Here is a 71,815-nt window from a genome sequence, read left to right on the forward strand (position 1 = left end):
ATTCCTTGGTGTGATATTAAACTCTGTTGACATGACTGCCACTTTGACACCCAGGAGAAAAGAGTACATTAAGGCACAGGGTTTACTACTATTGAACAAAGATGTAGTTTCTTTGCTTGAGCTATCCTCTTTTATTGGTTTGGCTGTAGCCTCTGACCCCACTGTGGAGTTCGCCCCACTCAGGTATAAGTACTTTGAAATAACTCGTAACAGAGAACTCGCTCCCCATCATGGGAATTATAGTTCACCTGTTCTCTTGGACAATCATGCTCGGGACTTAACTGGTGGGTTAATAATATTGCTTCACAAACAAAGTCGTTTCGATCCTGTCTCCACCAACTAGAATTGTTTTGTGATGTTTTCTCTGACTGGTTGGGGTGCAGTACTGGGGGATACCAGTACTGGGGGATACCAAGACTGGTGGTCACTGGGCTCATGATGAATTGGATCACATCAATTGTTTGGAAATAAAAGCCATCCTAATGGATCTACAGTCCCTTTGCAAGGATTACAGGGGAACTCATGTCCGCCTTTCTTAACCATCAATCATTTCTTCCGTTCCTATGAAAAATGTCGCTCCTTCAATTACCATCTGCAACAGGTTTTCTGTTCTGGAAAGTGTCACCTCTGCATCTTCAACCAAACTCTCTATTACATATTCAGCAAAATCCTCTACTAATATATATATATATATATATATATATATATATATATATATATATATATATATATATATATATATATATATATATATATATATATATATATATACACACACACTTCATGCACATTACCACGTGGATGTGTAGCGAAGATGAGGTGCTACTTGGCCGCCCGGAAGTTGCTCAAGCGAGAAGTGTAGGCTCCCAACTATGACTCTTGATCATAGCAGTGTTTAGTCCTTGAAGGGTAACAATTTCCAGTGTCATAACAGTGTAGCTCTGGCAAAGGAAATTTAGCCTGGGTATTCTCTCTCTCTTATTCAGCAAAAACATGAACAATATATACAAAATTACATTACATAATAAATGATATACACAAAATTATAGAAAAAGAGTGTATGTGTGTGTGTATGTCTGTGTGAAGAAAGGAGTAATATGATGTATTGAGAAGATGTGTAACACATGTGTCAAAGAGCGTGCACAGAATGTGTACAAGTAAGAGATATGCATAAAGTGAGGATAGAAGAGATGAAAGACAAAAGCCTGTGCAGTAGAGAGAGTGAAAACGGAAGGGTGATAATACAACAGAGAACAGAGTGCTAGGAGCGGTGACTTGTGTCCCGCTACAGTATTCCCCCCCTAGTGACGAGGGAGGAGGTACGTAACCGTCTTCTAGTGCCGAGTGGTGTTGGTGGCGACGTTCTGGCCGATGGTGTTGATGACGGCCGGGTCACTGTGAAGGAGGTAGGCAGGCTTGACTCGGTCGATGGAGACGGTGTCAGCCTTACCATCCTTGTCCACAGTGACCGTCTTTCTCCTCCTGCTCAGGACTTTGAAGGGGCCTTGGTAGGGCTGCTGCAGGGGCTTCACAGCGTCAACCCTGACGAACACGTGCGTGCAAGTGTCCAGATCCTGGCTGACAAAAGTCTTGGAGGGAGACGTGCGAGGCTGGACAGGCTGCAGACGCTGCATGAAGTCAGAGAGGTTGGCAGCAAAGTCCTGAACGCTGCAAGGAGTAGAGCGAGGTGCAGGAGTTAGGAGTTCGACAGGTAACCTGAGCTTGGTACCATAAACGAGCTCGGCGGAGGAGTGGTGTAGGTCTTCCTTTAGTGATGTCCGTATGCCAAGGAGGACGAGAGGAAGTGCCTGGAACCAGTCTGCACGTGTGGCAGAGGCAGCTAAGGAAGACTTCAGCTGACGGTGGAATCTCTCAACGGTGCAGTTTGCCTGCGGGTGGTAACTGGCTGTCCTGAAGCGTTGGATGCCTAGTAGTGACATCACCTTGTACCACATACTGGACTCGAACTGGCTGCCACGGTCAGAAGTGAGGCTGAGAGGGACACCGAACCTGGAGATCCAAGTAGTGATGAAGGCACGTGCGACGGAGTCCGTTGTGATGTCAGCCAAAGGTGCAGCTTCCGGCCAGCGTGTGAAGCGGTCGACGCAGGTGAGAAGGTACCGGTAACCGTCAGAGTAGGGTAGTGGTCCAACGAGGTCGACATGCACGTGGTCGAACCGTGAAGAGACTGGAGTGAAGGCGGCCGCAGGAGAGCGTGTGTGTCGCCACACCTTGGAGGCTTGGCACTTGACACATGTGCGGGTCCACAGCCTGACGTCTTTGTTGATGCCAGACCAGATGAAGCGTGAGGTCATCATCTGCTGAGGTGCTCGGATGCCAGGGTGGGAGAGGTCGTGCAGCTGACGAAAAACACGATACCGGTGGGTCTTCGGCAGGTAGGGCCGACAGGAATCGGTGGAAGTGTCAGCGTAAACGTGCACTGTGGTTCCTGGGAGTTGTATCTTCTTCATCTGTAGTGCGGGGTTGTCTTGGAGTTGCCGCAGCTCTTCATCGTTGGCCTGGTCAGCAGCGATGGCAGTGTAGTCGATGGGAGAAGATGACACAGCAGAGATGTTGCGCGAGAGAGCATCAGCTGGGGCGTTGTGTTCACCTTTGACGTAGCGCAAATCCGTGGTGAACTGCGAGATGAAGTCGATGTGACGCAGTTGTCGCGGTGAACAGGAGGTCTTGATGTGCAGGGACTTCGAAGTGAGTGGCTTGTGGTCGGTGTATACATGGAAGTTGCGACCTTCCACGAAGTACCGGAAACGCTTGATGGCCTTGTAGACGGCGAGAAGTTCCCTGTCGTAAGTACTGTACTTGGATTCCGCCTTGTTAAATTTCTTTGAGAAGAAAGAGAGCGGTTTCCAACCTCCGTCGACATACTGCTGTAGAACTGCTCCGATGCCGATGTCAGAAGCGTCTGTGGCGATAGAGATGATGCCATCTGGGGCAGGGAAGCTGAGAGGTGAGACGGAGCTGAGAGCTTGTTTTGCTGCTGTGAAAGCTTCCTCAGTGGCTGGAGTCCAGACTAAGGAGATGGACTGTCCTTTCTTGCAAGGCTTGATCATCACGTAGAGCAGCTGAAGAAGTAGTGAGCAGCTGGGGATGAAGCGGTTGTAGTAGTTCAGCATCCCCAGGAATTGCTTGAGTTGGCGCTGTGTTGTAGGCTTGGGGAAGTTCTGGATGGACTCGCACTTTTCTTGCAGTGGAGTGATGCCTTCCAAGGAGACAGTGTGGCCAAAGAAGGTGATGGAGGGGACCCCAAACACAGACTTGTCGACGTTGACTTGCACCCCGTAGTCTTGCAAACGGGTGAGTACTTGCTGGAGGTGCTGTTGGTGCGTCTCTGCGTCAGGACTGGCGATGAGGAGGTCGTCGATGTACGCGAAGCAGAAGGGGAGACCTCGAAGGACTTCGTCAATGAAGCGTTGGAAGGTTTGAGCGGCATTCCTCAAACCAAAGGGCATCTTGACGTACTCGAACAATCCGAAGGGTGTGATGAGAGCAGTCTTCGGAATGTCCGCTGGATGGACGGGGATGTGGTGAAAAGCTTTCACAAGGTCGATCCTCGAGAAGTAGGTGCATCCGGAGAGCTGAGAAGAGAACTCCTGGATGTTAGGCACTGGGTACCTGTCCTCGACGGTGCGCGAGTTGAGAGCGCGGTAGTCTCCACATAGTCGTAGTTCGCCATTTTTCTTAGGCACGATGTGGAGAGCGGAAGACCAGTTGCTGGAGCTGGGCCGTATGATGCCTTGCTGAATGAGGGACTCGAACTCTGCCTTGGCTTGTCTGGCGCGCTCTGGAGCTAGGCGGCGGGCCTTGGCGTGGGTAGGAGGTCCCTTGGTCTCGATGTGGTGCGAGACGTGGTGTGTGACCGGCTTGCTGACTGAGTACGGCTGCGTCAGCGTAGGGAAGGACTTCAGCAGGGAGGAGAACTGGTGGTCTGCCTTGACGAGGGAGATCTGTGTGCTATCACCATGAGTGACCTGTCCCTTTGTTGTGACTGAGGTGAGAGGATCGAGCAGCTTCCGACCCTTGATGTCCACTAGGAGACCGAAGTGTCGGAGGAAGTCAGCACCTAGAATTGGTTGCGTGACAGCTGCTACGTAGAACGTCCACTCGAAGGTACGGCGGAGGTTCAGGTGAAGTTGCAAGGTGCGTCGCTTGTACACAGGAATCTCCGTACCATTGGCGGCTTGAAGATGAAGGATGGGAGGCAACGTCCGGTGTACACCAGGGGCAGGGAGGATACTGACGTCTGCACCAGAGTCGATGAGGAACTTGGTCCGGGAGAGAGGGTCATACAACTTCAGTAGCGCAGACGAGGTGTCGCGAACACTATGCGCCGCTAGTGCTCGCTGTTGGGGTTTAAAGACTTGGCGAAGGTACAGGGAGCCTTACAATTTCTTGCGTCTTTCCCGAACTCTTCATGGTAGTAGCAGAAACTAGAAGTCTCCGGCGTCTTACTCTTTGAACGCTGGCGGCGCCGGAAGTGGTGTCTGGAGGAAGAACGCGAACGTGAGCATGAGCGTTCTCTGACCTCTCTCCGAAGATCTCTCACTTCAAGTCTAAGCTGTGAGACGAGCTCAACAAGTTGCTTGGTACTGTCTTCTGCTGAGATGGAGGCTACTGCAGCTGGTTGACCTTGTGGAAGGGTAGCCATGAATTCATCGGCGAGAGTGGCAAGCTCGTCTACTGAGAGCTTGTTCTTGACAGTGAAGAGGCAGCGTTGAGTGTCAGGAGGCAGGCGTTGGTAGAACAGCTGTAAGAAGAGTTCCTTGTCGAAGGAGGTGTACTTGTCGCCAAGCAGCTTCTTCATGCGGCGAAGAAGGTCTGTGGGCTTTTCACCACCAAATTCTTCTTTTGACAGAAGCTCCTGGAGGCGCCTCGACACTGTAGATTGTAGGCGTTGCAGAACAGCAGCTTTGAGGTCTTCATAGGGCGAAGCAGAAGTGCTGGCAGCACTGACGACATCAGCAACTTGTGAAAGAACGTCAGCTGGTAGTACTGTAGAGGCCTTCACGAACTTGGTTAGACTTACTGTTATCTTGGAAGCCTTGAAGTTACATTCCAGGATGGAGAACCACGTGGAAGGGTCCTGGCTGATGAACGGAGGAGCACTGAAGGCTACGGAGTCGACGTCATCAGGCATTGTGCTGAGTGGACCACCACGTGACTGTGTAAAGTACACTACAGGCGCCGGAAAGTCCGGAAGCCACAGCGGTGAGGAGTGAAGGCGTGAGGCGCCGGTGTGACCGGGTGCCACAGCGGTGAGAGATGCCGAATTGGGGCAATGTCACTTCACTCACCACTGAACGAACTGTACGTTATCCTTGGCACCGCACTGTAAGTAATCCACGGGTGACAGTGTTAATCCTGGGCGATGGACCGTAGGTAATCCCCAATGAAGAGCTGTAGATGGAGGCGGGACGAGGCCAGTGGGAGGGCTCCAGGTAACAGCAGGAAACTGGAGGGGCCGGCAGAAGTGCCGCGGGGGGGGGGCGCCGTGAGGGCGGCCGGGCGGCGGGGGGCGGCGTACGGGCGGCTTGGGGCGGCGGCCGGCGGGGTGGCGGCCGGGCAGCGTCGAGGCGGCGGCCGGGCAGCGTCGGTGCGGCGGCCGGGTAGCGTCGGGGCGGCGGCCGGGCAGCGTCGGGGCGGCGGCCGGGCAGCGTCGGGGCGGGGGCCGGGGTCTGCTGCTGGAGGCGGCGACACCGGCGAAGGGGCAGCTGCCGGAAGATTCGCCCGTAGCCGACCGCGTCGCCTTGGCCAGGTGGTTGGAGGATAGCAGCAGGGTGGACTTGGCTGCTCACTCCGGGAAAAAAAAACAACAACGGGGTCACCAATTGTAGCGAAGGTGAGGTGCTACTTGGCCGCCCGGAAGTTGCTCAAGCGAGAAGTGTAGGCTCCCAACTATGACTCTTGGTCATAGCAGTGTTTAGTCCTTGAAGGGTAACAATTTCCAGTGTCATAACAGTGTAGCTCTGGCAAAGGAAATTTAGCCTGGGTATTCTCTCTCTCTTATTCAGCAAAAACATGAACAATATATACAAAATTACATTACATAATAAATGATATACACAAAATTATAGAAAAAGAGAGTGTATGTGTGTGTGTATGTCTGTGTGAAGAAAGGAGTAATATGATGTATTGAGAAGATGTGTAACACATGTGTCAAAGAGCGTGCACAGAATGTGTACAAGTAAGAGATATGTATAAAGTGAGGATAGAAGAGATGAAAGACAAAAGCCTGTGCAGTAGAGAGAGTGAAAACGGAAGGGTGATAATACAACAGAGAACAGAGTGCTAGGAGCGGTGACTTGTGTCCCGCTACAGATGCATATCGCCAGGAGAGGACGTGCCATTCTCATTTTCCGATTAACCTAGCCGCGTCGGTCCCCTGGGAAAGCACCTGGATTCACACCTTTCGCAAATTATCACCTCCTCACCCTTTCCTCTTGAACGTAGCGTACAGGTACATGCTGTACGCAGCGGTACACTGCATGCTCTCAAAAAGGCAGTTTCTCCCTGTGAATTTTATCCAGTGTAGTATCAACTGTTATAAAGTAGTGAATGAAGACTCTGGCTTGTGGCGGAAAATAATACACAAAATTGATTGCAGTTTAACTAATTCATAAAACTACACATTTTTTACCAAAAATTGGTATTTTAGATACTTAAGATACAATTATGTAACAAATCATTAAGTAATATATATATATATATATATATATATATATATATATATATATATATATATATATATATATATATATATATATATATATATATTACATTACATCACATTTAGCGAGTAAGCGACGTTGTGTCAGATAGAATCTCAAAAAAGAGGAGACAGAGAGCGGCGAGGAAGCTGACGGTAAGGAGGAAAAAGACAACCTGCATATGTTCCAGAGAAAGGGGAACCACACTATCATGTCCATCCTCACTCCCTCCTTCGCCTTCTTCGCTACTGCTTTCCTGGAAAAGAAAATTAAGCTGAAGGTGGATGATTATACGAACCGGTCCCCGTCTACCCGACGAAAAATAAATAATAATAATAATAAATAATAATATAGATAAATAAATAAAAGACAGTACATGCACTTTACCATACATTGTAACTTCATTATGTGTAAGGTTCTCAAGAATGGAACGTATCGTCAACGAAACAAAAATATTCTTGTATAAATTTGTTCACTGTAGCCTTAATGTCGCCATAAAAATAACTTTTTTTTCTTTCTCATATAGTTTTAATAGAGCAATTGTTTAATAGGATATAGCATTAGTAGAGGAATTGTTTTATAGGATAAAGATGTAGAGGGCAACGATATTCACACAATAAAGCATGAAGTGGAATGATCAAGGTTAATTAAATACGCTTCTTATAAAATCCTGAGTAATAAGAAATCCTTCCCTTACAGCCACGTTATAGTGCTGGAAAATGTGTTTTGGTGGAAAACATTTGAAAGGATACGATGCAAGGTACAATATCTGACATACTCGTATCTGGCGTCTAAAGATCGCTAGTTAACAGAGACGAGGGTATGGGAAGACCGCCCATCCCTCTAATCCTGTTCGCTGATGGAACTTGGGGCCTTTCATTTGTGAGCTGAGCATGATAACCGGTAGCTACAGGATAGCAAAATCCTAACACTTGTTATACTGTACGTATACATATTTCTACTTTAGGATTCGCTCTGAGACAGACATCCTGTGTTGTGGCCCACAACACAGTTTTGTTTAATCAATTTATAAATTATTGTTTTACGTTATGATGATAACTAGTATACTTGTGTTATTTATGACGGGAGGAATGGATCTTTATGGGTGTTTAAGCTATGGGCTTGGCCAGAGTTCAGTATGAACGACTACTAATTAGTGAAGGGCGGCACTTAGACCTTGAATTAGGCCATAAAACTGGCAAAGCAACATAAATTGTATTTATGGATATGTACTGAAGATGTATATTTCATAAAAAAAAAAAAAAAAAGGTTGAGTGATTTAATAGAAGAGTAAATTAAGGACGTGTTTCATCTACAGTTATACCTGTCACGGCAACATGCTGCCTTCCATGAAGTTTGGTGTTTCTTTGCCATGGTTACCCACCCAGCCCGGCCATTGTATCTGTAGCCCGTCAATATGTGAATTTCTCAATATATGAATTTTCGAACTGGAATAACCTGTACTTTCACATAAAGCCATATCCGCAGAAACCCATGCTACACCCCGTCTATTTTGCACTTTGTCCTTCTCATAACAAGGTCACACAATATGCAGGAGCTTGCGGCTTGTGTGTTTTTTTTTTTTTTTATGTATAAGAATCGGTCACTGGCCAAGGGTAACAAAAAATGACCACTCAGGTGCCAGCTTCTAAAGCAACATTATATATATACATGAGAGAGAGAGAGAGAGAGAGAGAGAGAGAGAGAGAGAGAGAGAGAGAGAGAGAGAGAGAGAGAGAGAGAGAGAGAGAGAGAGAGAGGATAAGTGATTTGAAACCCCTCCTCTTGAAAAGTCCAAGTCATAAGAAAGTGGAAATAAAGATGCAAAGAGAGAAGGGGATGAATAATGAAAGAGAGGTAGACAGAATAGGGTTGAGAGAAAGAAGAAAACCTTGTGCAGCCAGGCCGCAGGAGGAGGGGAAGCATGCAGTTAACAAGGTCAGAAAAGCAGTTAGCACGAAAATAGAAGATAGCAAGAGATGCAACATTTCGGCGATGAGGGACTGAAGACAGTCAATGAGAGAAGAGGAATTGATAAGACGAAAAGCTTTTGATTCCACCTTGTCTAAAAGAACGGTGTGAGTGGAATTCCCCTTGTACTAAGTTAACAGCAGGGGGGAGGGAGTTTGAAAAATTGGTGGAGATGACTCAGAACGCCTAACTTTATAGAACCTGTTTTAGCTAGAGGTGAGATGTGAAGTTTTCCAGTTTTGATTATAAGTAAAGGAGAGACCGAGGAAAGAGAAAGATAAAAGCTGTAGGAGGATAGTTTGAAAAGCAAAGCTTTGTGCCAGACTCTATCAGAAGCTTTTGATATGTCGGAGGAAGCAGCGGAAGTTTCACCAAAATTCCTTAGAGGATAACCAAGGCTCGGTAAGAAAAGCCAGATCACCAGTAGAGCGGCCTCGACAGAACCAGTACTGGCGATCAGATATAAGCTGTGAAGTGATTGATATTTAAGAATCTTCCTGTTGAGGATAGATTCAAAAACCTCAGAGAGCCAGGAAATTAAAGCTATAGGACGGTAGTTTAAGGGACTAGAGTTTGACTAGGATTTGACTAGGCCAGGTACAAGCATGGAGGCCCAGTTTTGGAGAACAATAGGAAGGACCCCATCAGGTCCTTCAGCCTTCAGAGGGTTAAAGCCAGCGAGGGGATGGAAAACCACTGCAAAGGATCTTAGTGGCTAGCATGAAATAATCAGAGAGTGGAGGAGAGGGAGGAACAAGCCATAAATAATCTAAAGTTTTTAGCAACGGCTGAACGAAGAGTTCAGCTTTAGAAATAGATGAGATGGTAGTGATGCCATAAGATTGAAATAAAGGAGGGGAAAATAAAGAAAAGTTATTGTAGATGTTTCTGGCTAAGTGCCAGAAATCACGAGGGGAGTTAGATCATTTTGGCACTTTCTATTAATAAAGGCGTTTTTGGCTAGCTGGAGAACAGACAAATTATTCCAGGCAGAAATATAAAGTGCATGAGATTCAGGTGATGGAAGGCTTAAGTATCCTGTGTGGGCCATCTCTCTATCATGTATAGCACAAGAACAGGCTGTGTTAAACCAAGGTTTGGAAGGTTTAGGTCAAGAAAACGAGTGAGGAATGTACGCCTCCATGCCAGACACTGTCACTTCTGTTATGCGCTTAGCACACAGAGACGGGTCTCTGACATGGAAGCAGTAGTCATACCAAGGAAAATCAGCATACCTCTCCAGGTCCCCCCAGCTAGCAGAGGCAAAATGCCAGAAGCACCTCCACTTTGGGGAATCGTGAAGAGGGATTGGAGTGATAGGACAAGATACAGATATGAGATTGTGATCCACGTATCAGCAAGATCTGGAAAGTCCCATCTCCGCGGCGGCAACGAAGAAGGTATCGCTCTCGCAGCTCCACCAGTGTTGCACTATAAAGGGGACTAAGTAGTCATCACATTAAGGATGTGTTTCCCAGGGCATGAGGTAGACATAAGTAAGACACTTGTGACTCATCTGGAGTACAGTCTCTGAGAGGCTCTCCTGCACATGACATAGGTCCATGGATGAAAAGCAAAAGAAATTATCTCCACCATCTTAATGATGGCAACCTAAGTTTCCCACCTGCCTGCCAACTGGCAAGAACTGCCACCTGTATAGAGGAGTACATGTCACACAGTGGAACAAGGCTGGAAGGAGTTGTCACTTCTTTAGCCAACGTTCTCATTCCCCAAAACTCCAATGTGTGCATGTTGTCGTTGGTAAAATATAACAACCGAGCAATGGAACACGCAGCTGCGGCCACAGCCACAGTCCATAAGGCTAGCTGAGACATTTGAATGCGGGGCCCAGTTATGGATTACAAGGTCCTGCTGGTCTCTTGCACTCTTTAAACAGACAGTCGTAACACAAGATTCCTCTCCTTTCTCGGCTGCCACTACCTGGGTCAGCCTCCCTGCACTACCTCCTACACCATATAGTGCAGAGCGTCCTTCTGGCCTCCTGTGGTGAATTACACGAATGATGTCGTCAGCCTGTTTCACCTCCTCTCCAACAGCTGGGAAAGAATTGATGGCCATGTTCTAGGAGGCACAGTTACAAGCAACAACACATAAGAATTACAATATTCTAGGAACTACCTCCCTCACAAACAGCAAGACAAAGATCCACCCATGTTCATAGAATATCTCATCCTGCTGGACACTACAGCTTTCAAGAAGACCAAACCTGCCACTCAAGGAATGGGGAAAGGAGCATACTTTACTGCACAGCAGTGTAACGGTAATCCTTTTGGCCCAGAAGCCTTGAAAGAACACTGAAGCCCAGTAACATTTAACAACATGTTCAAGACATCACAGATACAAAAAAGCAGCCCACACACAAAGGGACCGCTCCAATACGCCCCAAAACCCGGTCTCGTTTCCCGGGGAGTTGGCACACTAACGCCAGACACAGAGCAGAGATAAGCCAGGAGGGACTCATCACCCCCCAAAGAGTCTGGCTTGGCATGACACACCCATTGAATCCTAAGACTGGTGTGTTTCCTACTTAAGATGGCAGGGGCGGCAGTGCGGCACTGCTACTATCTTATATACAATTCTATCTACTTCACATGCTCAAAACTCTATGCATATTATTCAATCTCTTGCTAGCTCTTCTGTCTCGTCCATGCATTTTCACTCTTTTACGGTCTCAGCTTGACTGGACAAAGTAGACAGCGTCACATGAAATGACTCATGCAAGGGGGAGGGGGAGGAACGGGGATGCATCCCACCCTGCCCACCGCTCGCATCATTCATGCCAGCTTACACAAGAGACAGCTATCTTTCAAAAATACTGAGAGCAGACTATAGAGGCTGGAGGCATTCTGATTACTTTAACTTTACAGGGACATTCCTCACGGGCATCCCTCTCAGCTGAACTAGTTTTGACAATTTAGCAAAAATTGGTAATTCTCCATCACCAGTTTTCAACACTACCTTGACCAATTACTTAAAATGTAATAGCATCACACATATCAATCAATCCTTCCTCTTCCTTCTCCTGCAAATCCGAATTCTCTAGGTGATATGGTGTCTCTGTGATGAAGTGGTGAAGTACCTTTCAGCGCTTTCTCAGCCTGTGTTTGAATGGTTGCGTACCAAGCAGCGGCTTGGCTGGGGCCCCAGCCAGTGGGCCCCAATCCTCTTCTTCGCTCACCAATATCTCTCACTCACTCACATGAACGCCTAAATCTATCATTTTGTAGACACACTAAAGGAAATAGTATTGCTGTCTGCCACTTACAACACCCAAGAAAAAAAATGTAACTAACAGCTGGGAGGATGTACATGAGCGAAACACAGAATTGTTTTATTTTTTTCTCCGGTAAAACCACTTTCGAGACTTGAGAGAGTAACTTCTCTCTCCCAATAGTATTTTCATTAAGAGGATGTTTGGGAACAAATTTCCCCTTAAGTGGAGTGGAAGTCACTGACTGCTTATCTTCATTCGAGGAATTAGAGGAAGAATTATTTTCCCCCATAACCATCACTATGGTTTGTAGGGTACTGAGGCTTAGAGGGAGACATCGTTGTGAGGAAAGGATGTTCGCAGGCACAAAAATTCGAGCGGAAATTTGAAATTAGGCCCGCAAAATGCTGGTCAACTATAGACGCCACCCGCCCTCTACGTTGCATCAGCTATTGACACCACCCGCCCTTTATAGGCCAGTCAATAAGGGATTGAATAAGGAAAAAATTCATGGAAAGCTGGAACAAGCTTCATTATCTTTGTAATAGGGTACTTAATAACATATTAATTTTGCACCCCTCTACCGTCCCGGATTTGGCCGCCATCTTGGAAAAATGGTGGCGAAAAATAGTTTTTTGCAAATATCTCGCTTGGGACTCACTTTACCAGAAAATATGTCAATACATAAAATAATCTACGCAAAATTTCCTATAATTACTCTTCTATGCATATTTTTGATATGTCACACCGTTTTCGTGCCAAGCCTATGAAAAAGTTTGCAGCTTGTTTTGCCTATACCCCCAATCTCCAAAATTTGTCTCAAGGGTGTATTTCCTCTTTTTGTTTCTGGCTTAGGACAGACCGTGAATGCTCACTGGCAGAGTTACAACCCTTGCACCCAACCATCCACCCAAATTATGAAGTTATCCATTTAAACAATGCTTTACCAGTTCTTGCTGCACAATTAGAAGTATTGATTTCCAGGATAGCATTGGTTTTCTCGTCATGGGTAGTATAGAGAACCACATTTTTCTTCATAGGAAAGTAATGACAAGTAGTTTGGTTCTTTTGTAGAATGGCTGTAAGATAAGATAACAGCCTGGCATGTATCTATCTATCTATCTCTTGTCTGACACCTTCATCCCTTGCAGGGTGGCCATGAACCAACCTCCCCAGGGAGGTTTGTTCACTGTTTTTTTTTACTGTATTTGCTTTTTATTAGGAGTGGGTCGCTGGCCCTCCTATAATATATTCTGATTATTCTATTCCATGAGTTTCTTCACTCTCTGACATCAAGAAGTTTTCTAATGTGGCATCAAGGGGATCGTCACAGTCCTCTTCATCATCAATTACATCAGAGTTTGAACATGACAGCCCCTTGCAAGAAACACATATCACAGAGCATTTTAATCCTGCCTTTCTACAGCTGCAGGTGGCAGTCATGCAACCTTTAGCACATTTGCATGACACAATGTTGAGTAGGTCTGGTGGAGCTGGGTCTTTATCTGTAGTGACTGGAACCAATCCTTTTGTAGTTGCATTCCAACCCCAATTTGTTGGAGACAAGTCATTTCCCAACCACTTCTGCACTTGGTGATATGTACGTAAGGAATGAAATCGAGCAGCTGCATCTGTAGGAGGCAGAGAAGCCAAAGTGAATTTACTCTTAATGAGTGACTGAGCATAGCACACATATCTCAAATCAGAAAGGGATTCACATTCATTATGCCCATATAAGTGAAGAATGAAATTCTTTCCTGCTTCAGCAATCTTTGCAGATTCAGCAGATGGTTCTTTAAAGACAGCAACAAGATCTTTTAATTCTTCATGTTTTTCCATAAGCCTTATGAACTTAAGTTTTTCCTGTCTAAAAAAGGCAGAAGTAGTGTCGGACCCACTAAATGCATGTAAGAAGAGAATGTTGTCCTTGATGACTGATCCATATTTCATGGAGGTTGGTGTGTACAGCTTGCTTTCTGTATTTCCTCTGCCTGGTTTTAAGATGTATATATTTGTCCTTGATCCAACCAAGGCTGTAAGGATGATTAAGAGGTCTACATCTTCTCCTACGATTGTTACTGATTCAGCCATGGTAGATTCTTCAATAGCAGTAGCAACAATCAATCTGTCTGCATCTTCAGTAGCCTGTTTTACTGTATAACCCTCATTGATCAGTCTAGTGGTGAGCATTGTAATAAGCCGGCTCTTATTTCTCTCATTTGAAAGAAACCTGGTTTGACTTGTTGTTACGGGCATTGTTTCATCAAACATTGTGTCTGTGGTAGAACAAATCATTCGCCGAGCACGCTCAGCACATTTTATACTTTTGTCTGCTAGATTTTCTGGATATCCATCAAATATAACAATGGCATTTCTCTTGTAGTGGTTCTTTACATATTCAGTGTACCTCTTTAGAATGGCTGAAATCATCTCTCCTTTTAGCCAAACAACTCGATGCATCAGAACTCCTCCATCAATAACAAAAACCGTATCTCCAACAATTCCTGTGTCACTAAGAGGTGCAAATAGTTCATACATCACGGATTTCTTGGTTTTGCGCATTCCTATCTCATCAAAGATGGACAAGGGATATGGAGCTAGTTCATACTCAAAGTTAAGTTTGAATAGTTCATGTGAGTTCTTGGTGAATGAAATTCTTCTAAATAACATCTCACTTTCAACTGGACATACAACATTTCGTATTTTTACTCCTGTCATGGCAGCTCCTATGGGTTTGACTATTCCTCCGTGCAAATTTGACTTTTGCAAAGTTACTGCCAACAATATTTGACATTGAAACTACTCCAGCATCAAAAGCATTATGAGGATTTGTTTCTGTATCTCCTGTTACTCCTGTGCTTATCGACATAATGCCATCAAAATCTGGAAATGGTGGGTGGGATAAGAACCATCCTACAAAGTGCTGAAGATCTTCATTATCTCTTGAAATGCGAGCCTTTCTGGCATCTGCATGCTGCTCTCCTGTATTGTAAGCAACATCACAATACTCCTCAATTATCTCTGTGATCCTCAAATTGATAGGCATTCCAAGAACCCATCTGGTTAGCACAGAGTCTGACATTCCTCTACCATGGGTCAGTCCACCAGAACTCTTCATGGAACGCATCAAAGTCTGTTCAATGGTCATGTCAGACCAGATGCCGGACCAAAATTTTTCCGACCTTCTTATTGTAAAATAACCCTTTTGAACATAATCTTCATATTCCTTTGGGGTTATGCAGTCCTTAAGGTCTAACATGTCTTGTAGATACAACTGAGCTGATTTTGCATACAAGAAATGACCACTGGCATGAAAATAGGGTAGCATCTTTTGAATTGTTTCCAGGTGTAGTTTCCAGTTCCCTGATCGCTCTGCTTCAATAAACTGTTTTACCAATGTTACCATTTCAAAATACTGCATCCAGAGTTTTGCAGTTGCACCCTTACTCTTCATCAAACTCAGTGTACCATTAAACTTGCAAAGCACATTTTGTAGCACTTCATTGTCAATCAATGTAGAGTCGATCTTCTGTAAGTTTGTTTCTATTGTTGACTGTTCATCAGAAGAGAGATCAGTTTCATTCAAAATTAGTGTAGTCAGTGCAGCATGTGCAAGTATGTGTGCCCTGAGAGCTCTTGCATAAGCATGCCCAGTCAACATTTTGTCAACAGATGCACTTGCATAAGCAGTATTAAAAAGTTCTCTTATTCCACTTCCATTCATGATGTAGCCAATGGCACCCATAAAGGACATCAATAAGTGGAAACCACCAAGGTGTACAATAACATTACTTAGGTGTGAGCCTTGATCACATTTAGCTACAATGTCACGAGCCTTGATATACAAGGGTTGGTCAAAGGTTACAAAGCAACTTTGTTGTTTCTGTTCTTTGCATTTCTCTACAGCTTGGTTAAGTACTGTGTATATGGTGTCATAATCTGTAGGTGGAGCATTTGTAAAGGGAAGATATAAGATCTGGGACACATCATATGGCAAGTGTGCAGTGAATTTCTCCATGTAACCATTCCATCCTGGACACTCTGTCTTCTTTTGCCATTTTCCAAGTAGCCACAAGAGTTCCGTTGTTGTTACTGACACATTGGTGGAAACTTCATTGATATTTGCTAAATCCCTAACTTTTATATGCAGCAGTCCCCCTGTACCTCTGTTTTCAAATGCTTTAATGGGAACAAGGCCAAACTGTCCAACAGAGGATGCACAGGGGATCTTCTGTAGTCTTCTTACTGGCTGATTTGAAGTAGGATCATTTGGAGAAGGCGTGACACACTGAATCCCTCCCATACTGTGGAAAGTGTTGAATCCATCAATCGTACAAATGTTCACATCAGCATTGTCAAACACAAACTGTGTAAATGAGTCAGTCTGAGGTTCCCTGGCTGGATGATGTAAAGCTGATACTTGAAAGAGCGATGCTTCAGCATAGGAAGCACATAATCCCAAGGAAGAGAGTACATTCAGTAGGTGCTTAGAACCATACTTTTGACTGAGATGAACAGAAAGGCCTATTTATAGAGGGGATATGAAAGAATGTGGTCTAGCTGCGGTCAGAATAGCGTGTGAAATTGCTGTGCACTTCTTATCCCATTTACTTTTATCACCTTTCTTGTTCTTCAGTACAACAGTTTTAACAAGACAGCTGAGGGTATCTGGTATAAGAGAATCCATGTCAGTTAAGAAATTTTCTGGACATGGATACAGATCAGTTTCATATATCTGGGACCTTATATCTTCAGCAATTATTTTGGCGGCTGCTTTTACTACTCGAAGTCGCTCTTCTTTCTCGTCCTTACTTCTTTGTTTTTCATACCAAGCATCAGTCAGAATTTTGTTCCCTGTGTCGCGGAAACACACCACAGGCTTTCTGTTTTTGTTCACTGAAACAACAATGTCTTCTCCATATCTTTCTTTCAGTTCAGACTTTATTGTTTTTTCAGTTGGTAGCTCACCCTCATATGCCTCAAAAATCTTACTGAAAGTAAATTGACATTCTTCTCTGTTTTCTTCCAGGTAGTTAAAAGCATGTGTCATTGCCTCTATAACTGTATCACTTTTGGGACGACCACGTTTCATCCCAGGATATGCTTGGTAGAATTTTTTCATGCAGGTTGAATGGTACCTTGCCTCAGCAGCAACTAAATCAACTACATTAGATATGCGAGTGCATATTGTTTGGCCCCATTCATCATTTCTCATTTCACCTGCTTTGAAAATAGTGTCCCTAACATGAAGAGTAGTTGATTTGTTGTACAACTCTACACGATGAACAGATTCACGCTCACTTGAAAGTTTTTTGCTTTGTTTTTTCAGAAAATCATATGAAGCTTCCTTTCCACAAAAAACACAATCTTTAAGAAAGTCAAAATCTGGGACTACACTTCTTCGAGACGTTGTAGGCACTTGAGAGGGTTCCTGTCTTGACCGGAAAGCTTCAGCACTCCTTGCTTTTGTGTACACCTTCCTACATTTTTCATGCACTTTCACACTTTTCAGGCCTTTTAATTGAGATTGTTTTCCATCTTTCCATTTAATGCTGTAGTCTATTAATGTCTGCACACCTTTTTCTTTAACTTCTCGAGTCTCACCCTCGGAAAGTTCTCCTTCACAAATGAAGCATTTCTTTAATGAAGACATTTTTCCTTAATAGAGCAAGCACTGATAGGCTATGGGTCTGTTTTCATAGTCCTGAAACAAAAGAAAAACTACAGTTAGCTTAGAAACTTGAAGCATTATTGAAAATTGCATGCAAGAAAAATAACCACATGCTATTCAGGCGCAAAGGGTAGGAAAAAATTTAAATTCAAATATTATCGTACTCTTAGCACCAAAACGGTGCAATAAATAGAAAAAATGAATAAAGGAGATTTTATAGGAAATTTTATGAAGATTATTTTTTGTATCAGTAAACTTTCAGCTAAATTCAGTCCTAAGCGAGATATTTGCAAAAAACTGTTTTTCGCCGCCATTTTTCCAAGATGGCGGCCAAATCCGGGGCGGTAGAGGGGTGCAAAATTAATATGTTATTAAGTACCCTATTACAAAGATAATGAAGCTTGTTCCAGCTTTCCATGAATTTTTTCCTTATTCGGCCTTTTTTCCTCCCCTATTGACTGGCCTATTAGGGATTAAAGGCAAAATGAACTTTTCAACTAAATAATATGTGGGACTCAATAAGGGGGAACAACAGGAGGTATAGAAATTTAAATGTGAAAGAGGAATGACTATGTTCTGAATGAAAATCTTACACTAAACTCATGGGGCGCTTGGCTACCTGTCCGATACACGTTCATGCCCCCACTGTCCTTTCTCTCTCTCTCTCTCTCTCTCTCTCTCTCTCTCTCTCTCTCTCTCTCTCTCTCTCTCTCTCTCTCTCTCTCTCTTCAATGTTCTATCTCACTACGTGCAACAATATAATAATGTTATATTAAAAGGGCCACAGGAGCCAAAAGCTAACCCATATCGGGCAAACGGGGAGACCGAGCGCTGGTCGCAAGTTTGCCCACGACAGTGCTAAGATCCCCTTCTCCAACGTCCGCCAGAACAGACACCTAAACATCCAACACGGACGGCCGAAAGAAGACGGTACTGTACTGACAGTCTAATTTAATCTGATTGCTCACTAGTGACCGGGGTTGGGTCCAAGTGCATGTACTTTGAAGTAATTACTGTTAAGATGTAAGTACAGTAAATTTAAGTTTCTCTCTTAGGAATATTTATTGCTGTATTATTATTTTTGTTGTTATTATTTTTATTATCCTTTATTGGAAAAGTGTTGACTCTTTATTGATCGTATGTAACCTGGCACCTTCTTTTGTATGTACACTATAGTAGTGAGACGCTCCAGCTCTGAGAGCATAGTCACTACTGGCCATGGGTGTCTGATTCTTCCTTGTTTCCTGTGTTAATTCACCATGTCTGGCAGAAGTTCAACAGGTTATGAACCCAGTACACGTCTGTTATTTGATGGTGAAGAAAGCAAGTATGACCTATGGGAGGTAAAGTTATGGGAGGATATCTGTAGGTACAGAATTTCACGAGGTGCTGACAGAGTCGACCCCTGATGGAGAGAAGAATGCACAGGTATTTACTGAATTGGTGCAAGTTCTTGATGACAAAAGTCTAACCTCATCATAAGGGATGCAGAGAATGATGGCAAGAAGGCGATGCAGATTTTAAGGAATCATTATATTGGTACTAGCAAAGGATTACATCATTATACCGGGAGCTTTGTTCACTGAAGATGGATGCAGATGCTGAGACGGTGATGGAGCATATGATTACAGCAGAGACAGCAGCCACTTCACTGAAGACAGCAGGAGAGGATGTTAGTTAGGTTGCTGATTGCCATGTTGCAGTAAGGTTTGCCTCAAAATTACAAGACATTTAGTATAGTAATCACCCAGAAGGAGAAGTCACTCACTTTTGCAGAATTTAAGGCTGCCTTGAGAAACTTCGAGGAGTCAGAGAAGTCTAGTGATACCAGTAATCACCCAAATAGAGACAGCATGAAGATGAATAATAAGGTACAAGGAAAAATATCATGTTATGTATGTGGGAAAGAAGGGCACGAGTTTCCATTGTAGAAGCAAAGACAGACCAGGTCAAGTCCATTAGGTGGTGTGACCATTGTAAGTGTAGTAACCATAACACTGATTTTTGTAGGAGAAAAAGTACAGTAAATTCAATAAGCAATGTACAAGAAAACTTACTTATACCTAACCAGAAAGATGATACAAACGATTTTCTGTTTAAGACTATTGTGCAATCATATGACCCTACAGCGAAAGATACCTTATTGGTGGTGCTACTACTCACAGAATTACTGATAAGTCAGAATTCACCAGATTTGACGATAAGTTTGAGCCAAGAAACCATGTTATTGAATTAGCTGATGGAAGTAGAGCAAGTGGTGTAGTACAAGGAAGAGGTGACACCTTGGTAAAAGTGTACAATGTAAATGGAAATCTGAAGAAAGGCTTATTACAGAATGCTTTGTATGTGCCTTCCTCTGCCCATGACATTTTCTCAGTACAGGCAGAAAATGGAACATCAGTCAACTTATCTCTAGGCAAAACTGAACTGATAGCTAAGGATGATACAATCATTCCAATTGAAAAGGAAAACTATATTTCATAAATAATGTAGGGTCAAACAGAGAAGATAAACATCCAGTAGAGAAGTGACATAGAATCCTTGGACACTGTAACAAAAAAAAAGAGGTCTTGAAATTAGAAACATTAGTTAATGGAATGGCTATCTCAGGTACAGATGACTTTCATTGTGAAACGTGCATTTTAGGAAAGATGGCACAATACAGGAACAGAAACCCAGATAGACGAGCTACCACAGGGCTTCAATTGGTGTACTGGGATTTGTCTACCCCAATCTTTCTCACTGATTGGAGAGGTTTTAGATACATGATGTCATTTATAGATGATTACTGTGGTATAACAAAAGTGTATATGTTGAAGAGTAAGAGTGACACGGTTCTAGCTACAGAGTGGTTTATTGCATTTATGGCACCATATGGGAGTGTGAGGCGATTGAGGACAGACAACGGCAGAGTTCAATTCTAGAAGCTTCAGGTCTCTTATAACAAGGAACCACATTCAGCAGGAATTCTCAGCACCATATTCATATACATTATATACATTGGAATGGAACGGTAGGAAGATTCTGTAGAACCTTGATTGAGATGGTCTGACCATTTTAAATTGGGGGTTTAGGCATTGTCCTTTCTGGGGATTACCCGGCCAGTGGCGCTGCCAAACCTTGTACTGGGCAATTATCAGATTAGAGCCCGTGTCGCCCATAACCTCGCTCCCAACACCACCTCTCTCTCTCTCTCTCTCTCTCTCTCTCTCTCTCTCTCTCTCTCTCTCTCTCTCTCTCTCTCCCCCCCCCATTGTGAATTTCGTTCAAATGTGATAGGTTTCCTATTAGATGTGATATTTCCCCTAAATTATGATGTCATATTTTTATTCTTTAGTTGCGACTTTTTTCTACACCACCAAAGCACATTGGTGGCTTTTGCTGTTCGGGCAACAACTCTTGAGGGAACAAGTAAGCATCCCCTATTAGCCTTTTTCTCCCCCCCCCAAAAAAAAAAAAATACTTATTTATTAAGGAAATAAGCTATTTTTCTTGGCTGTGGAGGCGACAAGAGCGAACAGGAGAGGTACCATCCATCCTGGCTGACAGCGCAAGAGGATGTGACCATGGATTAACACGGTCACTTTGACCATGTGACGTGACAGCGCCTGGAGGAAACGTTGCTAAGTATTTAGGTGTTTACAAAAAAAAAAAAAAAAAAAAAATCATTAGAAAAAAAAAAAACATTACACTAACTTGCCTTTTTTTTTTAGAGCATCACAGCGTATATATACACACAATTTAATTTTGAGGTAGGAAGTACCTGACATGAGGTGCGTCTTGGTATAAGTGTGGCAGCTCTGCAGGCCAGGGAATCCCCGGAAAGGACAACGCCTACACGCCCAGTTCAAAATGGTCAGACCATAGGTGTCTTGTTGGAAGGTAACTTACCAAAGGAGCTAAGGACGTACGCAATGAAAGCAGCCGCTAGAATCAGAAACCGGTGCTACAACTATAGAATTGGCAAAAACCTATTAAAGTTGTGATGGGACACAAACCTAACCTTAGTGGTATGCAGATATTCGGAACTGTTTGTTTCGCATATCTACAGAAGAAACAGAAGTTTGATACACGTTGTGTAAAATGAACATTTGTAGGATATGTTGATGAGAGTCCAACATATCTTGTATATTTTCCTTTGAAAAAAAAAAAAAAAAGTAATGAGAGTAAGATGTGTAAGGTTCATTAAGAAGTTTTGGCAAGGAAATGAAAAGAATGATAAGCATGTGTATTCTGAATCAAAACCGCAGGAAACAGAAGAGGTAGAAATAGAGAAAAACTGCAAACGGGGAGAATGCTCAGAAAAAAGCAAAGAAGATATTCCCAGAGGCAGAAAAATAAACTTATTATTTGAAAGACTATGTTTTTGAAGATTATGTTGAAAATGGTGCATATTGTTTGGTTGATTATTGATGCAAAGTTCCTGATATTCCACAAACTCATGAAGAAGCTATCCTGTCCAAAGAATCTGACCAGTGGAAGAGAGCTATGGAAGAAGAAATTCAGTCTTTGGAGGACAATTATACATATGAGTTGACATCTTTGCCTGAAAGAAGATCAGTAGTAGGTGGAAAGTGGGTTTACACAGTGAAGAGTAATCCTGAAAGTGGAGAAAAGTTTAAAGCACGATATGTGGCAAAAGGGTATTCTAAAGCACAGGGTGTTGATTTCCAAGAAACATTTTCACCAACAGCTCAGCTTACATCTATTAGAATATTAATGCAGTTAGCAGCATAGAATCATATGATTATCAATTAGATGAATGTAAAGCCCGCATATTTAAATGCTGACGTAGATTGTGAGAAATATCTTGAGTAACCAAAAGGCTTTGTTAAAACTAATGAAGGGGGAGATAAACTGGTGTGCAGGCTCAAAAGTCACTGTATGATCTAAAACAAAGTGGGAGGAATTGGAATAATTTACTGCATGGGTGTTTAATCAAAGGTTTTGCTCAGCCATATGCTGATTATTGTTTGCATACTAAACAAGGAATAAGACAGATTTTGTTTTGGGTAGATATTATTGCAGCCAGTAACAGTATAGCTCTAAACAGTATCAAGGAATTTCTTAAAGATAAAGTTAAGAACTTGCCCTTGAGGATAGTGTGCGTGAGTGTGTATGTGCGTGTCTGAATGCGTGGGCGCCGTGTGGGCGGTTGTGAGGCCCCCGTTAGCGAAATTTGGCGGGAGAGTTGGTGTGGGTCGCGGTGCTGGGCGTGGGGACGCCAGCCCGCTGGCAGTTCTCGCTAGGATTCAGTCCCAGGAAGGTGTGTGCAGCCCTCGCTCATGTGGAGGGCAGCGTAGCGTCCTGCACCCGACTAAGGACGTTGAGCCAGTCTGCAAGTGTGCCGTGCGTGTGACTGTGACATTAGGGAACTAGAAATTGTGCCATGACTATGTAATGTGCCTGCCACGTGACTGCATATTTCTCTTTCCAAGGTACCTTGAGGAAGTGTTCCGTCTACAGATTACAAGGATTCAGTAAAGTCCTGCGTCAGGCTTCCGTGTAGCCAGCGCAGGTGTAAGTGTTACGTGTGGCCACTTCTGTTTCCTGTCTACCCCCTGGACTGCTGGGAAACGCGGCTGGTGGGTATGTGTGCGGTGAGTATAGCCCGACCAGCGAGTGCCGTGCAGCAGTGGAAGCAGATGGTGACAGTGGGGTTCGTAACAATAAGTTCTGGATGAAAGACACGGGGAGCTTAGCATAGTTTTTGGGAATTGAATTTGTGTTTAAAGATCGCTGTATCATAATGAGAGAGGATGCTAGAGAAATTTAACGTGACTTATTGTAAAACTTAATCAATCCCATTTGACCAAGGTGTCCATGTGTCAAGATGACAAGTGAGGATTCCAGAGAACTAGATAACCCTAATGTATCATGAATATGATATTTATGAAATTATGCTTCTTGTAAGGGTTGATCCCACGCATAAAGTCATTTGCTCGTTCGCTGACGTGGCAGCGTCTTGGTGAGGGCTGTGGGGCAGACTTGAGCCAGTCCTGCCGGTCTACACCCCGTGGATGGTTCATCTTGCTACTGTGTTATGTCATGTGACTACGTCTCTTGAACGCTTGGATTTGGTGGAGCAAGGTGGCCAGGGTTTGGGACCAGTGCAAGTGATCTCAGGACTGCTTCGGGCTCCTTAGGACCAGTGATGTATGTATCATTTATACTACTGTGTTTTCACGTTGTATTGTACGGCGGGGTTACAGAGTTACGTGGTGTTGGGTGAGATAGTGTTATGATGAATATTCAGTATTGGTGTTACTTGTTTAGCTGTGATAATAGGGCAGGTTTTTATTGTTGTGTGGATGTATGATGTGATTCAGGTTACGCTGCATGGTAACGGTCCGAGTGGTGACACGTGTGCAGATTTGAAGCGGCTGTCCAGCATTGCTTAGGACGAAACTGCTATAGGGCCACTGAAGTATGTATACCTTTCAGCATTTCTTTCCGTATAGTGATTATTATTTACATACATGTGTATGGTGAAATTAGTTCAGGGATTTGGTACAATATTTTCGCTTTTTCTCGGGGATATTTTACCACAATCAGCATTGGATCCATGTTTTGAGGTGTATTTGTATCATTATCATTGTGAGTTTATTGATTATTGTACTGGCCAGGATTACATTGTCAGTATCATTCTCTTATTGTGATGTATTTAACAGGTTAAAATTTAACATTTGACAACGCTCAGCCCGGATACTTTCGTCCAACACTTACGCTGTACAAGGAAATTGTTGGTAACTTGAGCTATGTAATGGCTGGTACAAGACCTGATCTATGCTCTGTTGTCACTAAATTATCTGAACATATGTCAAAACCAACACAAGTACACCTTGGTTTGGCTAAGCATGGGCACTCTTGATTACTGTATTAAATTTTCTAGATCGATGATCCACTGAAATTAGTAGGGTACAGTGATGCTGATTGGGGTAGTATTTCTGAGTATACCTTCTACTTGAATAATTATGGTCCATTGATCTCGTGGAAAAGTAAGAAAAAATGTTGTAGCTTTGTCCACTTGTGAAGCAGAGTACATGATCATAACTAATGCAATGCAAGAAGGGAACTTTTTTAAGACAGTTGTAGTATGACATGAATTACCGTGACAAGCAGGTATGTGGATAATCAAGGAGCAGTGGCATTCGCTAAAAACCCTGTGCAGCATCAGAGATCAAAACATATAGACATTAAGTATCATTACATTAGATCTGAGGTGGAACAGGGTATTAGTGATTTGAGATATGTTCCCACTGAAGATAATATTTCTGACATTTTCACAAAGCCAATGTCAAAAAATAAATTGATGAAATCCAGTGTTATTAACGGAGCAACTTAAGATTGAGAGAAAGTTAAGATATAAGTACAGTAAACTTCTTGGGAATAGAAATTATAGTATTATTATCATTGCTGTTATTTTTATTATCATTTATTGGAAAAATGTTTTGGCCCTTTTGTTAACTGTATGTAACTTGGCACCTTCTTTACACTATAGCAGTGAGACGCTCCAGCTGTGAAAGTAAACATCGTCACTACTGGCCATGTGTGTCTGATTCTTCCTCCATCAATATAGCTCTGCTGCTACAGTGTTTCTTATATCGGAATCCCAAACTCTTCAGCAATGTGCGTAGGCTTGTTTTTCCTCCTTTGAAGTTTACTGGTGGTTCCTTAGGTTTCTGTAGCAGTAAGTGAACTACAGGCAGCTCTCCTCTCTCATAAAAGGCCAGAATTCCTCTTATTGCTTCCTTGTCGAAGTCATCAATGCTCCCAAGTACAGGTGATAACCGGTTCCGATGGAGTTTTGATTGTTTAACTCCTTCATTCCTCTTGCCCTAGAGTCTGATTTTTGTTGATGACAGCCTGTGAAACTTTTGTTGCCTCAGAGGTTTTCTTCACCACATCTACTGGCTCTTTCTTGTCCTTATCGAAGTACTTGAATACATTGATGACAATATTTCTTGCTTGACTGATGAGCCTTACAGTACCAGCTGGCCTACCAGGGGTTGGGGTATGGCTGGACAGTGGAGTGGCCATCACCTTCCTCTCGTGCAGCTGATACGATTCTGGCGCGACAGGGCCCAGGAGCGTGCCCGGCTTGAGCGCTTGCCGCCAATATCGTAAAACATTGTTTCATACATAATTGAAGATCCACCTGAAATGTAAAGTTTCCGAACTCTGATAACGGTATCAGTGTAATGAATTACACGTGATAAACTTAAATATGAGTTCCGGTAAACTTATTATATGTTACGAAGCGAAAACTAGTAATTAGTGTATTCAAATACATTGGTTAATTATCAATCATGTTACAGATACCGCTGCCGGACGTATGAGTACAGTAGGGAGGGGGCATGGCCTCTTGAGATTCTGTCATCGTCCCAGCTTTAGGCAAGGTGCAAGCACGGAGGCAGATTTTCGGAGAACAATAAGAGGGACCTCATCGTGTCCGTAAGCCTTCCGAGGGTTTAGGCCAGCGAGGGCATGGAAAACATCATTGCGAAGAATTTTTATAGATAGCATGAAGTAGTCTGAGGGTGGAGGAGAGGGAGGAACAAGCCCTGAATCATCCAAGGTAGCGTGTTTAGCAAAGGTTTGAGCGAAGATTTCAGCTTTAGAGGTAGATGTGATAGCAGTGGTGCCATCTGGTAGAAATAAAGGAGGAAAAGAAGAAGAAGCAAAGTTATTGGAGATATTTTTGGCTAGATGCCAGAAGTCATGAGAGGAACTAGATCTTGAAAGATTTTGACACTGTTAATGAAGGAGTTTTTGGCTAGTTGGAGAACAGACTTGGCATGGTTCCGGGCAGAAATATAAAGTTCATGAGATTTTGGTGATGGAAGGCTTCAGTACCTTTTGTGGGTCACCTCTCTATCATGCATAGCACGAGAACAAGCTGTATTAGACTAAGGTTTGGAAGGTTCAAATCGAGAAAAAGAGTGAGGAATGTACGTCCCCATGCCAGACACTATCACCTCTGTTATGCGCTCAGCACACAAAGACGGGTCTCTGACACGGAAGCAGTAGTCATTCCAAGGAAAATCAGCAAAATACCTCCTCAGGTCCTCCCAACTAGCAGAGCCAAAACGCCAGAGGCACCTTCGCTTTGGGGGATCCTGAGGAGGGATTGGAGCGATAGGACAAGATACAGATATGAGATTATGATCGGAGGAGCCTAACGGAGAAGAGAGGGTGACAGCATAAGCAGAAGGATTAGAGGTCAGGAAAAGGTCAAGAATGTTGAGCGTATCTCCAAGACGGTCAGGAATACGAGTAGGGTGTTGCACCACTCTAGGTCGTGGAGAATAGCAAAGTTGAAGGTTAGTGATTAGTTAGGATGGTCCGTGAAGGGAGAGGAAAGCCAAAGCTGGTGGTGAACACTGAAGTCTCCAAGAATGGAGATCTCTGCAAAACGGAAGAGTGTTATATAGCGACAGAAACTTTCATTACAGATGTCGATCCAGAAACAATCTTTTAGCCATAGACAAATGGGTAATATAGCAACAGAAACTTAAATTACAGATGTCGATCCAGAAACCATCTTTTATATGGGTATGGGTAGTATGAGTATATCGAGTGAATATTTTATTGATTAATGATTTCGATGTGATAAATTAAAGAAATGGGTGAATATCAACATTTCACTTACTACATGTAAATGTTCCGAGTTTTCTAAAGAATCTTCATAATTTTGTGTTAGGTACAAAATTTACATATCAGTGTTGATGTTGTTAGGTTTACAGAAGCATGGATAAATGAAACCAGTATTAAATTGCATAACATGAATGGCTTTATAGAGAAGGATTCACATAGAAATGACCGCAGAGGTGAAGGTGTTTCATTAAAGCCTGTCTCTCTCTCTCTCTCTCTCTCTCTCTCTCTCTCTCTCTCTCTCTCTCTCTCTCTCTCTCTCTCTCTCTCTCTCTCTCTCTCTCTCTCTCTCTCTCAAAGAAAGGAATGACTTCATAATCAGTAATAATAATTCAGAATCATTCTTCGTAGAGCTGACCAAGGCAGAGGCTCACAGCAATGAAACAGTAGTAGGTGTTGTATTTGCATAAGTCTCTGGCATGTGACTCTACTGGACTTAGACTAGTGTAGCGGCTCCGAACGCCCCCTTGAATAATAAGGTTCACACCCACCTTGATGGAGCGGCTGAGAGATTTCTGAAACCATATGTTGACGAGACCGCTCTCCACCACAATGCTCACTACTTTGTCAAACTGCATCTTGAGGGGCGAGTGGACCTGCAGACCCAACGCAAGACTGTGTGGCATGAAGCACTCCTGGAGGCAAGAAATTACACCTTCGCTTTGATCAGGTATTATAAGTTTTAACAGAAATTGCTACCTTCTGTGATGAAAAGATAAAAAATCCACAAGGTCAGGTCATGCTGAAGATAAATATATCATTACTGACTATTAACTAAAAAACATCATCTGTAGGTATTAGTGAATGATAATGGGATGGACTTTGGAAGATTTGTGTTATATATATACTAATATAACAGAATGTGAACAAAAAAAATCATTGTCAAACCATAAACTTACCAGAATCATATTTTGTTTTAAAAAAGACAAAATTTATCGTAAGGGATTAGTTGAAATTCTTGCATCAACATATATATATGACTTCGCTTTGTGTATACAGCAAAGGAAAAAATAGGAATCGAAGCATATTTGATGTTTTAGAGAGCTCATTTGACTAATCCTGTAAAGTTTTATGTGTTTATATCATGTGCAGCATGCAGACTCCTTACCATTGTTGTTTACCACATATAAGCTGTAAGTTAAGTAAATTTTAAATTCCAGTTAAAAAATAAAGGTTTTAGTGTACATCAGTACTGTGAGTCTTTACAAAAGTAAACCAATTCAACATGTGCACATCCCACTAGTGGGAACCGTCTTGTCGTGGTGGGGAGACCTGCATGTCCCTATGAGCTGGTAAGCAAGGCTAGAGGGGGCTTCGGCCACTGCTCCGCCCTAATTGGGGGAAGAGCATGCTAGCATGGGTCGCCAATGAGGGACCAAATTAAAAAGTTCCTAGAGTTAGGCTGTCAATACGGGTCACCAGTGTCGCTCACCAGAAGAGCCACCTTTTGAGGTCGTCCTGTGTTGGATGGTTGGGTGTCTGGGCTGGGATGCGTTGTGGGGGGGGGGGATGTCTTAGCTCCGTCGTGATAAACTTTCTAATAATGAGGGGCCATTTTTTTAAAACGAGTGGCCTCCATGGGAACGAGGTACCTCGTTCGTGGTGGTCAGCGCTCGACCCCACCTTTGTAGTCCCGGTAAGCGGTTCTCTTTACCCCCTGCAGCCATTTTACCTCTGTAATATCCTTATGGATAAATATAAAAATTCATCTGGTCCTCGAGGGGCGGTCGACCAAGCTCTCGAGACATCAGCCTTTGGTCCTAATACTATTCTCCCTGCTTTTGCTTCCCATGGGAGAAGACCCATTGAGTCAGTTGTTGATTCTTGTATTGACACTTATGATCATCATTGTCTATGCCTTCATGTCATAACGCGTTATCCACTCGGTTTTCAGGCCTTTTCATCTGAAATACGACAATGATTACCTCTAATCAGTGCTATGTGACATTTACATCTGACGTAGCTGCCAAAGCAGCTCTTGGTGCAATAAATTCTCTGCGTCTTAGAGATAACAATTTAATTGCTGAAGTCATTCGCTCAAGCAATGTAGCTGATTACTGTCCTAATGTTCTAAAGAACGAGCTCCCAAACTTCGCCACCCACCTACACATTATTGGTTTGGCGCATATTATAGAGAAGATCGAGGTAACTTTATTCAGTGCTGAATATCTAGAAAGGGAGATAGAAGTGCTCCCTACACATAACATCAAGAAGCATGGTAAAGGTGTGTTGATCCTGGCTAAAGACTTAACGCAGGTGATGATGCTCCTTCATCTACTTTGCCCTTCTAATGGAATCTTTGAATCCATCAAGCCACACCGGACGTTTAGTTACAGCAAAGGACGTATTTACAACCAAGATCTGTACGAATTATCAGATGACATTCTTCGGTTATGTCTTGATAATGTTGAACGGGGGAAAATAGTAATATGATCATTCTCACTTTTTATGGTTCTTTTCTCCCCGACCGTGTTAAGACTGGTTCTCCTTTGCTCTCAGTAAAGACTTTTGTTGATCATCCTTTACAATGCTATTTGTGTTATGAGTTCGGTCAAGGAAGGAGGAACTGTACACAACGTCCACGGTGTGGTCACTGCTCTGCCCTTCACTCACCCTACACATAAATGCGAGTCGGAACATTATTGCTTCTATTGCAGGGAAGCTCACCCGCTACGCTCCCGACAATGAAAGAAGTACTATCCTACAGCTGGCTAATTCCCGGTTTATAAGTCTTGGTGGAAGACATATGCCTCTTCCCTCCACTCTAGTTCTGCTTCTACTACAAGTAATACAGTCTTAACACCTTCCCGACTTTCTCAGCTATCAGTTGTTTCTTCTCATTCTCATGAGAATGTCGCTTCTTCAGTTCCTGTCTCCATTAAGTCCTCTGTTTTTGGATAATATCATAGCCAAGCCCTCCTCTACTTCTTCAGCAAAGCCCACCACTGCATCTTCATCTGTGTCACAGACTCCTCATACAGGAGTTCATCTTGTAGAAATCCACGCCCTCATGGATTCCCAACCACGAACTCCTCCCAAGGTTTTCAAGCCTACGCAGAAATATGCAAACAAATCCCCCAAGATCCCTTACCACTCTCACCAAAAACGTTCCTAGAGATCTGCTAAGTCTCTAGACTTAACAGACATTCCCCCCCGAGAAAGATCCCTTTGGGAGCATCTGATGTCCCTGAGACAGAAGTCATTAATCAAAGTCATTCATCTAATTCTGATATGGATGTAGAGGGGTTCTCTGCCCATTTTCCAAATAGGTCCTCCTCCAAGATCGATACCATACTGTCTTTGTCGAGGAATCCTGTTCCTCCAGTCTTTTCAGGAGTTTCAGACACTCGTGTAACGGGTAGCTATACCCACACCGACTGCTCAATCGTAGATTTCTGCATCTACAAGCAACGTAGGACCAAGAAGCAGCCCAAGAAAGGTACCTAGTCAGGTTGGCAAAGGGAAGCTTCTCTCTGTCATGTTCTCCCCGGTGTCTAGATATGGCGGATTGGCAGCTATTCATGTAACTCGGTACTCCTGCTCTCTCATTAGATGAGATAGGAAACTGATGAGGCTTCAGTATGCTTCACTTAAGTCTTACACTCCGCTGCTCTTCAATTCATCTCTAAGACATCTGGCCAATTTCCTAAACGTTCTGTTCCATGGTGTGGATTGTACAGCTAATGTTCGAGAAGAGCGTGCTGCCTTTTTCCCGCCTTTGACGGCATCGTGCGGACATTCACTGTTTGGAGGCTTTTCGACAAGTCAGTCGCACCTTAAAGAGGGTTCTGCAAGGGTCTTGGAAGGGTTATGTATCCTCCATCACACTTTGCACTCCGCTCATAAATGTCTTTAATAGAGTCCGCAAGATATCTGGGAAGCATTCTGCACTTTCCTCACCTGTTTTTTTTTTTTTTTTTCCCCATAATGAGAGAACAGTGGCAGACCCTAAGACAGTTGCTGACCGCAACTCGGGGATTTCCTTTCTCGGCTTCGAAAACTGTGGCCATGCATTTTTTTTTTTTTTTTTCAGCCTTTTTTAGTGTTCACCCTGACCTAGACTTGTATCTGTATGATACAAGAATCTCTTGTGTGGAGGAAACTCGTTTCCTGGGACAGTCGACAGTCGATTTGACAGTCGCCTGACTTGGGTTTTTTTTTTTTTTTTTTTAATGTAGGAAGGACACTGGCCAAGGCAACAAAAATCCAATAAAAAAATATGCCCACTGAAATGCCAGTCCCATAAAAGGGTCAAAGCAGTGGTCAAAAATTGATGAATAAGTGTCTTGAAATCTCCCTCTTGAAGGAATTCAAGTCATAGGAAGGTGGAAATACAGAAGCAGGCAGGGAGTTCCAGAGTGTACCAGAGAAAGGGATGAATGATTGAGAAAACTGGTTAACTCTTGCGTTAGAGAGATGCACAGAATAGGGGTGAGAGAAAGAAGAAAGTCTTGTGCAGCGAGGCCGCGGAAGGAGGGGAGGCATGCAGTTAGCAACATCAGAAGAGCAGTTAGCATGAAAATAGCGGTAGAAGACAGCTAGATATGCAACATTGCGGCGGTGAGAGAGAGGCTGAAGACAGTCAGTTAGAGGAGAGGATTTGATGAGACGAAAAGCTTTTGATTCCACCCTGTCTAGAAGAGCAGTATGAGTGAAACCCCCCCAGACATGTGAAGCATACTCCATACATGGACGGATAAGGCCCTTGTACAGAGTTAGCAGCTGGGGTGGTGGGGGGTGAGAAAAACTGGCGGAGACGTCTCAGAACACCTAGAAGCTGTTTTAGCTAGAGATGAGATGTGAAGTTTCCAGTTCAGATTATAAGTAAAGGACAGACCGAGGATGTTCAGTGTAGAAGAGGGGGACAGTTGAGTGTCATTGAAGAAGAGGGGATAGTTGTCTGGAAGGTTGTGTCGAGTTGATAGATGGAGGAATCCATCAGGGACTCCATCAGGTCCATAAGCCTTCCGAGAGTTTAGGCCAGCGAGGGCATGGAAAACATCATTGCGAAGAATTTTAATATGTGGCATGAAGTAGTCAGAGGGTGGAGGAGAGGGAGGAACAAGCCCAGAATCGTCCAAGGTGGAGTTTTTAGCAAAGGTTTGAGCGAAGAGTTCAGCTTTAGAAATAGATGTGATAGCAGTGGTGCCATCTGGTTGAAATAGAGGAGGGAAAGAACAAGAAGCAAAGTTATTGGAGATATTTTTGGCTAGATGCCAGAAATCACGAGGGGAGTTAGATCTTGAAAGGTTTTGACATTTTCTGTTAATGAAGAAGTTTTTGGCTAGTTGGAGAACAGACTTGGCATGGTTCCGGGCAGAAATTTAAAGTGCATGAGATTCTGGTGATGGAAGGCTTAAGTACCTTTTGTGGGCCACCTCTCTATCATGTATAGCACGAGAACAAGCTGTGTTAAACCAAGGTTTAGAAGGTTTAGGACGAAAAAAAAGAGTGAGGAATGTACGCCTCCATGCCAGACATTATCACCTCTGTTATGCGCTCAGCACACAAAGACGGGTCTCTGACAGGGAAGCAGTAGTCATTCCAAGGAAAATCAGCAAAATACCTCCTCAGGTCCCCCCAACTAGCACAGGCAAAACGCCAGAGGCACCTTCGCTTAGGGGGATCCTGAGGAGGGATTGGAGCGATAGGACAAGATAAAGATATGAGATTGTGATCGGAGGAGCCCAACGGAGAAGAAAGGGTGACAGCATAAGCAGAAGGATTAGAGGTCAGGAAAAGGTCAAGAATGGTGGGCGTATCTCCAAGACGGTCAGGAATACGAGTATGGTGTTGCACCAATTGCTCTAGGTCATGGAGGATAGCAAAGTTGTAGGCTAGTTCACCAGGATGGTCAGTGAAGGGAGAGGAAAGCCAAAGCTGGTGGTGAACATTGAAGTCTCCAAGAATGGAGATCTCTGCAAAAGGGAAGAGGGTCAGAATGTGCTCCACTTTGGAAGTTAAGTAGTCAAAGAATTTCTTATAGTCAGAGGAGTTAGGTGAGAGGTATACAGCACAGATAAATTTAGTATGAGAGTGACTCTAGTCGTAGCCAGATGGTGGAAAACTCGGAAGATTCAAGAGCGTGGGCACGAGAGCAGGTTAAGTCATTGCGCACATAAACGCAGCATCCAGCTTTGGATCGAAAATGAGGATAGACAAAGTAGGAGGGAACAGAAAAGGGGCCTCAGACACTTGAGTTTAAGTGAGGAAAAGAAGATGAGGTTTAGAAAAGGAGAGGTGGTGTTCTACAGATTGAAAATTAGATCTTAGACCGCGAATGTTGCAGAAGTTAATGAAAAAAAAGTTGAGGGGGGTGTCAAGACACTTAGGGTCGTCGACAGAAAGACAGTCCGACCTGGGGACATTTATGATCCCCTCCTCAGATGGGGACTCCGGGGCTGGTGTAGGAGTCGCCATGTTGATTTTAAAATTTTTGAGTGAAGGGTGTGTGTGTTATTAGGTGCTTGTAGTTTTGTGGGGAGGAAGAGAGTTGTCTTTAGAGGGCAGGCTGTGACTGCCCCCTTGTGTTGTGAGACACAAAGGGAAACGTTCAGTGAGGTCACAGCTGGGTTTAATGATAAGTTCACAGCACCCCCTGAACAGTGTTTTAGACCTCACTGGGAGTAATTATCGTTTCGGCAGGTGTCTACTGCCTCCTCCACCACCTCTCGTTATATTAAGGCAGCATGTATGAAGGCGCTGTCACTTCTTAGTGTTTTGGTTCATACTTCTTGGGGCGTCGACAGACAGACCCTACTCCTCTTGCACCGAACTCTTATTCTTTCTAAATTGGAGTACGGTTGTGAAATTTATTCATCTGCTATTAAGGCTCGGCTTCGTGTGTTGGATTCGGTGCACCACACTGGTATTCGCTTGGTAACTGGTGCGTTCCGCTCATCCCCAATCCCTAGCTTACTGGTGGATCTATTGGACTTGCGTCGCCAGTCCTTTTTCTTGAGGTGGTGGTATCGAGTCCAACATCTTCCTGAGGCAGTCTCTTGTATGTCAATCTCCCGCGATTCACGTTTTCATCTACATGTTTTTCGCCCGAGTTTCCCTAAACCTTTCAGTTTCAGGGTTGCATCTGCTATGGTGGCATTAAATGTGCCTTCCCTTTCTGTATTTCCCTCTCAATTCCCTAGAGTTGGTTACTAGCGATTCCCCCACGTTTCTGTTTGTGGTCCTGCTATTCCTAATAAGAACTTGTTACCGGATTGTGAGTCCCGTGCGCTGTTCTTAGAAAACTGTTCTGTACATTCTGACTGTCCCTGTATTTACATATGGTTCAAAATCTGATGCAGGGATCGGATTTGGTATTATCTTCCCTTCGTACAGTCGAGTCGGTAGCCTCCACGGTATTGTTTCAGTTTTTACAACAGAGCTGTCTGCCATTATACTAGCTTAAAGGATTATTATTACTCTTCACACCCCATCCTTTTCAATTTTTAGCGACTCCCGCAGTTTTTTCTGCTATTCAACATTTTAGCATCTCTTCTCTTCACCCACTTGTTTTATCAGTTTTTGAGTGACTCTACCTTTTACACTGTAGAGGTTACCACGTCAGGTTCTGTTGGGTACCGTCACACGTTGGAATTCCGAGGAATGAGAAGGCAGAGAGGCTAATGAAGCAACAACTCGGGCTGCTCCTTCCAACCCCATCCCATTTCACAAGTTACACTTCAGCATAAGGATGACAGTATATGCCAGTTAGCAGAGCAGGTGGGAAGCTTTGGTTGACATTACAAAGATGGGGAAGGTTACTTCTTTTGCTTCCTGCCTGTGGACGTGTTTCCATGTGTGGGAGCGTCGCTCAGAGACTGCACTAGCCCGTCTCTGGATGAGTCACACGTGTCTAACCCATGGTTACCTCATGTCCCGGGAAACCAAACCATTTTGTAATGGCTGCTTAGTTCCCCTTACAGTGCGACACTTTCTAGTGGAATGTCTCGGTCTGGTGGGGTTCCGATATCTTTTAGGTTACCGCGATAAGGATGGGACTTTCTAGATGTCGCTGATACTTGGAGAGAGGGCTCTCTCCCCGGAACATAAGGTTCTTATGTTTGTGGAGAACGCTGGTCTTTTAAACAAATTATAGATTACCATTTAACTGTTCTCTTATTTATCTTATCAGTAATATAGTATTGGGCAGAAATTTTAGCCTTGCACTGGGATGGAGGCAAGTGAGGAAGACATGTAACGAACAACGCTTGGTCTTGAGGCCTGGTCAGTGGGGTCAGTGTCTTGGGCATGTAACGAGCAACGCCAGATATCTAGGTCAGTGGGGTCAGTGTCTTGGACATATAACGAACAACGCCAGATATTTGGGTCAGTGGGGGTCAGTGTCTTGGACATATAACAAACAACGCCAGATATCTGGGTCAGTGGGATCAGTGTTTTGGGTACGTAACGAACAATGCCAGACATCTTGGTCTGGGTCAGTACCCCCCTCACTTTAAATTAAATTAAATAATACATTAAAATATCAACTCTCCCATTTTAAGCACTTAAGGGTTTGATGCTTCAACCCATTTCCTTTTTCATGTTTACTTTTTTTTCTTTTTTTTTTTTTTGTCTCAGCATTTTCACCATACATTTTCACCATACCTATGATTTTGTTTTTAATATCAATAATTTTAAACTGCAATCTTTGATGCTTTTTAAAGTTTTGTAGTGGCTCCATATGACTGCGATGTTGCGGCGCATTACCTAAATGTATCAGTCAGTCAACATGTGCACACTGCTTATACGTGCGGTCGTAAACAAACGTATGGTGAGAAAAGCAGAGAAAGTTTTAAAAATAAAAAGAATAAAAAAAAAGTTGAAAAATAAAAATCTGGACGTTTTGCTACTCGCTTTACACCGAGACACTTCAAAGCCTGCAACACAAGATTTACGAGAAAATAATAATATATAAATAAATACATATATGAATAAATAGATAAATAAATAGATAAGAAAAGTTAAATATATAGAAGAAATTAATGAAAAATTAATAAGTAAATTAATAATGAAAGTAATATGATAAATTAATATTATTGTTATTATTATTATTACTATTATTATTAACACTGATAAAATATTATTTTCATTATTATTGTTGTTATTTTGATTATAATATATATATATATATATATATATATTATAAACAAATGGTTACATGGATAAGGAAACAATGGCCTTAACCTTGAGTATCCTGACAGTGGGGATGCCACGCGGGGAGTACTCCTTCTTGATGATGTACTGAAGGTACTTGCGACCCTGGATGCCCACGCCCATGCCTTGCGTTATCAGGGCGTCCTGTTCCTCGACGCTGAACACGATTCTGTAGTTCTGAGCTAGGCCCTAGAATAACAATATATATATATATATATATATATATATATATATATATATATATATATATATATATATATATATATATATATATATATATATATATATATATATATTTTTTTTTTTTTTTTATGTAGGAAGGGCACTGGCCAAGGGCAACAAAAATCTAATAAAAAAAATGCCCACTGAAATGCCAGTCCCATAAAAGGGTCAAAGCAGTGGTCAAAAATTGATGAATAAGTGTCTTGAAACCTCCCTCTTGAAGGAATTCAAGTCATAGGAAGGTGGAAATACAGAAGCAGGCAGGGAGTTCCAGAGTTTACCAGAGAAAGGGATGAATGATTGAGAATACTGGTTAACTCTTGCGTTAGAGAGGTGGACAGAATAGGGTTGAGAGAAAGAAGAAAGTCTTGTGCAGCGAGGCCGCGGAAGGAGGGGAGGCATGCAGTTAGCAACATCAGAAGAGCAGTTAGCATGAAAATAGCGGTAGAAGACAGCTAGATATGCAACATTGCGGCGGTGAGAGAGAGGCTGAAGACAGTCAGTTAGAGGAGAGGAGTTGATGAGACGAAAAGCTTTTGATTCCACCCTGTCTAGAAGAGCAGTATGAGTGGAACCCCCCAGACATGTGAAGCATACTCCATACATGGACGGATAAGGCCCTTGTACAGAGTTAGCAGCTGGGGGGGGTGAGAAAAACTGGCGGAGACGTCTCAGAACACCTAACTTCATAGAAGCTGTTTTAGCTAGAGATGAGATGTGAAGTTTCCAGTTCAGATTATAAGTAAAGGACAGACCGAGGATGTTCAGTGTAGAAGAGGGGGACAGTTGAGTGTCATTGAAGAAGAGGGGATAGTTGTCTGGAAGGTTGTGTCGAGTTGATAGATGGAGGAATTGAGTTTTTGAGGCATTGAACAATACCAAGTTTGCTCTGCCCCAATCAGAAATTTTAGAAAGATCAGAAGTCAGGCGTTCTGTGGCTTCCCTGCGTGACATGTTTACCTCCTGAAGGGTTGGAAGTCTATGAAAAGATATATATATATATATATATATATATATATATATATATATATATATATATATATATATATATATATATATATATATATATATATATTGTGTGTGTGTGTGTGTGTGAATAAAAAGAAAGGTATGATCAACTTATCTTCTGTAAAACATAGATTTTAATTCACTAAGGCATTCATTTATACAATTAGTTTCATGGTGACATAAGAAAGCATTAGCAATAGTGGCCCACAGCCACATCATCAACTTGGACATATCATTTATTATTAAACAGAAAAGGGAAGTCTTTAAATGCCAGATCTAATAGGGTAATTAAATTGTAATGTGTCCTGGCTCTTAAATTGTTAATTGCAATTTTTTTATTTGATTTTATATATATATATATATATATATATATATATATATATATATATATATATATATATATATATATATATATATATATATATATATATTTCGTGACTTCTGGCACCTAGCCAAAAACATCTACAATAACTTTGCTTCTTCTCTCTCCTTTATTTCAACCAGATGGCACCAATGCTATCACATCTATCTCTAAAGCTAAACTCTTCGCTCAAACCTTTACTAAAAACTCTACTTTGGATAATTCAGGGCTTGTTCCTCCCTCTCCTTTATCTTCTGACTACCTCATGCTACCTATTAAAATTCTTCGCAATAATGTTTTCCATGCCCTCGCTGGCCTAAACCCTTGGTAGGCTTGTGGACCTGATGTGAAGTCTCCTATTGTTCTCCGAAACTGCGCCTCTGTTTGCACCCTGCCTAGTCAAACTCTTTCACCTCTATATGTCAAACTTTCCTTCTTGCTGGAAGTTTGCTATATTCATCCTGTTCTTAAAAAGGGTGACTGTTCTAATGCCTCAGATTACCGTCCTATTGTTTTAACTTCCTGCCTATCTAAAGGTTTTGAATCTATCCTCAACAGGAAGATTCTTAAACATCTATCTCTTCCGTCAAGGTTCCGTCAAGGCCGCTCTATTATTGATCTGCCTTTCCTTACTAAGTCTTGTTCATCCTCTTTTAGCGATTTTGGTGAAAATTTTGCTGTTGCCTTAGATATATCAAAAGCTTTTGGTAGAGTCTGTCACAAAGCTGTGATTTCCAAACTAGCCTCCTATGGCTTCTATCCTTCTCTCTCTAACTTCATCTCAAGTTTCCTTTCTGACCGTTCTATTGTTGCTGTGGTAGATGGTCGCTGTTCTTCTCTTAAATCTATTAACAGTAGTGTTCCTCAGGGTTCTTTCCTATCACCCAATCTTCCTATTATTCATTAATGATCTTCTAAACCAAACTTCTTGTCCTGTCCACTTCTACGCTGATGATACCACCCTGCACTTTTCCACGTCTTTTCCAAGACGTCCAACCCTTCAGGAAGTAAACAGTTCATGCAGGGAAGCCACAGAACCTCCTGACTTCTGATCTCTCTAAAAATTTCTGATTGGGGCAGAGCAAACTTGGAATTGTTCAAAGCCTCAAAAACTCAATGCCTCCATCTATCAACTCGACACAACCTTCCAGACAACTATCCCCTCCTCTTCAATGACACTCATTTATTCCCCCCTTCTATAATGAACATCCGCGGTCTATCCCTTTCTTATAATCTAAACTGGAAACTTCACATATCATCTCTAAAACAGCTAAAACAGCTTCTATGAAATTTTGGTGTTCTGAGACGTCTCCGGCGGTTTTTCTCACCACACCCCCAGCTGCTAACTCTGTACAAGGTCCTTATCCGTCCATTTATGGAGTATGCTTCACATGTCTGTTGGTAGTTCCACTCATGCCGCTCTTTTAGACAGGGTGGAATCAAAAGCTTTTCGTCTCATCAACTCCTCTCCCCTAGCTGACTGTCTTCAGCCCCTTTTTCATCGCCTCAATGTTGCATTTCTAGCTATCTACCGCTCTAGCTATTCTACCGCTAATTTTATGCTAACTGTTCTTCTGATCTTGCTAATTGCATGCCTCCCCACTTCCTGCGGTCTCGCTGCACAAGACTTTCTTCTTTCTCTCACCCCTATTCTGTCCACCTCTCTAATGCAAGAGTTAACCAGTATCCTCAGTCATTCATCCATCTCTCTGTTAAACTCTGGAACTCCTTGCCTGCTTCTGTATTTTCACTTTCCTATGACTTGAATTCCTTCAAAAGGGAGGTTTCAAGACACTTGCCCTTGAATTTTATACTATCGCTTCGGACCCTTTTCTGTGACTGGTATCTCAGTGGGCTTTTTTTTTTTTTTTTTTTTTTTTTTTTTTTTTTTTGCCTTGTCCGGTCTCTCTCTCTCTCTCTCTCTCTCTCTCTCTCTCTCTCTCTCTCTCTCTCTCTCTCTCTCTCTCTCTCTCTCTCTCTCTCTCTCTCTCTCTCTCTCTATATATATATATATATATATATATATATATATATATATATATATATATATATAACTGACATCAAGTACAATGTACATAAAGTAATGAGGCTTAAATACTAAAATAATAACGGAAATTGGTGAAATCCTCAAAATTTATTTTTAATATAGTTGATTTCAAAAAGTATTTTCAAGAAGGGTTGGGAAAAAATTAGAAATTGTCATATCTAATATGTTGTTCCGAAACTGCAATAAAGCGAGCGCTCTCTCTCTCTCTCTCTCTCTCTCTCTCTCTCTCTCTCTCTCTCTCTCTCTCTCTCTCTCTCTCTCTCTCTCTCTCTCTCTCTCTCTTATATTTATGCAGCTCCAGGAAATTTCAGCAGTTCACAGGTTCACTTCATTAGAATGTATTGATTCAGACATCAGAGCGAACTGTTTCGTACCGGAAATCGTGTTATTCTGAATTTGCTAAATCTGTAGCTGTCGCTGAACACATCAAATTATACAAGATAAGAACTTTCAAAATCCTCACCTCATCATGAAGATAGCTTTACCGGTGGCTCACCTGAACATACTTGTTGACAGACTGCATCATATTGTACTTAAAGTACTCCCCAAGTCCCACCACCGGAATTTTAGACTCGTAAAGCTCGCGGATGGTCTCAATGCTTGATGGTCTGCGTTGCACGGTGAGGAAGGCAGTCAAGTTGCTACTGTAGCCCGTAGTGATAATGATAACGTACAGCCACATGAAGGCCACCATTAACCGCGAGGAGTGTTTCTTTGGCACACGAGATTGCGACACTCTGAAGTGCAGTCCGGAAAGGTAGAGGCAGCTGTCCGACACACCTCCCCACTTCACTTCATCACTGTTCAATAAATAAATTTTATATATATATATATATATATATATATATATATATATATATATATATATATATATATATATATATATATATATATATATATATATATATATACTTCAAAGGTACATAAGGTAATGAGTGAGGAATTAATGAAGCTTTTAGCGGACTCTTCCCATGTTGTCTATACGTGTTTTTATTTTTTTCACGTTTCAGTAACACAAAAGAGTCGCAGCCTGTTCTCTAATGCCATACTCTTCAGCCTGCTACATCTAACAAAAAGATACTACTACTAACAAAAAGACTTTAATATCTACGTAACCTTAAAATCTAAATTGTAAAGAAAAGATGTTCAGAAAAGCATTCTTGAAGATATTATCTGGGAAGAGACCCTGAAATGCCCCAGTTCGTGTTGTTCTGCCGTTAACGACAACTTTCTTGATACTTTCACTCTAACTTTATTTATATTGATTTCTGCAGCATTCGTATCTGTGGAAGATGTCAATTTCATATCAGGATTTCGGTCTGCGGAACATATCAATTCTTCCAAGCCTCACCTTAATTTCTTCACTGGAACTCAGGTGGCTGGGCTACTGGCAGCAGAATCTTTTATATTCGTGGACATGGTTTTGAAAATTATGAATTTTCGACCAAGTACCTGACTCAGATTACAGTCCTACCAATTTTTTTTTTTCTTACTCTTCGGCAGAACCGCTTCTTCACTGATATTTAATTTAACTACCCCTGTTTTCTACAGTGAGCATACATGGGCGGTCTTTTTCTAAAAATCCCAACAGAAAATTTCATACATTCTTTATGAAAACGATTTTCATAACGTTAAATATTATGCGCCGTTCCTATTTTTTCTTCTAACGCCAGATATAATTAGCGACCTACATCATATCGTTGATATGCCAAAGGAAACCAGTATTCACAAGCTGGTAGCAGAACTCTCTGGGTACACTCTACAAAGTTGGGTAATGCTAACATGAAAACACCAGCGAGTATGCTCCTTTCTTCAGTGCCTTAACTTGGGCCACGTCAGCTGTGTCAGTATTCTGACAGACATTGACTGCACTCAACTTGACACCATCCGTGCAGCTCCAGTGCTGTACGAAGAGGAAGCCTCTCCTGCCCCTTCCCAGCAAATCAGTGCATTGACACACCACTCCAGACAGTGACAATGATGACCTTCTTTAGGTGCCGCCTTATGAGTTCATGGGTATCATTCATAAGCTCAGAGCAGAGTTCAACAAGAAAAATAAAATCAGATCTAGAACACTGCCTTTAGGAATTCCATATCCGTGGTATAGAGGAGTGTTCCAATAATTTAGATGAATGTGTTCTATTGGTTAAATAGTCGTTGAACCAATCATGTAAGACCCTCCCTACCTGCCCAGCTAGCTACTGCTATCACCACCATATTCCAGCGCTGCCTCAGCACTGGTAAGTGGTCCTCCCAAAGGAAGGCGACGGGAGTAGCAGCCATTCATGAAAAGGCGCGGCAGAAGAAGCAAAGAAACTACAGTCCAATATCCCTCTTGTTTGTCCTTGGCAAGATACTGGAAGCCATTACCAGCAGCAATGTCACGTCCTTCTACGAGCAACACCGACTCATCAACAACAGACAATTTGGCCTCCGCTCCAACATGTATGGAAATGACCTCCTGCTCCACATTTCCATATTATGACACCAATCCCTGAACAAAGACCGTTGCACTTTCTTTGCCCCTTGGACATAGCTGGAGCCTCTGATCAGGTGTGATGATCCGGTTTCTTCACCAAACTCCACAGTATGAGAGAGAGAGGGGGGGGGACTTTCTCCACCATAACTGTCTCCGAGGCAGATCCCTCTACTCGTGATGGTGAAAGGCTGTTCCACATTAAAGTATCCTCAGGCCTCTCCTGCGGAACATCTTTAGGACTTGCTGCAGCTCATCCCTGAGGCACACAGCTACATGGATGATTACACGCTCATGTTCCCGCGTGACACGATGACCACCGCACTACAGTCGCCCTCATAAACCAGATACTGGAGATTATCGCCGCATGGGGATGATGGTGCCAGTTGGACTTGGTCCAGGACAAAACCCAAGGCATGCTGATCTCCCGGCAACGCAGCTCCCCTGCCATCCCTATCCCATATATTCTTCAGAACGTAGCAGATCTGCATCATATACAAGATCCAGAGGAAGGGGGGCCCCAGACTTCACCACACTCCTGCAGCCGTGGGCAACACCTCACCCTTACCCCACCAGAGACGCCCACACAAGGGAGCAACAACTCACCGTGATCTTCGACAGGACCGAGACGTTCCTTTGCTCCTTACTGCCAAGGTAAACCAGTCTGGTGCTACAGACGGACATTCAGAACGATGCTACACTCACATTTGCGTGTGCCGTCAATGCCTACCTGGTGTGACCAAAAGTTATGATTTAGTGCGATCCATGTAACTTAGCATAGTTCCCGGCACCTCACCAAGATCATTTGGCCTTATTGCCAATATGTTAAAAGACAATGCTCTGGAGGTTTACGACAGGATGTCAGTTAAAGATCTGGAGGATTATGAAGAGTTTAATGTTGACATCCTGAGAGCTTATGAGCTGCGGACGGAGGTGTATAGGTTGCAATTTCGTGGAGGGAAGAAAAAGCCTATTGACTCCTACCTCGAGTGTGCTATGTTGAGAAGACATTTGAAAAATGGATTGCAGGCCATTCCTACCATGAGTTAAAGGAGCTTATGGTAATGGAGCTATGGCCGAGAAAGAACTAGTACCGCTGCTCAGGGAGAAGAGGTTTAAAACCCTGAAGGAGGCAGGTACGTGGGCAGATGACCACGTATTAGCACACCGGCCCGTGCCTCGTTGAATTGGTGGGATGTCTGGCGGGGGCCAGTGAGAGTTTGCCTGGAGACGCAGCAGGCGCCAGTTTGTCTGGAAGTCCACGTTTTAGTAGTGGCTTTGGTAATGAGTCTGGGCGAGTAAGCCCTCTGGGTAACAAATCTCCACCCAGTCATCGACGTAGGCAGATTGGGAGCATGCAACACAGCACCTCCAGGTAAAGTATGCAGCCCATGTGCCATTATTGCAAGAATACTGGGCATTTTAAATTTAATTGTCCGCCACGGCTTCCAAGACCCTCCAGTAGCTGGTGGCCTTGATATTGTTTCATGGCCGAGACCAGGAGAGTGAGGAGTTCCGGTCAGTATTTGGTCGTGAGAGTATAAAGGGAGAGAAGTACTGCCCCCTTATCTGTTGTTACCTCACCGTCCCCTGTGGGATCCGTATTAGACTGGTGCCGCCCTTTCTTGTGTAGGGGCACTGTTGAAATTGGTGGGGTTGAATACCTTGTAACTATTTTGAGAGACAGCTACACAGCAGTCGCTATGCAGGAATGTGACCGGAAGGCGAGCTGCCTCAGATCAGCCTTTATGGTGCCGGGGAATTGGTGCCGTAGAAAGCTTCGCTACGGCGGTGATTATGCTATCATGCCCTCTATTACCGTAGAGGTGCGAGTGGCACTGGCTAAAGACCTGCCAGTGGCTGGTGTTGATTTCCTTCTAGGGAATGACGTGGCAGGTGAGAGAGTTTGGGTGCAGCCCCCATCCGCGGACCCCGTCCCAGATGTGGAAGCTGCTGGTGAACTTGATTCCGTTGTTACTGTTACTCGCCCAAAGGCAAGGCGAGCACTCCGGCGTAGGGTGCCCGCGGGATCTGTGACTCCTGGGGTCAAATGCAAGAAGGCAGGGCCACCACAAAACGAGTACAATGTTTGAGTTGATGCCGCAGTGGGGGCAGAATGCCCAGAGGCCTGTCCCTCTGCCGGCGAGGGTCTGGGCGAGTTAGAGTTGGACTCGTCTTTGAGTCAGTGCGCACGAGCTAACTACAACAGCGCAGAGCCACCACAGAGGGCACATTTGGTGAGAGTGTTGCCAAGGGTGAGGCTGGAGTGTTTTGGTCTAGCTTGTTTGTTTGATGGCTTGCCTCACCCTGTGGAGCCTCTCAAAGGTGGCACTCAGGCAGAGTTGTAACCTGGAGTTGAGGCTGTGAGCACTGGTGCTTAGTCCGCGTCCCAGCCTATGTTGTTTTAGGGGTCACTGCCGAGGGCGGAGAGACTCCTGACTCTGCTGGAGAGATGGGAGTTTCCTCCCCTGCAGAATGTACTGGAGACGGGGAACAGGCTGCTCCCCTGCCAGAACCAGACACGGTGGGTGCTTGTTCACATAGTGAGCCACCCGTGTTGGTAGCTGTTGATAGTGCGGCTGCCAGTGTACGCAAAGAGGGTTCTCCCACTCGGGGATTTGATACCCCACTACTTGCCAAGTCAGGAGTAGATGGCAAGGAAGTAGAAGGTCGGACAGAGCTTGTGGTGGGTGATAGTAATAATTTGTCTAGCCCGCGGAGAGAAGGACGGAGGCTTGATGCTCTATATAATAATGTGCCATCCGCAGTTAAAGGAGGCACGATTGCTAGAAGCAAGTGGTGGCTTGATATTTGGCCGTTTTGGAGTCAGGATGACTCCGGAGAAGTCGGCGCGGTTCTGTGTTGTCGATTGTTGAGTGTAACATGATAAAAAACAAACCAGTTGATCATGAGGTCAACTTCTTAGTACATTTTTCCACAAAAACGGCTTCCCGTTAAGTATTATCAATAATATTGTCTACTATTTTTTTAAAGTAAGTTTAGTCAGTCTGCCTCTAATGACACAGATGACACGCAAGAAATACATAAAATTACCTTACTATGGCCATCTTACCTATATTATTGGAAAGAGATTCCCTACCATACTTGAAACACTATCCTGACACCAACTTCATATTTATTTCTACCAACACGTTTACTATTGCTTTTTTTTTCTAATCAAAGACAGTATTCCTATTGGATTTATCTGTAACATCATTTATAAATTGTTCAAGTTGCTTGTTCGAGTTGCAAGACTCGATATAATGGAGAAATCAAGAGGAATCTGACACATAGGATAAGTGAACATAAAGGTACTCTAATACATACACAGAAACAGCTCAACCCCTTTTTTTCAGCAAAAAAGAACACATTCACACACACATGATCATCATCGGAGAAGGATTTTAGTATATTGCATAAAGTTGATGCTATGAAACATTAAACACCTGAAACCTGAATTAAATAACCAGCTGTCCATCACAATTACCCCCCGTAGTGGGAACCGCCTTGTCGTGGTGGGGGGGAGGCTTGCGTCTCCCTATGACCTGACGAGCGAGGCTAGAGGGGGCTTCGGCCCCTGCTCCGCCCTACTTAGGAGGAGAGGGCAACCCATACTAACAAGGTCGCCAGTGAGGGACCAGACCAAATGGTTCCCAGAGTTAGGCTGCCAGTACGGGTCAACGGTGCTGCTCACCAGACGGGCAACCTTTTGAGGTCGTCCTATGTCAGATGGTTGGGTGTCTGGGCTGGGATGCGTTGTGGGGGGAGGTCTTAGCTCCGTCGTGGACAAACTTTCGAGTCATGAGGGGCTACTTTTTAAAACGAGTGGCCTCCATGGGGACGAGGTACCCCATTCATGGCGGCCAGTGCTTGCTCCCTTCGTTGTCCCAGCAGGTCCCTTGGTCCCTAGAACCAATTTATTTTTATAGTATCCATATGAGTAAATATAAAAACTCCTCTGGTCCTCGAGGGGCGGTCGACCAGACCCTCGAGACGTCACTCTCTGGTCGTGATGGTGTTGTGCAAGCGGGAACTTGTTCTCCCCCTGCTGTTGTTTCCCAAGGTGAAACACGCCTTGGAGCAGCTCTTGACACTCTGATGATCATTAATGTCTTTGTCTCCATGTCATACCGTGCTATTCACTTAGTTTTCACGCCTTTAGGAACAGTTTTCCGTATTTGTCTCAAATATAATAGTGATTGTCTCTCTAATCAGTGTTACGTGACATTTATACTCGTACATCAGACGTTGTTGCCAAAGCTGCTCTCAAGGCAATAAATTCTCTGCGTCTTGGAGAGAGCAACTAAACTCCTGAAGTCATTCGATCAAGCAATGTAGCTGACAGCGAGAATGATTATTGTCCTAATGTCTTTAATGATGCTGAAGAACAAGCTTCGCCCAAACTTCGCCACCCACCTACATTTCAATGGTTTGTAGCATATTATAGGGAAGGTCGAGGAAACTTTATTCACGCTGCCAAGTATCTAGAAAGGGATATTGGAGTATTCCCAACAAATAACATCAAGAAATATGGCAGAGGTGTCTTGATCCAAGCTAAAGATTTAACACAGGCGATGATGCTCCTCCATCTACCATGCCCTTCTGATGGAGTCTTTGAATCCATCAAGCCACAGCTAACATTTAGTTACTGTAAAGGACGTATTTGCAAACAGGACCTGTACGAACTCTCAGAAGATGACATCGTTTAGTTATGTTCAGATAATGTTCAACGAGTGGCGAAAATTAAAGGCAATGGAAGTATGATAATGCTCACATTCTATGGTTGTTTCCTCCCTGACCGTGTTAAGATCTGTCCTCTCTCTCTCCCAGTAAAGGCTCTCGTCGATCGTCCATTGCAATGTTACGGTGAGTCCCCTAGACTCATCGGACGTCATCCCCCCCTAGGAAAATCCCTGTGGTATCGCCAGATGTTCCTGAGCCAGACATAATCAAAGTGATTCATCCAATTCTGATGTGGACATAGAGGGTTTCTCTTCCCATCATCCAAATAAGACTTCTTCCAAGAGCGATAGCGATACGTCTTTGTCGAGGAATCCTCCTCTGGTCTCCTCAAGAGTTTCGGAGACTTGTGTGCAGGTAGCTCTCCCCACACCAGTTACAAAATATCAGGTTACTGCGCCTACAAGTAAAGTAGTATCAGATAAGCCTCGCCGGCCAAGTAAGGTAACTAGTCAGGTTGGCAAAGAGAAGCTTCTAACTGTGGCTTCCCTGAAAAAACCCTCAAAATAGTTGTCGCGGTTTGCGTGCCTCCTTGGAGGAACTCCAGGTGTTGATATTTAAATTTTCTCTGTTTGCATTTGTCTGCAAGAGACAATGGTCGGAGAAGCAGCTCACTTTGGTCCTCCTAGTCCACTTCATTTCCTGGTCAGGGTCACCACGGTGGTACTGCCATCCTTATTCGCAATGATATTCCTTTTATTCAACTGCAGATAGTCATCGCTGGAGGTTGTTGCTCTTAAGGTTTCTATAAATCGTTTTTGTTCATTGTGCAGTCTGTATCTGCCTCCCAGTGTTTCTATCGGGAGAAATGAACTTGATAATCTTTTAAATGCTCTTCCTTCTCTTATTTTATTGTTAGACTTCAATGGTCAATCCTTTGTGGGATGATGACGCTGTCAACTCTCGTGGCCTTTTAATTGCTTCTTTTATAGAGGATTCAGGATTGGAGGTTTTAAGCTCTGGAGACGTGACCCATTTTCACAGTCAAACCGGTACTTTTATAACAATAGATCTTTCTCTCTCTCTGTACTTCTGATATATATATATATATATATATATATATATATATATATATATATATATATATATATATATATATATATATATATATATATATATATATATATATATTATATATATATATATATATATATATATATATATATATATATATATATATATATATATATATTTTTTTTTTTTTTTTTTTTTTTTTTTTTTTTTTTTTTTTTTTTTACTGGAAAGTTTTACCAGATCTACATGGGAGCGATCACTTCCCAGTTTTACTGGAGTCAACTGATTCTGCACCACAGTCACGTCCTCCCCGATGGCGGTTAAATAAGGCGGATTGGCACCTATTCAAAGATCTCACCACCCCTGTCCCCTCAATGGATGAGATAGTAAACTGTGATGAGGCTGCACTCTGGTGCTATTCAGTCCATCCCTAAGATCTCTGGCCGGTTTCCTAAACGTCCTGTTCCGTGGTGGAATGCGGATTGTACAGCCGCTGTTCAAGAAAAGCGTGCCGCCTTTTCTCGCGTTTGATGGCGTCGTGGGGACGTCCACTGTTTAGATTCTTTTCGACGAGCGTATGCTCGTGCTCGCAGCACCTTAAAGATGGTTCGGCAGGAGTCTTGGAAAATTTGTATCTCTTCCATCACAGTTCGCACACCACTCATCGAGGTCTTCAACAGAGTCCGCAAAATATCTGGAAAGTACTCTGCTCTTCCCTCATCTTTTTTATCCCATGAAGGGGGGCACGGTGGCAGACCCAAGGATAGTTGCCGACCTGTTTGCTGAGCACCTTGCAAGTGTATCTAGAAAGGATCCAACAACACTTATGGCACTTCATAGTTGACATTTGGAAATCTGTTGGCGTCAATTTTTCCTCCCCTGGTGGAGAGTCTTATAATGTCCTATTCTCTCGGTCTAAGCTACGCATGGTTTTGTCCCAGTGCTATGACTCATTCCCGGGTCACGATGACATCCCATATTTCTTTCTGCGCCACATGTCCGATGAAACTTTTACCTTTTTACTCGTCCTCTGTAACTTTATTTAGAATTTATTTGGAATTTGGTGATTTTCCATCCTCTTGACTTGTGGCTGTAATTACTCTCATTCCAAAGCTTGGAAAAGATCAGCTAACGACCAATTATCCCCACATTTCTTTAATTTCATGCATTTATAAATTGCTGAAAAAGATTATCAATATCAAGCTTATGCGTTACTTGGAGAGTCAATTAATTGTCTCCAGTTCAGTATGGTTTCCGGAAAATGCGATCTACGACTGATGCTTTATTGTCTCTGGAATCTCCCATTTGTGAGGCATTTGCTAATAAGCAACACCTTGTCACAATCTTTTTGATTTAGAGGAAGCTTACGACACAGCCTGGTACCATGGCATTTTACTTATTTTGTTTGAGTTTGGCCTTCGTGGCCGACTCCCTATTATTATACAGTAGTTTTTATCGCGTCGTTTTTACGGGTACAGCTTGATGGCGATCTGTCAGGAGTACGCTCACTTGAAGATGGCTTGCCGTGCCGCAAGGAAGTATATTAATGTCACACTTTTCGCTGCATCTATAAACAGTGTCATTGGTATACTTCCGGAATGAGTTCTTGGTAGTTTATATGTCGATGACTTGTCTATCTCCTTTTCTGCAGCGCGGATGCCACTGATTGAGAGGAAGCTACAGGTGGCACTCAATAGGATTTCTCAGTGGGCTCCAACTCGGAGATTTCGTTTCTCGGCTTCAAAGACTGTGGCCATGCATTTTTGCCGCCTTCGTGGTGTTCACCCTGACCTAGACTTGTATCTATATGATAGAAGAATCTCTTGTGTGGAAAAAAAACTCGTTTCCTGGGACTTATATTTGACAGTCGGCTGACTTGGCTACCCCACCTTCGTTATATTAAGGCAGCATGCACGAAGGCGCTGTTATATTAAGGCAGCATGCATGAAGGCGCTATCACTTCTAAGAGTTTTGGCTCACTTCTTTGGTCGCTGACAGACAGACTCTCCTACCCCTGCACAGAACTCTTATTCTTTCTAAATTAGAGTACGGTTGTGAAATTTATTCGTCTGTCACTGAGGCTCCGTGTGCTGGATTCGGTGCATTACGCTGGTATTAGCCCGGCAACTGTTGCGTTCTGCTCATCTCCAATGCCTAGCTTCCTGGTGGATGCTGGTGTCCTGCCATTGGACCTACGCCGTCAGTCTCTAGTAATGAAGTGTTGGTATCGAATCCACCGCCTTCCTGAGTCTGTCACTTGAACAACAGTTTTTCATGATGCATGCTCTCCCTTGTATGATGTTTGCCCTAGTTTTCCTAAGCCTTTTGGATATCGGGTAAGGTCTGCCATGACCGAATTTCATATACCCTTCATCTCCATTTGCCCCCATCGCCTTCCAAGGATCGGGTACTGGCAGATGTTGCGGGTATCGATCTGCCCTCCTGTTGTTAATAATAAAAACTTACTATCACAGTACGAGTCTCGTGCTTTATTTCTGAACACTGTTTGACACTCTGCCTCTGTCCCTGTCTACACAGATGGTTCAAAGTCTAATACAGGAGTGGGATATAATGTTATATCCCCTTCCTATTGTCGAGGCGGTAGCCTTCCGAAAATTCCCTCTGTTTTTACAGCAGAGTTATATGCCATTATTCTTGCCCTAAAAATAATGTTTACTTTACCGGTTTCAAGCTTTACTATTTTTAGTGACTCCTGTAGTGCGTTGCCTGCCCTGGACCATTTTACTTCCTCTCTCCCCCGCTAATCTTATCTGTTTTAGAGTGGATTCACTACTTCAGCGCAGAGGATACCACATAACATTTTGTTGGGTACCCGCAGATGTGGGAGTTCATGGGAATGAGAAGGCTGATAGGCTGGCTAAAGAGGCGGCAACTCGAGTTGCTCCTTCCACCCCCCATTTCCCTTTGATTTATGCTCCAGTATAAGGGTGGTAGTTCATCTTTTTCTGTTTTTTTTTTTTTTTTTTCCCTCTCTCATAACGAATAACGCTGGGTCTTCGGCCCTTGGTCAGTGTGGTCAGTGTCTTGTGTACGTAACGAATAATGCTAGATATCTAGGTCAGTGGGGTTAGTGTCTTGGACATGTAATGAACAACACCAGACACAATGGTCTGGGTCAGTGAGGTCAGTACCCCTCACTTTAAAATTAAGTTAAATGAAGTACTCCAACTAAAACATCACTATACCAGCCCTCTCTCTTTTTTTTTTTTTTTTCTTTTCTTTTCTTTTTTATGGCTTCCGATTTTTTTTTTTTTTTTTTTTTTCGTTTATAGTGGTCTTTTAACATTTTTACTATGCTTATAATTTTGTTTTTAATATCGTTAGTTTAAGAACTGGAATCTTTGTCACTATTGAAGGTTTGTAGCGGCGCCATATGACCGCGATGTTGCGGCGTCATAAATTAATTTTCTCTCTCTCTCTCTCTCTCTCTCTCTCTCTCTCTCTCTCTCTCTCTCTCTCTCTCTCTCTCTCTGAATAAATCAAATACAGTTAACTACATTCATTTGTGAATTAATTACCATCTCGAGGCTGCCAAACACTACAAACTCACCTGTGTCCAAAAGCAATAACTAGGTGCAGAACAGGCAGCAGCAGCAGTGCGCCACCCCAGAGGCTGAGCCACGTAACGAGGCGAAAAGGCAGCATCACTGCCAGATAATTAGGAAGAGGCGGTTCCACTCGAGCGTAGAAACAACTCCACTGCGGCGGTACAAAGCAGTTTCTGGAGTTATTGAGGTACAACGGTGCTGCTGTGACATCGTGTCAACGCCACAACGGGCGAAGTACTAGTACATACCATTAAGATATATTAATAAATAAATGCAATACCTTACAATACATGTCGCGAACTTAAAATTAAGGATGTTTGAACACAAAGTTTAACCCTTTATAACCAATAAACCTGTAACTGACCTTTTTTTTCCAATATTAAAGCACGTGCAATAGAATGTAATCGTAATCATTCGTTAAAAATAATAATAATAATAATAATAATAATAATAATAATAATAATAATAATAATGATAATAATAATAATATTCAAGGAGACAATAAAGCAAATCTCTCAATTATAATGACACTACTGCAAAACTTCTCTCTCTTTTCATTGTAATGCGAGTTTTTTTTTTTTTTTTTTTTTTTTTTTTTTTTTTTTTTTTTTTTTTTAGCTAGGGCTGCGTATACACCAAGCGAATCGAGTCGCGTCATTTGATGCGATTCATTTCGACACATCTCCGTTTACACCGACTGCGTTAACCCGAGTCAAGTCAGTACTCAGTGACCTGTCTGATTTCATGGAGAATGGATGCTGAAGTAGCTGCTTTGTTGTGGCTTCATCGTCGCAGACATAAAAAGAGAAAACGAATCTGGATGCATGAACTGAACACCAAGAGGCCAAATTTTGGAAGTTTGTCATTTATTCCCAAACCTGGTGAACCATCCAGAAAAAATCTACATATTTAGGATGACACATGAAAATTTTACGAAGCTAGTGGAGTTGACTGGATCTTCCATAAAGAAAATCAACACTAACTACAAGCGTGCAGTTAGAGTTGAAGAAAGAATGGCCATATTTTATTTATTGAACATTTTATTGAACATTTCAATAATTATTGCAAGTAGGCTTCTGTGTAGGGCAATAGTAAATAAATGAAACATGAAGATAGTTCATGTATTCCTGCTGGTAAGTGAACTGTACAACTCATAAGTAAGGAATCGTTAAACTCTGAGCTATTTCTCAGAGGTTAGCACACTCAGTAATTGTCACTTACATTGGATGTACATGGTGATGGTGCGAGACTGATTCTGATCAGTCCAGTAGCCATACTGGACAGAGTTGGCGGATTTAAACATCTTCCTACGAAAGGTTTCATATATTTCAATTTTAATGTCCATGTTGTCAATTGGCGACAGTTGTTTCATCATAGGCAATAGGCTTAACATAATCTGACGATCTGGATCATTAACGTTTTGTGAAGACGCTTGTTCTCTCAGCTGTTTTAATTCATATAGGAAACTCATATCCATCTCATCTGCAGTGTCCCTGCTGCGTTTCTTGGTGACACCAGGCTTCTTTGACATGGGAAGAATAGGCTTGACAGTGCGGTCCTCACAAGTTTTGGTATTACCAGCAGTTTCTTCAGGAAATACATTGTCTGGTGTTTCGATGACAACAGAAGGTGAAGAATTTTGAGGTGCATCTTCAACAGGTGTCTTTATCAGGTGTAGGGACGTTTGAGGATGCTGGTCGTGGCGTCACATGAGGGATCAGAAACTGCAAGGGATCGTAGTACACCCACCTCCTTGTTTCGGTATTAGCTGATCCAGATGGTTTGACACTATTGTTTCTCTTTTCCCTCATGAAGTTGCTTCTTAGGTGGCGCAATTTATCCTTAAATTCGGCTGATGTAATAGAGTTAAATGAGAATTTAGTATCTTAAGTAGTCGTCATGAAATGTTATAGATTTGAAATTAACGTTGTGCACAGTGAATTTCTATTATTAATTTTATACTCTTTACTAGGCTCATGTAGTATTATATTAGCATTGTGTATCATTATATATATATATATATATATATATATATATATATATATATATATATATATATATATATATAATGATACACAATGCTAATATAATACTACACAATGCTGATATAATAATATATGAGCCTAGCAACGAACATAAAATTAATAATTGAAATTCATTGTGTGTGTGTGTGTGTGTACTGTATATATATATATATATATATATATATATATATATATATATATATATATATATATATATATATATATATATATATATATATATATATATATGATTTTTATAAAGTATAGTAGTAAGCTACAGGATCACAATTATTGTATGGTAATATCTTTCACTATTGAACGGTTATTTACTGTAAAAAAAAAAAAAAATGTCTAATTAACCAGACATGTGGTTACTGGAGAACCACTTGCTTCCCTTGGTTACCAGTTTCGTATTGGTAGGGCCACAATACACAAGATTGTCAAGGAAACCAGCAATGCCATATGGGGATTACAACCACAATAGACAGTACAACCACATTATTTGCCAGTACCTAATGAACACCAGTGGGAAGAAATAGCCAGAACATTTTTTTCGAAAAATGTAACATTCCTTGTTGTATTAGGAATACAACAAACACTGATGGCAGATGGCAAACACTATCGGCTGAAATGCCCAGCTAGAGTAGGTGTACTTCAGATATCGATGGAGACTAGTGTTGAAGTATCTGAATCATTGGTGAAAAAGCATTTGTGTACTTCATTTCATTTCATTTCATAATTTCATTCAGTATGAAAACAATTTCAACTACTCTCCAAGTGATGATGTTCATGATGCAACACAATCCAGTTATTCAAACTCAAGCCTGACAGCAACAAGAAGCACAAGGCCTACAACAGAAGCTATGGCAGTTCGAGATATCTCGAAAGAATATTTTGTTTCCCCAGGTGGAGCTCTTGAGTGGCAAGATCGAATGATCTAGTAATGTACAGTTCATGGTGAATAAGCCTAATGTTTAGTTCATAGTAAATAAAGCTAATGTACAGCTCATAGCCTAATGTATAGTTCATTGTGAATAAAACTGTTGTCTAATTTGTACACTTCAGTGCAGCAGCAACCTTCTTCCACAGAGCTGCTATGACATCACCATCCCGGTGGCTGCGATCACTGGGATCATATATAGCAAGGCGCTTTCGAACCAAGTTGATTAGAAACTCAACTTGCAAGATGATCACACCATGACGATGACGGACTCGCTGTGACAGATGTTGAAAATTAATCCAGCCCTGTATGTGACTCGACGCGATACGACGTGCCGTGACTTGACTTGGCTCATCCAGTGTAAATGTTTTTTTTTTTTTTTTTTTTTTTTTTTTTTCAAAGATTCATACAAATTAATGTTAAACTGGGATGGCGATTCATGACGCGTGATGAATCGCCTTGACTTGACGTGACTCGACTCGCTTGGTGTAAACACAGTCTAAGGATTAATTTTTGTTTTCCACTTGGAAAAGCATTTCTCTCTCTCTCTCTCTCTCTCTCTCTCTCTCTCTCTCTCTCTCTCTCTCTCTCTCTCTCTCTCTCTCTCTCTCTCTCTCTCTCTCTCTCTCTCTCTCTCACATCAGTAGTGTAGGCAATGGAGTAGGACATGAAGTTAAGACGCCCCAGGAAAGAGGAGAGATAGATATTCCCGACAGCCACGTCAGCCTCCTCGCGCGCCAAGATTCCAACCATGCCATTGAAGGAGCCGTTATCGAGCCTCTCCCCCCACAACTCGCCTGAAAAAAAAAAAAAAAAAAAAAAGTATCACCTGTTCCAATAAAACTCAACAATCCTTTGCCAGCTGCGATTTGTTTCTCTACGGTAATGAAATTTCGAAGGACAACACTGACAATTTCAACGTATCCCGTAGTATTATTCTACTGTTAGAGAAATTCTCTCTGGAGACTTGAACAAGATGATGAGATGCCAAGAATGAAAGTGCAGTACACACACACACACACACTATATATATATATATATATATATATATATATATATATATATATATATATATATATATATATATATATATATATATATATATATATTGTTACGAAGCGCAGTCTAGTTGCCAAAACAAAGAGGAAGAAGGAAAGAATGAAGGATGGAAGCAGCACGGGAGCCAGGAGCATCATGATGCGCTATCTTACAGTAATTTTTTTATATAGTTTAGAAAAGTTGTTTATTTAATTTGCCCCCATATTCCGATGTCATAACAAGTTGAAACTCATGTCCCTATAGAGAGTAAAAGTCACTGATTGGGATGATGAAATCCAATTAAAGCCAGGTTCCTGTGAAAATATATCACTAATTATTAAGGACAAAGCATTTATCAGAGAGAGCATTTTGTGTCGTCCATCGTCCGCCCGGCCACCCTCCCTCCTCCCCTCTTCACCTCCCCCCCTGTCCCCAGGCATGTGGCCGATGTAGATGTACAGTGTCCCATCTGCAAAGGATGGGTCGTTTTCGTGATGTACATTTCATTCCGCCAGGCAGTGGACACGGACTACACCGGTGTGGCAGAACGAAATGTCCAATGTGTCCGGATACCGTGTTCGCAGCCACAGTACATAGCATCGCCCAGTTGCAGCCCCAGGCGATCGACGCATGTTTCCCAAGTCTGGAAGAGTAGTTGCTAATCTATCTTGAACACGCTAGACTGGTTTAGGCTGTTAGGATTAGGTAGAGTTAGTCCAGACTCTCAAGAATATGTAAAGTGAATCTCCTTGACGGGACATCCTGCTGAGTAATCCAGAATATCATAGTTTACCATATTAAACAACATCGCCTGCTTACGTACAACCTCCCCCTTCCGACGCTTTGATAGACCTCCTTACCACAGTATCCGTACTTTAATATACACTGTGCAGTCTGCGCTCCTCACCGCACCACTCCACGAGCAAGTGTCTGTACGATAAGTTGGGCGACTGTCCGGACATTTCATTCTGCCACACCGGCTCGTTTGGCCCCACAAAGATGAGGTAGATTTGGCATTCTCACGGCTCAATGCAGTTCCTGCAAAGGTCCGGATAGTAAGCCCACGGAGAACTTGATGTTCTTAGTTGACCATTGTTTTGTCAGAAGCGAGAGGAACTTGTAATGGTGGGCGGTCCTCTCTGGGGCCAGCTTTGGGCAAACCTGGAGCAGGTAGCCAAGGGAACTGCGCCTACCACACCCCATGTCACAAGAGATGGGGGCATCAGGTCTTCCCCAAGAGGAGCATAGCCTCGTGTTCTCCACGCAAAGGCGAGTCTTGATGGCATCGACATAAGTAGTGTACCGTCATCCACCCATTCATGAGTGGGTGGAGATCGGTCTGCCCCCAGGAGGCCCCTCCTGTCAGCCGAAACACATAATTGGGTCTTGTCGCGCTCAGCTGCAGCCTCACACAGCTCCTTTAATGTCGGTAGGAGGGCAAGGAGCAACGCCTCGGCAACCCTCGCAACCCTTTCGTCGGAGCTTTTGGAAAGTTGCTCCAGGGTTTCCTTGTGTAGGGCATAGTGCGACTTTAAACTGTGTCACCCCTAATTCCCTGTGACCGACTTTTGCACAAAAGGCCGGCCAAGGCAGGTGGAGAGCCTTTTTGAGGGTTATACTACAACTACTTTTTGCCTTGAATTGCGAACAGCGAAAGATGGCAACAACCAACCAAAATTCAGCCTCCTTTCAAATTTCATTTGCTGCCTCCTGGTTCTTCCCCATTCGTTTGCATCTGTTGAGAGAATACTCTCAGCTGAATACAATAAAACAAAGCGAACAAATATATTATATGTATTAATTGTTGCAGATCGTCTTCTACCCAAACAAGCGATTGCACGAAAAGATGGAACATGCCATAAGTGGGAACCGTCAACATCAATGATACATGATGTTATAAGTGATTAAAGATGAGTAAATTTACACTTCTTTTCGGATTTTTATATAAATTTGCATTTATATATGTTAAACCTTAGGATATTTTAGGCAATCTTGGAATTTTTCGAGGGTTAGTCTTGGGAATTATGAAATCTTAGGCAACACAGGTTGCATATACAGTGAGCCCAGTCCTCGCCTGCCCAGCCGTTCTACATCGTGTATCCTACACTCCTGGAGCAATATTACAATCAACATCCAGCCTGTGCATGACCAAGATTCAGTAAGGAAAGTCATATCACCAGTAGAGCGGCCACGACGGAACCCATACTGACTATCAGATAGAAGGTTGTGATAGATGTGATAGATAGACTCGGAAACTTTAGAGAATCAGGAAATGAAAGCAATAAGACGGTAGTTTGAGGGATTAGACTGATCACCTTTTTATGAACAGCTTGAATGTAGACAAGCTTCCAGCAGGAAGGAAAGGAGACGTTGATAGAAAGCCTTGGAAGGGTTTGATTAGGCAAAGTGCAAGCACGGAGGCACAGTTTCGGAGAACAATAGGAGGGGCCCCATCAGGTCCTTAAGCTTTCCGCAGATTAGGGCCAACGAGGACATGGAAAACATAACTGCGAAGGACCTTAATGGGTATCATGAAATAGTCGGAGGGTGAAGGCGAGTGAGGAACAAGCCCTGAATCATTCAAAATAGAGTTTTTAGCAAATATTTGAGCAAAGAGTTTAACTTTAGAGATAGATGAGATGGTGATGATGCCATCAGGTTGAAATAAAGGAGGCAAAAAGGAAGAAGTAAATTTATCAGAGATATTTTGACAAGGTGCCAGAAGTCATGAAGGGAGTTAGATGTAGAAAGATTTTGACATTTTCTATTGATGAAGGAGTTTTTGGCAAGCTGGAAGACAGACGACATGAACCCAGGTAGAAATATAAAGTACAGTAGATTCAGATGACGGAAGGGTCAAGTACCTTTCATGGTCCACCTCTCATCATGTATAACACGAGGACAGGTTGTGTTAAAACAACCAAAGTTGTGAGAGAGAGAGAGAGAGAGAGAGAGAGGAATGTACGCTTCCATGCCAGACACTATCACCTCTGTTATGCTTTCAGCTCGCAGAGAGCAGTATTCATTCCCCTCAATTAGCAGATGCAAAACGCCAGAGGCATCTTTGCTTTTGGGGAATCCTAAAGAGGGATTGGAGAGATGGGACAAGATACAGGTTGTGATCAGAAGAGCCGAACGGAGCAAAACGTGCCAGACAATGTAATGCATCATTTACCTTGCGGCACTTCCAAGTACTGCACGCTGAAGTTTAAGAATCGAGCAATGGTATGCAGCACCTCCATGTCCAAGCCGTAGCGGTCCAGGATTGCGCCGCTCCCATCTCTCTGGTAAAACACGGCAGGGTTGTACTCCAGCACCACCGCCTGCAAGATTCCACACACCCATCCGTTCCCGTCACTATGAATAATGCATCAATTGAGGGAAAAAAAACAAGCAAAGCATTATATGATGTCATATATATCACCTGGATTCACCGCTCTGCAATTGGAGAGAGAGAGAGAGAGAGAGAGAGAGAGAGAGAGAGAGAGAGAGAGAGAGAGAGAGAGAGAGGGGGGCGGGAATGGAGGGGAAAAAGAAAGAACTCTAGCGTCATGAAAAAAAAAAAAAAAAAGATTGATGTTAAGAAACGAAGACGGAAAAATCTGACTATGCAAGATGGAAAAGTGGCAGCGATGTCATCGATGTAACAGAATAACCTACCCGTAATAATAATAATAATAATAATAATAACTGTAAATAATAACAAATAACTGATGTTATTTGTTGGGAGTACTCCAATATCTTTTCTAGATACTTGGCAGCTTGAATAAAGTTTCCTCGACCTTCCCTATGACATGCTACAAACCAGTAAAGTGTAGGTGGGTGGCGAAGTTTAGGACCTCATTCTTCAGCATCATTAAAGACATTAGGACAATAATCATTCCCGCTGTCAACTACATTGCTTGATCGAATGACCTCCGCTATTAAGTTGTTCTCTCCAAGAAGCAGAGAATTTATTGCCTTGAGAGCAGCTTTGGCAGCAACGTCTGATGTAAAGTCACATAACATCGATAGAGAGACAATCGCCGTCATATTTGAGACGGATACAGAGAACTGTTCCGAAAAGTTTGAGAACTGAGTGAATAGCACGGTATGCCATGGAGGGATAGACATTATTGATCATGAGTGTCAAGACAGGACTCAACAAATGAGCCAAGTGCCTTTCACCTTGGGAAACACCAGCAGGGGGAATACAAGTTCCCGTCTACACAACACCATCACTACCAGAGGGTGACGTCTCGAGGACCTGGTCAAGATTTTTTATATTTACCCATATGGATACTATTAAAATAAATTGGCTCCAAGGACCACGGGAGATTGCCTTGACCATGACGGGACTGCCTTGACCATGACGGGACAACGAAGGGAGCGAGCGCTGGTCGCCGTGAATGTGGTACTTCATCCCCATGGGGGCCACTCGTTTAAAAAAGTAGCTCCTCATGGCCCTCATTTAGTCTGGTTCCTCACCGGCGACCTTGCTAGCATGGGTAGCCCTCTCTCCCTAAAAAGGGTGGAGCAGGAGCCGAAGCCCCCTCTAGCCTTGCTCGCCAGTTTATGGGGATGTGCAAGCCCCTCCCACCACCCCCACCCACTACAATGAAAGGTATTCTGACAGTACAGTACAACTTCCGAAAGACATCCTGCATTGACGTTACCGGTGTTATGAGTTCAGTCATGGGAGGAACAACTGTACAAGTATTCCCCAATGTGGTCACTGCTCAGCTCTTGACTCACACCTTACTCCTAAATGCGAATCAGACCCTTATTGCTTCTTCTGCATGGAAGCTCATCCATTACGCTCTCGACAATGTAAGAGGTACTGCCTTGAGCAGAACATCCTTCATCTGTCTTATTCTCAATTCATTAGTCTTGGTACTGCTAGGCAGAAACTTCTTTTCAGACAGAAAGATGGTGGAGCAAATACATATGCTTCCTCCCTCAACTCTAGTTCTTCTACCTCCACAGGTAAGAAGGCTCGGTTTCGTGTGTTGGACTCAGTGCACCATGTTGGTGTTCGCTTGTCAACTGGTGCATTACGCTCATCCCCAATCCCTAACTTACTGATGGATGCTGGTGTCGTGCTGGACTTGCGTCGCCAGTCTATATTACTGAGGTGTCAGTATCGTGTTCAACGTTTTCCCTTGTGTGGCCATCTCCCGTGACTCCCATTCCCGTTTACATGTGTCTCACCCGAGTTTCCCTGAAGCTTTTGGTGTTAGGGCATCTGCTAAGGCGGCATTACATGTACCCTCCGTTTCTGTAAGATATCGTTTCTGTTGATATCCTAGACTTGTTACTGTTACCTAGGCTGTTACTGGTAATTCCCAGATTTTTCTGTCTGAGGCTTTGCTATCCCTAATAAGAATTTATTTCCGGATTATGAGTCCCGTTCATTATTCTTGGAACACTATTCCACACATTCCGGCTCCTTCCCTGAATTTACAGACGGTTCAGAATCCGAAGATGGATTCGGATTTGGTGTTATCTTTCCTTCATTCTGTCGAGGCGGTAGCCTTCCCGGTGTTGTCTCCGTTTTTGCAGCAGAATTGTCTCCCATTATTTTAGCTTTAAGAACTAGTTTTACTCTTCTCACCTCATCTTTTACAATTTTTAGCGATTTTCACAATGTTCTTTCCGCTATCCAACATTTTAGCCCTTCTTCTCTTTACCCATTTGTTTTATATATTCTTGAGTGACTTTTCCTTTTACAGCGTAGAAACTGTCATGTCGCATTTTGCTGGGTCCCTGCACATGCTGGAGTTCAGGGGAATGAGAGGGCAGATAGGCTGGCTAAAGAGGCGGCAACTAGGGTTGCTCCTTCCAATCTCATTCCCTTTCATGACTTGTACTCCATTATAAGGATGGCAATTCTTCCCAGTTGGCAAGGCAAGTGGAAGGATTTGCCTGCCACCACCAAGATGGGTGAGATAACTTCTGCAACTTTCCGTCCATGGACGAATGTCCATGTGCAGGAGCGACGCTCAGAGACTGCACTGTCCTGTCTCCGGACGGATCACACACGTCTCACTCACGGTTACTCATGTCTCGGGAAACCTAACCATTTTGTGATGACTGCTTAGTTCCCCTTACAGTGTGACACTTTCTAGTGGAGTGTCCTAATCTGGTGGAGATGCGGGAGTGATATCTTTTCCGCTACCGCGATGAGGATTGGATTTTCCCGATGTCGCTGATACTTGGAGAGAGTGAGGGCCCTCTACCCGGAACATGAGGTGCTGAATTTTGTGGAGAAGACTGGTCTTATAAACAAACTATAGATTACCTTTGAACTGTTCTCATTTTATTTGTTTTATCAGTAATTTAGTATTGGGCAGAACTTTATCTTCGCACTGGTAGAACATGGCGTACATTGGAAGAACATGGTGGCAAGTGAGGAAGACACATAACGAAAAATGCCAGGTCTTGAGGCCTGGGTCAGTGTCTTGGGCACATAACGAACAACCCCCAGATATCTCGGTCAGTGGGGTCAGTGTCTTGGCACTTAATGAACAATGCCAGATATCTGGGTCAATGGTGTCAGTGTCTCGGGTGCAGAAAGAACAACGCCAGACACGGTGGTCTGGGTCAGTGGGGTCAGTAGCCCCCTCACCTTAAATCGAATTAAGTAACTAAAACATTGCTTTTCCAACCCTCATTTTTATCACTTAAGTTTTTTTTTTTTTATTTATGGCTCTTCCCATTTTCTTTTTATGTTTACTTTTATAGTGGTCTTTTAACATTTCTACCATACCTGTAATTTTGTTTTTAATACCGATATTTTAAGAACTGCAATCTTTGTCGCTTTTAAAAGTTTGTAGCGGCGCCATATGACCACGATGTTGCGGCATAATAAATTAGATCACTCAATCAGTCACTAATTTCCTTCTCAAAGGAATTTCTAGTTACTGTTGGTGGTTGCTCTTGTATAAAAGAAAGGAATTAAGAGTAGGAAATATCTCTATCAGCCTTATGATACCAGGAAATAGTGATAACCAGCGACTCTTACTATGAGAAAAAAGCTTTTTCTACTCAACCTCATCAAATTTATAATATTTTTTTAGTTGCTCACAAGTCATGAAAAGGATGCAGAAGTCATATGGGACCCTGTACACCAGTTTTTGAGGCCTGCACTGTGTCCACGTAGGAGGTGGCTCGGTGAAGCTAGTCCAGGTGCGGCAGCTTGGTGAAGGGACTGAGAATTGTGGTCATAACGACCTGTAAATGGCACAAACTTTCCAGTAACCCCATGTTTGTTTATCTTTCTTTCACATATTCAGCAATACTCTCACTGGTGGTGTTCTTAAACTCAATCAGTTTTAACTGTAAACCACCATTCTTCCAGCCAAAGTACTGAATAATTACAGGAAAGAGCTTTAATGCATCGTGATCACTACCATCTGTTGCAATTCCTCAGTATGTTGTATCATTTTCTTTGAGGGTTTTCAAGGCAACTTCATAAAATTGCTTCTTCTTGCATTCATTTTTACTTTTGTAACATGCGAAAATATCGTTCAACAAAGGTTGTACTTGAGGGAATGGACTAAGAGTTGAATGCAATAGTAGCTAACTCATGGTAGCACTTTTCTCCAACCACATTTTCATAATTCAAAACACCTGTCCAAAACTTTCTAGGGTCTGCTGATATTTCCGGTTTAATTCATATACATGAAAATCTTCTATATTGGTTTACAACTTTCTGTACATCAAAATTCTCTTCTCTTGCCAATTTCTCTAAGGAAAAGTCAGGATATCATGGTTTTATTAGACTGAGACACATTTCTTAGGAATAAGGTAGTTAACATATCGTAGTTCATTTTCATAGTTGCTTTGTCGATTCTCTTATCAATCTGGTTTACTGCCTCGAGTATAAAATCACGGCAGCGGTGTTCGATGGAGGTTTTCTTCTCAGAACTAGTTGTACTTAACTTCAAGCCATATTCAAATTTGGCTCCCAGTGTAGCATCACCAGGGTAACTGCCAATAGCGAAGACATTTATTTATGCACTTTTTTGGAGTAGGAAGTCCCTGAACTCCTTAAGTTCTTAAAATAATCTGATTGGATCAGGAATTGTGGCCTCGAATGCTGCATTAAGCGTTTCAAAATTTTAGATAATGGTACAGGTGAAGGTAAGATACAACTTATAAACTTCGTCAAGTAGCATTTTCAGTGTTAGGGCAGTGAAGATTTTCTCAACAACACGGCAGAAATACACATGCCCTTAATTCTTTCCTTCTATGCACTTTCCTCCCACTAGCCATCTTGTAGAACATGGGGTTACGAACTAATCACAGTCCACAATCCACCGTTCATAGTTGCAAAACTAGTCTTGTACTCTTCTCGGCATGATGAACTTACACTGAACCCGGGTGGAATTTCAAAAATCATGTAGTCCAGACTTGTTTTTTTTTTTATGTAGGAGGGGCATCGGCTAAGGGCAATAATACCAATAAAAAATAAATAAATAAATAAAAAAAAAGGCCCACTGAGATGCTGGTCCTCGAACAAAGTCGAAAGCGGTAGTCAGAAACTACAGAATAGGTAAGTGTCTTGAAACCTCCCTCTTGAAAGAGTTCAAGTCATAGGAAAGTGAAAATACTGAAGCAGGCAGGGAATTCCAGAGTTTACAAGAAAAAGGGATGAATGACTGAGAATTCTGGTTAACTCTTGCATTAGGTGGACAGAATAGAGATGAGAAAAGAAGAGTCTAGTGCAGCAAGTATACAGGAGGTGGGGAGGCATGCAGTTAGCAAGATCAGAAGAGCAGTTGGCATGAAAATAGCGGTAGATAGCAAGAGATTCAACATTGCAGCGATGAGCTTGATTAGAATGAGAAATAAGCGGACGAAGGAAATGGGAGAGAGGGAATGAAAAGAAAGATATAGAGATGAAAAGAAAGACAGGTTGGAGATGAGAGTTAATGGGTCCCCGACGTGCAGCCTATCTGCTGCATCTGAGTATTACTCATTCATGGAGAGTTGTTTGCATTCCCCCTTTTATTTACTCCACTTTCAGATTAAGTCTCACCTAGCAGTTAGTAGAAGAGTTGTACTTGACGATAGCGTTGTCAATACTCATCATAATTGATAGTACCCCCATAGTTTAGTCACCAGAATTTCAAAGTAAAGTGTTTTATTTATACTAGTTACCAGCATGTGGGTGGGAGGCAAGGCGAGCGCGGCGGGGTGGGGGGTGTCCCTGTTCCTCCCCCTCCCCTCTAGCACTAGCCACTGCCTTAGACGAAGGCAGCTCCAAGCCGTTCTCACGTTCTAGTCATAGAGAACACTGGATGCGGGTTTTACAGGTAGGTCAGTTGCTGCAAGGGTATAACTTGAGAAATCACCGCAGTAAGCCCCTGCATATATATATATATATATATATATATATATATATATATATATATATATATATATATATATATATATATATATATATATATATATATATGGCTTTAGTCGTCTCCCTCCAACTGCCTTTTGAGTATAGTTAATTGTAGCGCACTTCATATCAGGGACGTGACTCCTCTGCTGCGTGTAAGTCAAGTTTTGCTGCAAATGAGCGGTCCCCGACCGTCCTGTTTGTTTTTGTGGACAGTTTGGCTATGTGTATGTGTTGTTCATTGAATACTATCTGGGGGTATTCTCAACACCTTTAGATGCAAAGGAATTAGTGTACGCTGCTTTGCAGTAAACTATCTTTCCTCTCAGGGCTGTATCATTCCTGAAAGGGGACAGAGCTTGTCTTCTTGGAAGTTGAATATAATATTGCACAGCAGAGGGAGATAGTGTTCTACAGAAGTGGGAGGATATTGTCATATTGTTTGTGAGGGCGGTATTCAGTAGAACACTATAATCCTTATATGTATCTGTTGTATGTCGAAACTGGTTGTCCTTAGAACGTGGCTGACGATTCTTTATTAGCGTTTTTATTTAGTAGTTGGTGAAATATTTCCTTGTCTGTTGGTGGGAGAAACAGACTGGCAACCTCATCAGTGCAACCTGGAGCTGCGACCATTGGTGAAAAGGGTGCAAGAGTCAAAAGGGGACCTTGTAACCCACATTAATCCCCGCACAAAGTCACGTAAGTGATGACTAGTGGAAATTAGCCCAGTCTGTGGCATTTGGGAGGAGGGCAGGGATTTGTGATCATAACACAGTCAGTCAGAGGACAGGAATAGTTGATAAGACGAAAAGCTTTTGATTTCACCCTGTCTGATAGAGCAAAGTACTTAAAGTCCTCTTCTGCACACAAGCCTAACTGTGGCAAGTAAATTTTATTAATTTTATGTTTGGATTTATTTCTCTGAACCTTGAAAATACAGAATTTTCCTCATAAAGGCACATTAATTGCGCCATCAGTTAATGTATGTCAACTTACATCGATATACTTTAAGAAATCACATATACTCGTACAATAGCATCAAAAAAAAATCTGGCCAGGAGAAGAGATAACAAGTAACTCATCTTATCTTTCTTGGAAAAAGTATTCTCACATAAACATAACTGTTTTGTTACACTGACGTTTGTCGATTCATCTGTCAATAATGAATATTTTGCACCTCTTAAGATCATTTAGTGATTTTTTTAAATAATGACAACGAAACTTTTTTTTTTCACTTACACTTTGTTCTTTACAGCTTAACATTTTCAAGGATGCTTCCTTTCCTCAGCAATTAGTTTTGCCTGTTGATTAACTGACCGCACACTACAGTGGCAAGCTATTGAGACACTATTTAATTTTAAATTCTTTGAGTTCCTTGGGCTTACAACGTTCCTCTAAAATGTTTGTCATCTTGTGGCAGCCAGAAGAATCCACAGCTTTTTGTGTGTGTTCAAGTGCTGATTTTCACATATTAGAGAACACTTGCTTCATTTGCAGTAACAACCACTGTCAATGCAAGTAAGCCACAAACTTTTCTTTCCACTCCTTCTTATAAACCCTAGCATCATTGAAATAATTTCTCCATTTAGTCTGAATGCAGTGTATATACTTCAAAAATATTTGTAACAGCAATTAACAAAATCTTTCACAATCGTTATAAAGACCTTGATAACAGTAATGATAATCGTGTAACTAATGATTACAGTAGGTTTTCAGTAAAGTAACAATAAATGCTATTATTAGCAATTACCGTGTCACTATGATGAGCAACGACTCATAACACTTGTGATACGTAACAATAGACTCTTCCATCGTTCATAATTATCAACATGTTAAAATTGTGACCATCTCACGGTGTCACTAGGTTAATACCACCTAAGTTAAGTAACATAGTAAATCTTTGTCATTAGAAATCACCGTACCACTGATGATAACAGTATGTGTTGATTAAGAAAATAAATCCTTTTGTTAGTAATAACAGTTCAGTTAAGTTAACCAAAACCAACGGCGAGCCGAGAACACAAGCCAAACGGTAGTCATTACACCCTGAGCACTAAGTTAACGGGTGTGAGCTATGTCCCGGGCGCCGTCCCACGCGGTCGCCGGTCTGTAATCTTAAGGTAAGTTTACGAGAATGTTCAAGATGTAAATAGTGTAACTAGATCCCGTGCCTAAATCACAAAGGAATTCAGAGTGTCAATGATTACTTTTTCCTTCTTCTCCTAATATAATTAATGATTGATCATCTGGGGTTACCTCATTACCTCCTTTTATTCGAGTCCCCTTCCGCGTTTCTGTTGTCCGGTGTAGGACTGTAGGTTCACTCGAGTTCTATCCAGCACTCAGGGTCTGCGCATGCGTGAACAGCATGCCAAATGTACGATTTGATGCCTCATTTGCGCTCTGCCGTCACGAAGTGAGTATCTCACTGTTCTAATGATGAATTCGGTAGATGATATATTCGGCTCATGGTTTCTTAGGACGATTTGAATATTCAAATACATTATTTTCGTGTCAATTACTGTTATTAATCGAATTCGTCCCTTATCGATTGTGGTCCATTGAAACCAAAAGATTTTATTGAGGCAACGAAGACCAAAAAAAAAAAAAAATGTAAGAATAATAGTACTGGACACGAAAATAATGTATCTGAGTATTCAAACCGTCCCAAGAAACCATGAGCCGAATTCATCATAGCAGCGAGGAGATGCTCACTCCCTGACGGTAGAGCGCAAATGAGGCATCAAATCGTACATCTGGCATGCAGTTCACGCATGCGCAGACCCTGAATGATGGATAGAACCTACACCGGTCCACAGCGCACGTTCCTTCCCTGCAAGGGACATGAGGCTCCTGCGGGTTTATATGTAAGATACGGTCTTAACGAAGAGGTGTGTATTCGTGTGCATTGTTCATTTTGCGGGTAGTAAATTAAATTAAGTAACTAAAACATCAGGTCTTAACGAAGAGGTATATGTTCCTGTGCATTGTTCATTTTGCTGGTAGTAAATTAAATTAAATTAAGTAACTAAAACATCACTATATCAACCCTCTTTTTTTTTCATGGCTCTTCCCATTTCCTTTTTTATATGTTTGCTTTTATAGTTTTTTTTTTTTTTTTTTTTTTACATTTACCATACCTACAATTTTGTTTTTAATACTGATACTTTAAGAGCTATAGTCATTGTCGCTTTTAAAGATTTTGCAGCGGCGCCATATGACCGCAATGTTGGGGCGCTATAAGTTAAATCAAGGAGACAGTAGACACCTGCCGAAACGATAATTACTCCCAGTGAGGTCTGAAGCACTGTTCAGGGGGTGCTGTGAACTTATCATTAAACCCAGCTGTGACCTCACTGAACGTTTCCCTTTGTGTCTCACAACACAAGGGGGCAGTCACAGCCTGCCCTCTAAAGACAACTCTCTTCCTCCACACAAAACTATAAGCACCTAATAACACACCCACCCTTCACTCAAAAATTTTAAAATCATCATGGCGACTCCTACACCAGCCTCGGAGTCCCCATCTGAGGAAGGGACCATAAATGTCCCCAGGTCGGACCGTCTTTCTGTCGACGACCCTAAGTGTCTTGACACCCCCCTCAACTTTTTCTTCGTTAACTTCTGCAACATTCGCGGTCTAAGATCTAATTTTCAATCTGTAGAACACCACCTCTCCTCTTCTAAACCTCATCTTCTTTTCCTCACTGAAACTCAGGTGTCTGAGGCAACTGACAGTAGCCCCTTTTCTGTTCCCTCCTACTTTCTCTATCTTCATTTTCGATCCAAAGCTGGATGCTGCGTTTATGTGCGCAATGACTTAACCTGCTCTCGTGCCCACGCTCTTGAATCTTCCGAGTTTTCCACCATCTGGCTACGACTACAGAGTCACTCTCATACTAAATTTATCTGTGCTGTATATCTCTCAACTAACTCCTCTGACTATAAGAAATTCTTTGACTACTTAACTTCCAAAGTGGAGCACATTCTGACCCTCTTCCCTTTTGCAGAGATCTCCATTCTTGGAGACTTCAATGTTCACCACCACCTTTGGCTTTCCTCTCCCTTCACTGACCATCCTGGTGAACTAGCCTTCAACTTTGCTATCCTCCATGATCTAGAGCAATTGGTGCAACACCCTACTCGTATTCCTGACCGTCTTGGAGATACGCCCAACATTCTTGACCTTTTCCTGACCTCTAATCTTTCTGCTTATGCTGTCACCCTTTCTTCTCCGTTGGGCTCCTCCGATCACAATCTCATATCTTCATCTTGTCCTATCTCTCCAATCCCTCCTCAGGATCCGCCTAAGCGAAGGTGCCTCTGGCGTTTTGCCTCTGCTAGTTGGGGGCACCTGAGGAGGTATTTTGCTGATTTTCCTTGGAATGACTACTGCTTCCGTGTCAGAGACCCGTCTTTGTGTGCTGAGCGCATGAGAGGTGATAGTGTCTGGCATGGAGGCGTACATTCCTCACTCTTTTTCTCGTCCTAAACCCTCTAAACCCTGGTTTAACATAGCTTGTTCTCGTGCTATACATGACAGAGAGGTGGCCCACAAAAGGTACTTAAGCCTTCCATTACCAGAATCTCTTGCACTTTATATTTCTGCCCGGAACCATGCCAAGTCTGTTCTCCAACTAGCCAAAAACTCCTTCATTAACAGAAAATGTCGAAACCTTTCAAGATCTAATTCCCCTCGTGATTTCTGGCATCTAGCCAAAAATATCTCCAATAACTTTGCTTCTTGTTCTTTCCCTCCTCTATTTCAACCAGATGGCACCACTGCTATCACATCTATTTCTAAAGCTGAACTCTTTGCTCAAACCTTTGCTAAAAACTCTACCTTGGACGATTCTGGGCTTGTTCCTCCCTCTCCTCCACCCTCTAACTACTTCATGCCACGCATTGCCTTCGCAATGATGTTTTCCATGCCCTCGCTGGCCTAAACCCTCGGAAGGCTTATGGACCTGATGGGGTCCCTCCTATTGTTCTCCGAAACTGTGCCTCCGTGCTTGCACCTTGCCTAGTCAAACTCTTTGAGCTCTGTCTGTCAACATCTACCTTTCCTTCTTGCTGCAAGTTTGCCTACATTCAACCTTTTCCTAAAAAGGGTGACCGTTCTGATCCCTCAAACTACCGTCCTATTGCTTTAATTTCCTGCCTATCTAAAGTTTTTGAATCTGTCCTTAACAGGAAGATTCTTAAACATCTATCACTTCACAACCTTCTATCTGATCGCCATTATGGGTTCTGTCAAGGCCGCTCTACTGGTGATCTTCTGGCTTTCCTTACTGAGTCTTGGTCATCCTCTTTTAGAGATTTTGGTGAAACTTTTGCTGTTGCCTTGGACATATCAAAAACTTTTGATAGAGTCTGGCACAAAGCTTTGATTTCCAAACTACCCTCCTACGGTTTCTATCCTTCTCTCTGTAACTTCATCTCAAGTTTCCTTTCTGACCGTTCTATTGCTGCTGTGGTCACTGTTCTTCTCCTAAATCTATTAACAGTGGTGCTCCTCAGGGTTCTGTCCTGTCACCCACTCTCTTCTTATTATTCATTAATGATCTTCTAAACCAAACTTCTTGTCCTATCCACTCCTACGCTGATGATACCACCCTGCACTTTTCCACGTCTTTTCATAGACGTCCAACCCTTCAGGAGGTAAACATATCACGCAGGGAAGCCACAGAACGCTTGACTTCTGATCTTTCTAAAATTTCTGATTGGGGCAGAGCAAACTTGGTATTATTCAATGCTTCAAAAACTCAATTCCTCCATCTATCAACTCGACACAACCTTCCAGACAACTATCCCCTCTTCTTCAATGACACTCAACTGTCCCTCTCTTCTACACTGAACATCCTCGGTCTGTCCTTTACTTATAATCTGAACTGGAAAATTCACATCTCATCTCTAGCTAAAACAGCTTCTATAAAGTTAGGTGTGCTGAGACGTCTCCGCCAGTTTTTCTCACCCCCAGCTGCTAACTCTTTACAAGGGCCTTATCCGTCCATGTATGGAGTATGCTTCACATGTCTGGGGGGGTTCCACCCCTACTGCTCTTCTAGACAGGGTGGAATCAAAAGCTTTTCATCTCATCAACTCCTCTCCTCTAGCAGACTGTCTTCAGCCTCTCTCTCACCGCCGCAATGTTGCATATCTAGCTGTCTTCTACCGCTATTTTCATGCTAACTGTTCTTCTGATCTTGCTAACTGCATGCCTCCCCTCCTTCCGCGGCCTCGCCGCACAAGACTTTCTTCTTTCTCTCACCCCTATTCTGTCCACCTCTCTAACGCAAGAGTTAACCAGTATTATCAATCATTCATCCCTTTCTCTGGTAAACTCTGGAACTCCCTGCCTGCTTCTGTATTTCCACCTTCCTATGACTTGAATTCCTTCAAGAGGGAGGTTTCAAGACACTTATTCATCAATTTTTGACTACTGCTTTGACCCTTTTATGGGATTATCATTTTAGTGGGCATATTTTTTTATTGGATTTTTGTTGCGCTTGGCCAGTGTCCTTCCTACATAAAAGAAAAAAAAAAATCGTGTAAGAATCGTTTTTGCTTATGTGTATTCACTGTACAGTC

General features: G+C 42.7%; 2 protein-coding genes and 1 long non-coding RNA gene across 3 annotated transcripts; 2 read left to right on the forward strand and 1 right to left on the reverse strand.

Moving 5' to 3' along the window:
- The first annotated feature begins 5,407 nt into the window (after positions 1-5,407).
- On the forward strand, positions 5,408-5,788 carry LOC135092553 (uncharacterized). Its single transcript, XM_063991169.1, has one exon. The coding sequence runs from the start codon at positions 5,408-5,410 to the stop codon at positions 5,786-5,788; it is 381 nt and encodes a 126-aa protein (XP_063847239.1).
- Positions 5,789-22,507: 16,719 nt separating this feature from the next.
- On the forward strand, positions 22,508-25,145 carry LOC135092583 (uncharacterized). Its single transcript, XR_010262931.1, has 2 exons — positions 22,508-23,755; positions 23,929-25,145. It is a non-coding gene; the product is annotated as an uncharacterized LOC135092583 (long non-coding RNA).
- A 2,446-nt stretch (positions 25,146-27,591) lies between these two features.
- On the reverse strand, positions 27,592-60,256 carry LOC135092554 (ionotropic receptor 21a-like). Its single transcript, XM_063991170.1, has 8 exons — positions 60,119-60,256; positions 59,746-59,901; positions 59,024-59,171; positions 55,450-55,607; positions 51,849-51,997; positions 40,544-40,847; positions 36,440-36,598; positions 27,592-27,888 (listed from the first exon to the last, which is right to left on the reverse strand). The coding sequence occupies exons 1-8, from the start codon at positions 60,254-60,256 to the stop codon at positions 27,592-27,594; spliced, it is 1,509 nt and encodes a 502-aa protein (XP_063847240.1).
- Positions 60,257-71,815: the final 11,559 nt, after the last annotated feature.

The sequence above is a fragment of the Scylla paramamosain genome, chromosome 40, assembly GCF_035594125.1.
Source record: "Scylla paramamosain isolate STU-SP2022 chromosome 40, ASM3559412v1, whole genome shotgun sequence".
Lineage (NCBI taxonomy): Eukaryota > Metazoa > Arthropoda > Malacostraca > Decapoda > Portunidae > Scylla > Scylla paramamosain.

Coding starts and splice junctions, on each gene's coding strand:
- LOC135092554 (XM_063991170.1), bottom strand. CDS start 60,256: ATGGGGATGAAGTACCACATTCACGGCGACCAGCGCTCGCTCCCTTCG. Junction 59,172..59,745: donor AGGTCATTCGATCAAGCAAT/GTAGTTGACAGC, acceptor GGAATCTTGCAG/GCGGTGGTGCTGGAGTACAA. Junction 55,608..59,023: donor GTACTTGGAAGTGCCGCAAG/GTAAATGATGCA, acceptor TTTTTTTTTCAG/GCGAGTTGTGGGGGGAGAGG.
- LOC135092553 (XM_063991169.1), top strand. CDS start 5,408: ATGAAGAGCTGTAGATGGAGGCGGGACGAGGCCAGTGGGAGGGCTCCA.